Source organism: Mytilus trossulus, chromosome 5 (assembly GCF_036588685.1).
Source record: "Mytilus trossulus isolate FHL-02 chromosome 5, PNRI_Mtr1.1.1.hap1, whole genome shotgun sequence".
Taxonomy (NCBI): domain Eukaryota; kingdom Metazoa; phylum Mollusca; class Bivalvia; order Mytilida; family Mytilidae; genus Mytilus; species Mytilus trossulus.
In genome coordinates this window covers 46,703,356-46,764,303 of record NC_086377.1, presented here as the reverse complement: position 1 = coordinate 46,764,303, position 60,948 = coordinate 46,703,356, and the positions used below count along the sequence as shown (strand labels likewise).

The following is a 60,948-nucleotide window of genomic DNA, read 5'->3' as shown; positions in this document are numbered from 1 at the left end:
GACTAATCCAATTAATCAAATATAGATATAAATAATTGGTCTTGTTCTTTGGCCAATCTTGCAGATTTGGAGACAGACTGGCAATTTATAAGTTACACTGTTTATTTTTATAGAGACAATATTTATATAGAGAAACTTTAGTAGTTTTTGCATTATGAATGATACACAGAAGTACTATTATGTAACATTAATTTTAACCATGACTGTATGACATTTTTTACGACCGCAAAAACATTTGATCGTATATTTGTATGACCTTGGTGTGGTCGTCGTCGTCCGAAGACATTTGATTTTCGCACTCTAACTTTGGTATCAGTGAATAGAAATCTATGAAATTTAAACATAAGGTTTATGACCATAAATTGAAGGTTGGGATTGATTTTGGGAGTTTTGGTCCCAACAGTTTGCATTTCTGTAAATATTGACAATGCAATTTCCCATAGGAACTCCTTTTATCGATAAAACTGTACGACTTTTACTATGAAGTTTTGAAAAGATTCTAATCCTAGAATTGAAAGTTTGTATGGACCACAATTTATTTCAAAGGTCAATTTATAGGGCTGTGGGGCATATTTTCAACGTGTATATGCCCTGAACTTCTCAGAGTTTACACTTATTTTCTTAACTACCACTACCTCGAATGAAAGATTACCACAGATTTCAATGTACACAATATGCATATGTATAATAACTGGTAACATTCCCAATTTATGTCTCTGTGAGATGCAACACGGAGAGCATAACTGGGAACCAGTATGTACATAAAATTAATTTTCTATGAATATTCAAGATCTCCCCAAAAGAGGCGTGTTTTGAGAAACAGTTGTATTTACAAAGTGACACCTAATAGCAATTCCGAATGTATCAGTGATCTGCCAAGACGTACCTAGAAACTGAGTATAAAATAACAAATATCTGACATAAATATACACATTGCCACCAAAAATGCACCAACTATGCACTATTAGTTGACCTATTTTTTTCTTTTTTATCTGACCTAAATTGTTAGCAAATATGCATAAAAAATGCAGCAATATACTTATACATAATAAAATCTTACTTAAATTAATACATTCTAAAAGGCTATGACCTCTATGCCATCAGCTACATTACATAACTATGATACAAACAAAAAATGTAAAAAAAACATTAACAGATAAGACAAATATTGTCTTGTTTACACTCCCTCTAAATGATGACTGTCCTTAGTGATAGTCATAAGGTTTTTTAATTAACAAAACAGATGGGTCACAAATAAATCTCTTTAAGCAGGGAGATTCAATTGACCACAGGAAATGTTAGCAACACATTTCACTAGGGTTATAAAAGAACTATAAGATGTCTTAATGTCAGCATACTGACAATTTAACAACAACAAAAATTAGTCAATATACTTTCTTAATCAAAACAAGTTAAGTTATAATTCCGATATGAAAATTATCAAGTAAATTATTAAATGAATTGTCAGTAATACATGTTATTTTCTCTGTTAAATAACTGTAATATTTATAAGGTGTTAGAACTGGTATAACGAGAGTTTTGTTTCTTGAAATGGTTCGGCACTGCATCTATTACAGTCATTGCAAAATGTTCTGAATCATCTACTCCTGTTGAATAGGAAACAGTGCTGTTTCTGGTGGTCTCCATACTCACTGTATGCAACATTCTTTCTTATTAGTGTCAAATTCACTGTAGTTGTGGTTGTGTCAACCTCTGTTGCTTCTGGATTAATGTCATCTTCTTCACTTTCACCATTGATCTCTCTTTCTACAGTCAACTCATATTGAAATTAAGGTTTTATATAAAAAAAAACTCAATTTAATCAGTACAGTAAGAAACATTACTATTGTCGGCAATGAAAATTTGTTTTTATATTCTAAATGAAATGCATATGATATAAATTTGTTTTTATATTCTAAATGGAATGTGTATGATTTAAATTTGTTTTTACATTCTAAATGGAATGTTTATGATATACATAAAATATCATAAGCATACTCTAATGTTAAACCCACATACGGAAATACAAATATAATTCGCCTAATTTTTAAATAAGCGATGAAAATATATGAAACAAAGTTTGCTGTTCATTACTCATGTATTCTCATGCTCAATCACTGATTATAGAGAAAAAAGTAAAAACACAAAAGTAATAAACATTTATTTATTAATACAACTATGAAAAAAAAAGACAACAACATTCTGAATTACTTAAATTTAATGAATTGACATCATTAAAATGACAGTGAATCTGAAGGTCAAAATTGTCAGTTTCTTTTCTCACTAGATATTGAAAATCAGTTTTAAATGGCTGAACCCTGAGGTTATACACTTCCAATTCCATTGATTATTATAGGAATATAGTATCTAGAAGTTTACCCCCAGCCTCCAACCGCCCCATCTATCTGGAGCCCATTTCAAATAGTTTGCTGCTTTTTCAGTAACCTCTTTTTCTGTAACTCCATAATCCTTCATGATGACATCAACAAAATCAAATGTTAAAACATTGTCAAGTTTTATTCTGTTCAACACATTTAACTATTATTATAACTTTATGAATGTGATGAACGTATGTACATCATAAGCATTAAAACTGGAAAGAACTGTCATCGAAGTCTAAAATTTTATTTTTTTCATATAGAGCAAAAGGAATAAACTTCAAGAAAACCTACATTTTAATTTGAACAAATTGAAGATTTTTCCACATGTCTTTTTTCAGTATATATTGTGCTGTTGCATGGATATCATTCTAGTTGACATATACCTTCATCTTTGATCTCCCTATCGAAACACTACAAATCAAATGTTTTCTCATTCTCTATATAATTCTATTTCAATCTGGTTCTGATGCACCATTTTTAATTTACTATGTTTGAAAAATGAAAAATCTATTTGTTTGTGTCATTTGCTGTAATCAAAATTAACAAGTGAAAGAAAGTGTGAGATACTGCTTACTGGTAATACCCCAACCCAAAGTTATCAATAAACAGGTAGCAGGTGAGTGATCAATCTGAAAAAACATTTCACAGTATAACTTATAAAATTAAAAAAATAATATTAAACGGAAAACGTGGCACCGATACAATATAGTTTATCGTTTTAAATATAACACTTTTCAACCCATCCCCTTTCCCCCTGAATCATAAGCCTGTACTTAGTCTTACGCCACGCCAACCAACCCCCTAAACGTATACATAAAGGCGGAATAGAATAATTTAACAGTCATTTAGCAAACATTTAACACCTATTCGTGCATCAGTGATATCAAATAACACAAAATTAATTATATCAAAATATTCCCCAAATTTGAATTGTGCAATTGAACATAACATTTATATAGTAAAACATATTTTTTAAAGTAATTTTATTGTTTTGTAAGCTATGCCCTAGTTTAAACGAACTCCTACTCGGAAAGGTAATCAATGCATTTATAAATATTATATTTAAACATAAAAATCATGATCATGATGATTAAAACAAACAAATTAAACATTTTTAAAAACAATACAATTATTCATCCAAATGTCATTATTTTTCTTTGTCACTATTTGAAATTGAGAAAAAAAACATGTATGAGAATAATATTTATAATACAAAATCAAACAAAATATGTGCACCAGACCAAGGATTTGTATTGTGACACTTTACAAATCCCTGACTAGACACAGATTATCTTTTAATAAATAATACGTTATCAAGAAACAGAAGTGAATCAAAACAATGACATATAAGCATCTATAATCACTTTTATGTTTATGATCTAGTCGATGTACCATTCCAAAAAAAATTCTATAACAATTGAATTAAATGAGATAACTATTAAAATTCAGAGAGAACTTCGTAAGTTTTCAAGTAAAAAAAAATGATACAAAAGTGGTAAATAATGATCCTCATGGAAATTATGTTTTACACTTGTATAAGACCATAATGTCGAGGCTACGAAACGATTATTTAATTGTTAAAAATTTACCATCAAAGGGAGAGTCAGAATTCAACCTGTTTTCGTTATTTGCTTGTCCATTTTTTTTTTCTTTGATCAAATTTGGGATCTGAAAATTGTTAAGGACCATACCATCACTTCCAGAGGTTAAATGCCCCCCACCCCCCCCCCCCCCCCCGTGAGAAATGAATACGATGTACATAAGATAACACAAATATTAAATAGTTTGAATTGTTAATCAACAAATCACATCAAAAATATTTTATGATAATAATTTCTTTGTTTGCAAGTTGAAATGAAAGCTGTAGAAATTTATTGGTAAATAGATTCAACAGTCAGGGTTAGGATGGAAATCCATCCAAACTTAAGATTTAGGTATTTGGATGGATATTCCATCCAAAAGAAAAAGGATGGACTTACCATCCATTTGTTTAACAGTTTTAATGGATGGCTTTCCCTTCCAATTAGAAGATATATGTTTGATGGATAAACCATCCATTTTTTTTCCCTCTGTGCTTGAAAATAGTAGTATACATCTTACACAAATTCAGCAGTTAGAAATGAATACAGAGAGGATCATCAAGATTGAATGGTCAATAAAAGGATACCATGCTTTTCGGATAAAGCCTCACTCACAAATTGAGTTAGATGTGTTGCCCGAGGAAGGAAATCCTTTCAGCCAATATGCAACAAAGGTAGTAATGCCACTGCTTCAAGAGATTTCTCCAGATCTTCACAATGTTTCAACCGACATGAGAGAAGAAAACCACCAAAGGGGACAGCTTATGAAAGATATTGCAGGTTTGTTCATGTTGTTGTTACTCTATTTATATAGTTCATGTACTTTACCATGTTTACATTTACCTTGGTTAAAATTTTACTGACACCTACTCATGACAATGTGTCCCCTAAACATGCTAAATGAGGCTAAGTTATACATGTTATATATTCTTTTAGTCATTTATATATAATAAACACTTTGCAAATTAAAAAGGATTAACCAGTTTTTATCAAAGCTTGGGTAGCTCAATAAAGTCAGTCAGAACATCAGAAATCTATTATTTTTCTTTTTTTTTGCACAGGAAAACAAGTGGGGAGAGTTCCTGCAAATCTTTGCACAGCTTTCAGAAATATGATTTCTCGGAACACTATCAGATGCATTAAGTGTAAAGTCACAGGACCACCAAGACTCTCAGCAAATCCACCATCAAACCAACGATACCGGTCAAACAATAGAGGTCATGACAGACCAGGTGGGGGAGCAGACATTCCTTGTTCTTATTATTTGCATATACGTGACCGGATGTTTGCAGATACAATGCATATTCTTGAAGACTGTGTACCTCTTAGGGAACTTGATGAAAGAGTACACGCATGAACATCATGTAAACAAATTTATTGATATCAATTCATACAGCAAGTTCAAAACAACAAGCATTTGTATTCTTAATCATGTATGATACACAACATATTATGTAATCATGTTAGATATGTAATATTTTTTTAATATGTATATAAAAATACAACAATATGAAGAAAACATACCCCCACTGTAAGGATCACCAAACTTTTATAGAATTTGATAATAATCCAAAAATAATCAGAGCATGAAAATTAAACTTGGTAAAAATGGAAGAGACTACTGCAGCATTCATTTATAATTCTTTATTTCTCGAATGTCTAGTTGCATTGTTTTTACATAGAATGTCTTCTTAACTTGTAAATAGACATTTGTTGCTCTCCTTAAAATTTATATATATACATATCATTAAATCAAATCAATACAGTTTTACATTCCCAAACACAATCATAATACATGTACTGGTGCGTGGATCCTTAAATTAACATGTTTATTTTCTTTTCTTAACACTTTAAATACTGTATGAAAAGCAGGGTGAAAACAAAACAAGTACATGATGAATATTAACAGTAGTAAACATTGTGATTAAGTACAACATATGAATATTAGGATAATCCCAAAGTAAGAATTGGGTGGAGCATATAGAAAATAAATTTATCAAAAATATTGTACACACAGTAAAACAAGTAAACAATGTAAAGTAAAAAACAGTTATCAAAATACATGAAAATCATAGTAATTCAAACAAATGTAAACAAATTTATCAAAATACATGTAGTTTATAACAAATGCAAAATCAAAAACATGGTAAATGGAGGAAGATTATAATATAAACAGCAAATTTGGTACTTCAATCATAAATGAATATGACAATCACATTTATTCAGTACATAAAATACAAATTAAAATATAAAATTGACATCATTGTACAAATGTCTCTTTTGTGATCATGACGTTATCAGACTACAACAAGTTAATTCAAGACAATGTGATTTTTTATTTGAGAGGACTTTTACTCATTATGCTTAAAGTAAGATTAAAACATCATAAACAATTTTTGCAAATACTGCCCTCAATATCAACATGATCAATGAAATATATACGAGATATGGAATATCACTAGGGTTGATGATGATTGGAACATAAAAGACACAAATTGTAAACATTTAACATTGCAATTTGTAATAATTAACATCATGAATGGATGAAAAAAGCCTACACTATCTTGATGTACATAAAAAATGATTATTTGTTTGATTCAGTGCCTTTCTTTCTCCCTCTGCCCTGTCCCCGACCTCTGCCCCTGCCCCTTGTTTCAACTCTTTCTTTTGGATTAACTCTGTTTTTCCTAACCCATATACGTTTTTTTATATCTGCTATTCTGTCTTTGTCCAAAGCAATTGCATTTTCACCAGATACAAAAGCTTCTCCCAATTCCTTCCTTTGGGATTCACCTAAGCCTATACCTGGCAAAAATGAGAACTGCTCTGGTGCTTTCAGGGGAGAAGGTTCTACAGCTTGTTTTTTAACAGTAGATTTGTTCAATTTCAGGAGCAATGATTCTCTTCTTGTCTCTATCATTCCGTCTTTAAAATCAAGAAGACTCTCATTTTCTTTGAATTTTTTGATGAAATCGTCTGTACCTGTATAGTGGACCTCTCCATTTTCCCTTTTTATTAGGCAGAAGTAAGCTAAACTCTCTGCCCCAACTGATGCATTTGTTAACTTGTCAAAAATTTTAAGATTTCGGTCAAAATGCTTCCTTTTTCTATCCTTCTCTCTTCTTTCCATCTGCGTGGGCGTACCATTTTGTTTGCTCATAAACTTGCCCTTTTGGTTTCTTTTTCTTCCTGTCAAATGACAAGAAGTTAAAAGTGTTATCATTCCATCAAAATGGTATCATAATTATTTAAAAAGTTTATATAAACAAATGATAAAATGGACAATACATATACATATTAATTTTATACCAGTTTGTTAAGATTGAGTTGTTGTTTCTACTTATCAAATGTGTTTTTAATAAAGTTATCATCTCTCTAACTTAGTATGTTTTTTTCTAATGAAAAATAAAATAGATTATAGCTACATGTACAACCAACAGATCTGACAGCTACACAAGGTGTTGGTGTAACCATATAGATCTTGAAATGTAATAATTATTCAAATTGGTACTCAGTTCATTTGCAACACTCATAACTAAAAGAAAGTTTAGCGCTTCAATACTGAAAAATTATGTAATCAGTCATGGTTTGCACTATTGTTTAGAACATAAATTGTTGGTTTTCTTGTTTGGAACACATCATTTTGGGGTCTTTCCAGCGTGCTAGGTGGAAGAATCTTTTGCTCCATGTTGAAGGTAGAAGTGACCTATAGCTGTGTACATCATTTGGTCTCTTGCAGAGAGTTGTCTCATTGGCAATCAGACCACATTCTTTTCATTTTTAAAATATGTACTTACTTGGACTTGGTGTTTTTGAGGTTGATGGCACTTCTTCTACTGCATCTAACATAAAGGTTGATGGTGTTGGTATAACTGGACTCAACTCTTCAGGCATTACGTCATCTCCTAAGTCCACCTCATTACTATCAACTATGTCAATAGAAATCGGCATAATGGTAGATTCTCCTCCTAAAGTATCAACAGCCAAGTCATGAAGAGAAGGTGCATCTAGATCTTCGTCATTTACTGTGTCCATAGCTATATTATTTAGGTGGATATCTATAATATTGCCTTCATTTTGTAACCCATCATCTTCTGCAAACACTGTTCATAAAGAAAATAAAAGTACAAAAAGTCAATAAATGTTTTGTCTCAATTTGTAAACATGACGTTTTCCCTGTTTTAGTATATGGCTTCTTATATTCATATTGTAGTTGCCATTTATCAGGTTGAGGAGGGCCCAAGGCACAGAATATGGACATTTATTATAACTGCAATTAATATGATAAACATGATCAATATCTGAGATTTATACTTTACTAGTCATGATAGTGGCAACATTAATGAAACAGAAAGATGCCATGAATTAAGAACATTTTCATCATAAATTAAATTCAAAAATGTTTAATATTTACTATATATGATAAATTCAAAACAGATTGTATTAGACATTGATAAAGAAGTTGAACTTTCGCAATCTTACCTAAATAATTTTCCTGATTTTCTGCTGCAATCACAAGGTTATAAATAGGGTCATCAATTCCTTCTGAAAACAGTAAAATTTATTAATCAGCTGATTGAAAAAATGGATCAATTATGCATGCTACAGTCAAATTATTTCTTCTAATTCGAAGATGCAATTATTAGTAATGTTTTAAGCATGCAATCAGGCAACTGTACGTGTACAAAAATCATGCAATTATCAATATTTTGTTCCTTAATAAATAAAGTTGTTAAATTATCATACAAATGGTAGTGTCATCTAAATTTAAAAAAAAAATAACGTTCATTTCAAAGTTCTCCCTAGATAAAAGAGTCCAGCAAAGTTCTAAAACACATTTAAATTGGTGTCTCGATTTTAACATGGGATAAAATTTAGTGAGCTTTACATACCACACTAGCATTATAAGTTCTCCAACTCTTCATTTAAGAAATTACTATCCCCATCTACACTGTCAAGATAAGCAGCAGCAGTTGATATTTCCTCCAAAAACTTTATATGATCCTCCTTCCGAGTGGTTTTACTTCTTATCATTTCCCTATATAAATCAAGGAACATGAGCTTATTAATTTCATCAAGATCATCAATTGTATCTAAAATTTTGTTGTCAATCTCTTGAATTGTAAGTGAATCAACAGACAAATATTTTTCTCTCTCTGATGGAAGAATGTAGACAGGATGGTGAATGGATGGATCATTTGGTGGTGGCTGATGTAAAAGCATATCCATTATTCGATAACCTCTCTTTCTATTTGATTCTCTTGTAAAATACAACAGTTCTTGATCTAGAATATCAGCTGAAATTGATGTTAATACTGGTCCATGTTTTTGGTCACTTATATAACCAGTTTGTCGAAGGCGTAGTCTCCACTCATTTATAGGAGCTTCTAAATCTGGTTCTTTTCCATGCAAGTCCTCATATACGCTTCCTACAATACTGGTTACAGATTTTTTAATCTGTTTCAGTGATTGATTATTTCTACAAGTTGACAACCATACTTTTTCAGTTGGAACACCTCGTTTCAACCATGTCTTTACAGATTTATTTTCTTCTTCAAGAATGAAGTCAAACCCTTGACCTTTGCTCTTATTCCCTGATTTGGATAGACTACAGTGAGAGGCAAAATGTGTTTTTAGTTCAACTGGCATTAGCTGATGTACAAAATGATCAAATACTTCAATGTCTTGGTATTTGGGATGGTTCCTTCCATGAAAGAGCTCCTTACTCATAAATTTTCCTGCTTGCAGAAGAATGTAATTGTTGCGTCTCACAGCCATTCTTATATTTATGATAGCTTGAGTATACCTACATACCATTTCAAATAGATACAGATAATTCGCATTGTCACTTTTTGTCTTTACATATGAAATGTAGTCTTGAGGACTAGGATCATGCTTTTCATGTAGACATTTTTCAACATATGGCTTGACCAACTCTAAAATTGTACCTAAATGAAATATCATGATGAGTTGCCATGTCTTGTGGTTGTCAGAACATGCCAATGCTGATTTCTGGGCCTTTTCAGATCTAAATCCCATTACCTCAACTAATGATTTCATGCATACATTCCAGTTCAATTCCATAAAGCTCTTCATAAGGTTCATTTCATAATGACCATCACCACAAATAAGGAATACCCAATCAAATTCTTGAACATATCGTGATCTTGTATTAGGATGTGCTTTGACTTCATGATCTTCAACATTCTTAATACCTAAAAATCCTTCTTCACATTCTAAGCATACAAAGTACTCTTCAACAACTCTTCGTACCAATCCATGCGGAAGCCCGTCACAGCAAACGAATGTCCAAAATCTTTTTGGGGTTTCATCATCGTCTTTCAAATATTTAGAAATTCTTCCTTTTTTACCAATATGTCGTAGAACTAATACGATGCTGTCAATAGAATTGGGATTTACAAATACAGGATCCAACAGACAAATTTCAGCTGGAATGTCATTATGTGAAGATTCAACATGGCTATATTTCTGTGGATTTTCAACAACTGGTTTGGAAATACCATACTCATTGACAGTGCTTTTTCTTGAAAAGTGTTTCTGTTTGACACCATCAGTACTTTAAGTAGTCTTTGCTTCTATCAGCGCCTCATGACACTGTGAGCATTTTCTCTTGTTTTTCTCAAATAAGCAGCCACACCTTGGACATTTTTTATATTTCTGTTCTATCTCTAATTCAACAATAGTTTTGTCCACATGATCCTTCCATAGATTATTTTCCTCGTCAAATATAACTTCCTCTGACACTTGTTGGATAGCTAAGTCCAATACATGATACAGTTCATTGTAGTGATTTTGCTTAATATCCGAATAAAAATCTGTACTTGTATCTTGACTATCACCTGACTGACACATACTTTCTATAATGTTCTCTTTTCCTTCAGAAGTTATCCACTTTCCTGGTGTTAAACTTTCATTCTGTTGAAGGTTTTTGTTTTCTGTTACCTTTATTGCAGCAACATTTGTAATTACAGACATTTTGACCTTATTATTAGCATTTATGTTCCAACTTCTCCCTATGACCTGTTCATTATCAAAAACGAATATTACATCCCCACTTGGACAATTGGTCTCTCTTCCAATATTTATATCTGAAACAAAATTATATACTGTGGCATATTTTGCCCCTGGAATAGCAGTTCCCAAAACATTACAAGCCGTTTTGTTTTTGGTAAAGGAATAAACAACTAAGTTCTGCATAAAAGACCAGGCTCCAATGAACTGAGGGTCGCATAAACGATAAATACTTTCAAGTACCGGAATGAAATTTTCTACTTTAATTGTTGTTGTTGTTTTTCCAGTGAGTGCCAAAACACATTGTATAACAAGCTGATCAAACTGATTAATGTACTCATTGATATCGATGCTCTCAAGTGTTTTCAGATTGTTGTAGGGAAAAGACTTTTGATGATTTTGTATAATATTTTTCATTTCCTGATTAGTATGAACATGTCCAATCATTTTAGCTATACATTCAAGTTTTTCAGATATTTCTAACGAGGAAAATAACTGTAATAATTCATCCATAACATTGTCAGTAGAACATCCTGGATTGTTCGAACTGCAAATTTGACAATCAATGGAATGAGCATGGTACTGGTATAGTTTTATATTAACTGTGGTATTGGAGCTTTTTTTCCGAGTAGATCTATATCTAAACAGAATGCTTCTACATGCATTACACAAAAAATCTGGATGAATCAAAGGGTCATCTTCATGCAAACAGATATCAAATATATCCATTAGTTCCTGCGTAAATTTAAATTTTCCTACTCTTTTTTTACACTCAGTCTGCCTGCAACAGAGACGGCACAAATTTTGAAGCCTTTTTACATGCTCTGAAATAAAAAAAGAATATTATAGGACAGTTGATATCAAGTGAACGCAAAAATTTTGAAGTCATTAATTTGTTTCTGAATTTATCACAGCTTAAAATTTACACTAAATATAAAAAATAGAAAATGTGGTATGATATCCAAGGATCCAAGATTGTTAATGTCAGCAATTATATATATATCCGTATTGCCTTCAATGAAGAGCAAAAGCCCACACCTCATAGCAAGTTAAATTTTAAAAAATACTGGCCATGGCCATCTTATTTCTTCAAAAGAAATAACCAATATCATAGATTTAAAACAAACCTTCTGTCTGTAAACTTATAAATTAATAAGAAACTAAGGTCTGGTTTTGTTAAGGGACTAAGGAAAAAAGTATAATTGTCTTGGGGCCGGATTCAGAATAAAAGCAAAACTATCATTTGACTATGTAAAATGTAGGATTTTAAAAAAAAAAAAAAATTCGGGACAGACTATATGTGAACCAAATCTAGTTTAGTTAAAATTCACTACTTAAAATGCCAATAAAACTTAAGGGTCGACGTTTTGAGCATGTTGTTCCATTAAAAAAAATATGGTACGCTTACGGAACACCAGTATACTTATTTTATTTCATCCTCCTTCATCAAAGTTCATTATAAACCATTGAATTTATGTATACTGGAGATAAATGGGCAATCATTCATGTCAGACTGTTAAATCATGACAATTATGTTCTACATCTAAAATCCATGCGGGGTATTTAAGACATCATGCAAAACATGCAACTTGTACTTTCATTTGGTTTGGGGTGGGCTACATGCACTGTTTAAAATTCTGTACACAAAAGTAAATCTTAACAATTCTGACAATATCATACACTGAAAATGATAATTCATACTCACTTTTTAAGTAAAATTGTAAGACATAAATTGTGACAATTATTTGGGTTTCAGTGTGTCATACAATTTTTCTTCAAAATATTGAGGACAGATTATTTATTAAAAATATATAGCTTTCAGACATTAAAGCCAAATTTGTATCTGTAACTTTGTGTATCATGTTTATTATCACATGCCTATTCAGAAAATGATCTGATAAGGACAAAAAACAAAAGTTGTGTTTACCATATGTAATGTAATCTGTTGAAAAAAAGGGATGTCACAGTAAGTCAATTTTTATTTTATTGAACATGTTGAATTGCTATTTAGTTTATTTATTGCATGTTTTAGTGTGTTATTGCAATATCAGATCCAGAACAGGTGAAACTGTTATATATATATAGAAGGGATAGGCAAAGAACCCTTTAAATAAGTGAAATTCCGTTGAAATAAAATTTAAACGTCACGCAAAAAAGGGGGGTCCACCCAATCATGTCAATATAACAGCACATGTGGGTGAAAGACAACCAACAGAATCGTAAAGCAGACGGATGGAATTTCCATCCACTTTATGTATAAAATAATGGATGGATTTCCCATCCACTATTATTAACAAAGTGGATGGATTTTCCATCAAATTTTGTCTATACGCTTTTTTAAAATAGGATGGATTTTCCATCCAAATTTCAACGATCGTTTTCATGTGGCAGAAATGCATCAGACGTTCGGTCAACGTTCGGACATTTCCCGTTGATATTTTGGGTCATTAGGCTATTTTATCATTAAATGTATATCTTATGAATGAAAATATGCCTGTTTTTATCATGAGGAAATATTTTGAGCTCCACAAATAGCTATATTCTTACCAGGTATGCTCGGATCGTTTTCAGGTTCAGTCGCCATTTTTCCGTGTTATTGTTGATACGAAAATCACGTGATCGATGACAAAACCTCGTGATAACCTATGCTATTTTTACCACGGGATTTTCCTCTAAATTAACACCGATATGCAACGTACACGCTTAAAATATTCGATTTTCTTTAATACGCAGTATTGGATGGATTTAACATCCAAATATGAGGGATGGATTTCCATCCTAACCCTGACTGTTCAAGCAGTTCGAGATCAACTTAAAATGCAGACAAAAGTCATTTATTCCGTTTTATAATAAGAACAAGTCGGTAATCACGTTAAAATGAAAAGAATCAATGAAATAGTTTTGTTCATCATCGAATCTCCTTTTCTGGACATACGCTATGCTAGTTGTTGAAATTTATTTGTTTTAGCTTCCTTCACACTCTAAATGTAGTTTTTATTTAACATTTTAAGTCAATGTCATTAAATTCAACATTGTTCTTACATTTCATAATTTTGTTTTTGGCAATTTCGATTGACTTTCATAGCACACTTACTATAGCAACCACTTTATTAGTAAAACACCTCTATAACTATGGGCATCACATCTAAGCACCTTGTTACAATGTTCTACGTCTAAATATTATGATGATTTGTGTTTACGACCCCCTTATCGTTTACAGTTTTGTTCCATATCAGCCTGACCTTCTGTTAACAAAACTTCAGTTCGGGCTATAGTTTCCAAAAGTACCAAAGTCGTATTTTGTACAATGCCAATGTTTATACTACAAAAAAAATAAAGTTGGTCAATTATCCTTGATCCATCACCCATATGTATTGCATCGTTGTGATCCATTCGTAATTCACGTGTCACCACGCATTTTTACATAATGTCTTTATTGTGTCAGTCAAATGTTTGGGTTATGTGGCCCCTGGTCATGGCATCTACTTTCATAAGCATATATCTATCATCATTCCAGGCACCACGTTGGAAAAGCATAGTCTTAAATCTGTTGTAGTGTTCTTTTCTCAAACTTGAGTTATTTTGATGTGCTACTTCTGACTGACCATGCCACCACATTTGTCTGTTTTGTTGATCAGTAACACATGGCTTACAAAAGCAGTATCTGCATTCTTCTTGGAACGGGTTTTGATGTATGAAAAATCCAAGCTGATCATCGTCTTCATCTTCTTCATTACTGTCTGTTTGAATATTCTGTTCTCTTCTCTAAGGAGTAGCAGTTATAATCTGACAAGAACCACATTGGACAGTCAACAGATGATGTGGCACTGGTGTTTTCCCAGACTATAGTATTATAGGTCATTGATTTTATATGTAAAAAAAGTATAAATAATTTTAGTCATTACGGTTGAAATTAAAAAAAGATATAATGATTAAGTCCCATATATGTCCAATGTAGGGTTTAGATTTAGGGTTCGGGTACAATTCCCTCACCAGATTTTACACACAATCAGGAATAACCTCTCTCCTGACGATAACGACAGTTTAATCAACCATATCCCTATTTAAAAGCCTGCACTTCTTCGCGATATATTGAGAACTGATCCATGTTCCTCTTTCCTGCATCATTCTCCAAAATAACTTATATTTCAGTTTTCTTTTCCCACTATTTCTTGCATGTGCTCTCTGTCCAACATCAAACCAACTTTTTAAATTGTATGTTACACAAGGACTACAAAAACAATCCTGATACATATCTTCATCATTGGTATCATTTCCAGCACTTTGTTGATATGACCCACTTTGACCAGGGTGCTCAATTTCATCATTTGCAATAATATTGTTGTTTGTATTATTTTCTAAATGAAGATGCATTTAATGGTGCTACCTCATTAAAATTGCAATCATTGTGGCTAGAAAATGCCTAAATTGTTTTTGTTCCTCAGTTACAGTCAAAGAAAGACCATTTTTGATCATTTTGGTATTCCACTAGACTGCAGATTTCAAAAATGTCATGTATAACAGTTTAGGGGTGCAAGTATCACTTGGCACAATTTTGATGGGTGTTTGGGGATTTTTATTCTGGTAACTAAGCTAATGTCAGAGTTGATTTTATTGATTAAATCCATGATTTGATATAAGTAGAGATAATTGTTTCAGTTATGTTGAATTTTATTTCTGTTGTATATGTATCGGGCTTATACCCGTTTCACCATCATCGTTAGTTGGGCCAAGATGAATGTTTTCATGACGAAGGTTTACTAATGCCAAATTGATAATCGGGTCTAGACTTAACTGAGGACAGTCAGTCTCTGTGTGACATTGGTAAAAAACTCCCTTCCCATCATCATTCAATGCGCATAAAACAGCAAGCATGTGTTTGTAGGGACAGTGATTATTTCCCCAATTACAGGTTTTGTAGGATAATTTATCCAGCAGCTGGTAATATCAGATTATTACATGGCATTTTTCATATCGCATGTATTATCAGCCCTAGGTTCAATATCAGCCCATGAGCCGCATGGCTCGAGGGCTGATAACACATGCGATATGAAAAATGACATGTTATGATCTTTTTATCATATGCTTCAACAGGAGAAAAATAAGAGATTCATATATTGATCCTTTTATGTGGTTCCCGAAAAGAAGTTGAAAGAGTATAACAAGTTCACGGACGTCGGACCCAAAAGTTGATACATTCAATATGAAATGTTTCAATCATATGCCTAAACAGAAGAAAAAAAAAATTATATGGACGAATCGACAAAAAAATAATTCAACAATATGCATAATGCACATTGTTTGGAAAAGTCAACTTTTTTAAAGTAACTTTTTAAATTATGTTTCAGAAAAACTTAAAAAATGCATTTATTTTTATTTTTTTAAAGTTTTTTTTTAATTTGATTTACTTATTTTACACAATATACTTTCCAGTATTCAAATAATTGTTTTGTACATTACTTTGTAAGGTTTTTCACTGAAAACGTAGCATTAAGGTGTATTTTCCGGAAATTGCCGAGTATCACCGGAATGCCATGTGATAACGTTACGGAAAGGCATGTGATAACAACCGAAGCATGTGATAAACTTTTCATATCAGCCCGCTAAGCGCCAATTCGAAAAATATGGAAAATACTTTCATTTAATGCTATTATCATACGGTAAAAATCATATGTTATTTAGTCTAAGTATATGATAAGTGTTGTTATTGTTTCTATGACATATATGGCACAATGCACATATATGTACTGTAACAGCATCAATGTCTCCTGGTGTAACTTTACTGGCTCTAGATGTGTGTTCTTCCATGTTTGAGACATATTCAACCAGCCAATCCACCTATGCCATTTCTTTTTTTTTTGCATTGTTTAATGCATGTGTTTCTCAATTTTTTTTCAATTCTTTACATTAGTTAAAGCTATAAAACTACAAAATTAATCTTCCCTGCTGTCTTAAATTATTTTATTCCGCTTCTTAATTAGCAAATAAAATTGGTTTTATGACAGACAGACAGATACCATAAACTTATTGACAAATAAACCTGTCATCCAGAGTTTGAGCTTGTTTTGCTATATCTATACAAACAAGATTGACGAAAAAAGGTAATTTATTAAAAATCATAAAATGCAAAAAATTAAAATTTGCAAATAAAACATTTGACATAAAAGTTCATAATTAATATGCAATTATAAAACATAATTAATACGAAATTACATCAACTAAAATCATTTCAATTGAATAAATGACAAATCATAGCAAAGGTGGGGAGAAAAATCTGCCACAAATACACTATTACATTATGAGTGGATCCCCCACCCGAGGGCTCTGGCGACGTGAATACAGTCTATTGTAATCATACGTTTTTTGATTGAGTTAAGTCTGCCAATTGATATTTTATCGTATGTTTTTTCTATGTTGTGATGTTATGCTATTGTTTCAGAAAAAGGGAGAAGGTTTGGATCCATTAAAACGTTTAATCCCGCTGCAAATGTTTGCACCTGTCCTAAGTCAGGAATCTGATGTAAAGTAGTTGTCGTTTGTTTATGTAATATATACGTGTTTCTCGTTTCTCGTTTTGTTTATATAGATTAGACCGTTGGTTTTCCCGTTTGAATGGTTTTACACTAGTAATTTTGGGGCCCTTTATAGCTTGTTGTTCGGTGTGAGCCAAGGCTCCGTGTTGAAGGCCGTACTTTAACCTATAATGGTCTACTTTTTAAATTGTTATTTGGATGGAGAGTTGTCTCATTGGCACTCACACCACATCTTCCTTTATCTATGTACATAAAATTCATGTTATAAAAATCAATTATTTAAATATAAAAAATATTAGGAAAACAATAATTACAGATTGCAAGCTCCCAAAACAGATCACAAAACATATAATAATGTACACAACTGTACAAATCAAAATTGAAATTAGCATTTCTTATGGCAATGATTGATCAGAAGATTAATACAACAGACACTGGTTATTAATAACAGATATTAAATAATTAAGTGACAAATGTTTGGCAGGCAATGCTGACCCAAAACTGTGCAATAAATAACTTAAAAATTTTGCATCCTTATATATTTCATAAAAGCACTCGATTTCGATCTTCCCATCCCTTGAATCACGGAGTGGGAAAATCCCCTAGCAGCAGCAGAAGTCGCAGCCCCTATCCTGAAACTGTGTGCTTTATAGTACTGAGTATCTAAACCGATGAATGAGAGAGCCGACTTTAAAGAGGTGGTGAAATAAGACCTAGTAACTGGTGCTCCAGACTTAAATTGGAACAAAGGTCCACTTGAATGGCCAAATTGAGACAGATAGTGATGTACATGAGTGACTGGACACGTAATATTATCTGCACAAATCGGGATATAAATGGTTTTTGGATGCAGATCACTGTGCTATAATATGGCATGGTTATAGACATACCTTTCAGAGTACTATTTTCACGATCAAATGATATGTCGCCAACCTGAAGCACCTGCTTTGTATCGGAGTCGCTTTTGGTTGATATCTCAGCTACTAGTAAAAAGGCATAAAAAGCAAGTTGAAACATATCCTTAAGGGCTAATTGGCTGTCTACATTAACAATTACACACGGCAAAGATTCAATTAATTTGATCAAAATGTCCTTAGTTATTGGTCGTCTAGGGTCATTCTTGCCTTTCAAATTCTGTACACCTTTCAAAATTTTATGAATAACAAACATATCTGTTGGATCAGGCCAACTATTTGATTTTTGCACAAAACTCAAAGCTGATATATGGGTGGCGATAGTTGATGGACATTAATTTCGTAAGAATAAATTAGCAATAAAATGAGATAGGAGTATGTATGAAGATGGAAATGGTCTGCATTCAGCATAATACGTCTCACACAATTGTAAATAATTATTTATCATTCTAGAGTAAGATTTGTGTGTAGCATCTGATAAAGATGCTGTGAATAACTTAGCAACTACAGAGTTAAAAATTGCACTGGAATTGTTATCTGTTTTGGAGACAACCATGGGGCAATTATACGGACTTTCTGAAAAGAAAATCGAGAGAGGAGATCACAAACGACATTATGATTTCCTGGGATATGCTTAGCTCGAAAGTATATAGTATGCTTTAAAGATGCTAGGACTAAACGTCTTACTAGTCTCATAATCACGCTGACCTTCGAAGAAGTTTTATTGATAATTTCAACTACTGCAGAATTGTCAGTGAAAAAACAAAACCTTACGATTTTCTAAACATTGGCCCCATATTTCGACAGCTAGCACAATAGGAAAAAGTTCCTAAACGGTTATATGTTCAGGTTCAATTTCAGGAGGCCAACTACCTGTGAACCAGTCATTAACAAATACAGCTGCAAAGCCTCCATGCACTCCTGCGGCATCGGAATAAAGTCTTAAAGTATCAGAGGATACACAGTTGTCGAATAGAAAGCATAATTTTCATTTAAAATGTTCTATACACTCGAACCAAGCCCTCAGATCCGCTCTTGCCCTTGTATTTAAGGTGATACGGAAATGAGGATTAGTGTGACCTAAAGTGAGATTTATTAATCTTCGCAAAAAAGCTCGAACCGGTATGATAACACTGCATGCAAAATTTAATAAGCCAATTAAAGATTACAAATCTCTTAGAGTCACACTTCGCCGTCGTTTGACAAAAACTAGCATATCATATATTTTATCGATTTTATCAGAAGGTAACCTGGCTATCATTTCAAAAGAATCAATTTCGATGCCATAAATGATTAAAACCGTGGTAGGGAATCGTTTTTTTTTATGTTTGATCGCACTCCAATCGTTTTTCGTTAACTTTAAAAAGGAATGCAGTGCATAATCACAAGCTTTACTACTTGCTTTACTAACAAAGACAAAATCATCTAGAAGATGGGAAACGTTAGAAATACCGAATACACTGGTTTATATCCAATGAAGGGCAGTTGAACATTTTTCAAATAGCTGACACGAGGACGAAAGGCCCATGGGAAGACAAGTATCATAGTAGAATTTACCATTCCGTGTAAAGCCTAAAAAATGGTAATCTTCTGGATTTATGGGCAATAAACGGAAAGCATTTTCAACGTCCGCACGTGCCATCAGGGCTTTATGACCTTGACTTTGAACTAAATGAATGACATTTTCAATATTTTCATAAGATGCCTAAGTATATTCAGCAGGGTTTGACGAATTGACAGAATGTCCTTTAGGAAATGACAAATCATGTATAACACGGTATTGACCTGCTTCTTTTTTCGGTACAAGACCCAATGGGGATACTTAGTAAGATAAATTGATAAAAATATATCAAACGCGTTATTCCACTGGTGCATGCTTGAAATTGCTTGTGGGTTTGAATTGGAAGTTGTCATAAGTTTGACACCAGTGGCAATTAAATGAATTTCTTCTGTGGATTGAGTTTGTGGCAGTAATGCAGCAAAATCTACATACTCATTATTGAAATTAATATTTCTATTTTTTTCATTTACATAATATGCTTAAGGCAATGAGTTCTTGACTAAATTTACAGAGCTAAATGTTATAGGAGTAGTACCTTCTACTGTGAGTCTAAATTATAGTCCAATGGTACAGGCATCGAAGTATTTTCATGAAGTAAGCTGGTGTTAACTGGATGTAAAGCAGTGTTCATGACGGTTGATGAAGAACTAGGCATTGGTGGAATAACTAATCGTGGGTTTCTCATTGTAGAGGTACTTGCTTGAGTTTGCTGTGCTGGTGGGTTAACTAAATCAGCTAGTGACGGCTGATGTTGAGATGTTGGTTCTTGAAATTTTGGTTCATTCGACCGCATACGGTTAAGTAAAGCCAAAGCAATTTCGTCTGCAGTAGGCATTTTTTCAGGAGAACTTGTGGAAGATTGTTCTTGATTTTCAATGGAAATGTTATTTTCGGGTAAAGTTGATGCTGTTGGTGACTTTTTTTGTGTCCGTTTCCTCTTCGCAGGTATGACTACTGGATCTGGCACAGTTACCGAACTGGAGGATTTAACCGAAGCTGCTCTCCTCTTTGATTGTTTTGCTCTAGGCATAATTAAGAACTAGAGAAAAGAAAAAGAAAAAAGAAATTGTAACAAACCGCTGAATGTATCTAAAAAAAAAGATTCTAAATTGGTTTTAATAATGCATTAATATTGGTATGAAAATTGATAATTAGATTTAAATTCCATCGCAACCCAAAACTACATGTTTCACATATTAGCAAACATAATAAATTGACAACATGAATTAAATATCATCAAATATCTTAAAAAAAATGTACATGTATAAAAATAATACATGGCAATTATAACCTATGAAAGGTTACAATGCAAAAAGTATTCTGTTCCAAACCAATATCACCGTGACAATACTAACTGAAGTAGCATGAGTTTCATGACGAAGCATAAAACATAAAAATAACACTACATTAACACATATTTGACGAAGCAAATACACAGAGGGCATAAGTACAAGCAATCATGCCCTCCGCACCAGTTAAAATATCATCCACCTTACACCAAGGTAGTAAGGAAAATTGGTTTATTTGCAAAACAAATACACAAGGGTCGTAAGTACAAGCAACCACGACCTCTGCACCAATTAAAAAAACGGTAACCTTACCCAAGTAAGCAAGAAAATTAGTTTGAAAAATATAATATTAGAAAATGATTATCAATAAATGAAAAAAAATAAGTGTTGGGTTGCGACATATATTTAAAAAAAACAACATATTTTCATACCGTAAATTCAAAGTAATGAGTAACATATGCATACATTAAAATAAACCACGTCTCATACTGATGCCTAACGCGGATCTGATACTATTTGCAAACTTTTAAGTGCATTTTTCATTTAAATGCACACCTTCATTTGCTATCAGGGATTCCGAATCAGACCACATGATAAATGCCTAAATGATAATTTGTCCATATTCTGTATGATCAATTTTACATGTGTATTTACTTCATTAACAATTTCGTTGTAGTTATATGGCTTTTCGTCTTTTAACCCACTGTCTTCTAGTTGGAGTCCTTTTCTTATAATTCCCTCTTGGCATGTCAGATTCGAAACTGGCCAGCAAAAAAAATATGATGGTACTTAATTTACGTATTTACTGTAGACGTTAGCGTGTGTTAATTTACAAAAAAGTTATTGCAGTACCGGAAGTGATTCTGGGACCAGTTCATGTCTTAATACCATACATATCAACATATTTTAATTTAATTTTAATCCTGTTAATTGCAACTTTACATGGACATTGTAATGGGTGGCTTGTTTGATGGATTATTAACTTTTAAAATGTTTGAATATCAATGTATTTTAAAACTTTTGAAAGCCATGTGAAATAAAAACTATGGTCAATATTACGAATCTAATACACACTTAAAAAAAATCATAATAAAAGACATTAACAAACAGGTCATTCACAAACAAACTAAACAATTAAAACAATTAATAATGTCATTCAATTCATTTTGAGGGCTCTTGCTCTTTTTCACTCTCTGAAATTGAAAGATTGTGTTCCTCCAATCTCTTACTTCCCTCTTTGTTAGAAACTTGATCCCCTTCATACTCCAGAAGAAATTTATTCAATATTTGTTTCTCAATTTATTATCCCCCCCCCAAGATAACACTACACAATAATTCAGATTCTTTTTGGGAGAAATTGATTGCCCTTAAAAGGGCCTTTTTTTAACCTCGTCACCAGTCTAATCTGGTGACCCACAGCCTCCACAAAACTGGTTTCTTTGTTGGTAGAAACCCAGTTTCCTTTCTTGAGAGTAACTGCAGACTGATTCTGGCCAGGAATGATGTAGTGTCCAAACTACATCCATGCCTGGTCCCGATTCCAATTCTTCCGCTTGTGCTGTAAAAAACTGCAAACAGGTATCCATTTCTTCCTCACACCAGAAGGTCGATTTGTTTGGGAAAATATCTCCCCAAACTTCGACATGCCGGTAAAAAATATGGTCTCTTTCTATGGTAACCTGCATTTTGAAAATGAGCATCTCTGTTGTTTCAAAACCATTGATAGTAAGAACTATAGGCGGAGTTCTATAGTTATCCCACTGACATAAAGTAAATGACAGCCTGTCTTAATTTTTTCTAATCTGATTTTATGTTAAGAACCATGAATTTTACCTAAAACTTATCAAATAATGGTCAATAGGGATATGCAATACATCTAGTGTTAATTATGCTGATAAATAAACACCATTTCATTAAATCATAATTGAAATAAATAATACTTACATACATCTCACTGCTTTCTAAAATACGACGGGTTACATCTATCAAAGATGTTGTACCTTTGAATTTCAATTTGAACCCATCTGATGGTTCTTCTGGAAGCCTGCCTATTCATTAACTTCTTAGCTAAAATACAAAATCTGTATTGCAATAGCATGATGAAGATAAGGGCCTGATTAAATTATACAAAATATTTACTTGGTAATTCACCCATATAAGTCATTACAAACATCAACCAGTTTTTCAAACTACTTCCTTGCAAGTCATAAATCAGAAAATTTTGTGTTTTCTTCGGCTTAAAAGCCAGTAGATGAGTTTCGTTTTTTTCTTCAATTGCAGGATACAAATGATTACTGGCAAGAATTAATATTCCTAAAATACAGAGACAAAAACAACTAATAACAATAATAATCTTTATCATCTTTTAAGGATCAATATTTTGAATTTTCAAATTAATAACTTCCCTATAACAAATGGTAATCTCATTTTTCTTATTTTTAGTCAATGTAACCCTTTCTTGAATAATTGTTTGAAAACAAATTATAAACATGTAGTTGGCAATGGCCACAGCAGATGATTGATTGGCTGAGTTAAAAGGTCAAAACCTTTATCAGCTTTTGGGATCAATGAGAATGTGCCAACAGGTAAAAATAAAAGTTGTAGAAATCCAGAAGTCACATTATATTGATTTCATTTTATAAAGAAATACAATTGTATATTCGTTCCAACTGATACTTACATAGTAACGAGTAATTTGTCCATTCTGATTTGTAGGTCCTCATCAGATGAGAAAATGACTTCAACATTTAACCATTATGTTTCTAAATCTTTGTATGGGTGTTTTTGTTTTATATGGACATGGTAAGGTTGAATTTGGTTAGGTTGAGCTTGGTTAGGTTAATCATTAACTCTTTATAAGCGGTATGTAATCCATAAAACATAAATATTAGCATGTTGGTAAGAATCTAACATGCGGTTATTATTGTTCTTACTAATATCAGTACCTATGCATTCCCCCTGCATGCAACTCTGGAATATATCCTTATAATTTTGTGCTGTAGTCTCCTCGCTTTTAATTTCTGCTCTTTTCTTTTGTAATTTTGCCTCTGACACTACTGCAAATCAACCTATTACAATCATGTAAATAGACTAAATATTTAAACTTACCTGTGCGTCAGTATACCATCTGCTATGACCATTATCCTTAATCCATGTTGTTCATTTTCTACATTGTGTTTTTCACCTAGCAAATAGCCCGACAAAACACTTATTGCGTCCTTAAAGTGCAACATCAACCTACTGGAAAACATCACTGTGTAACAGTATGTGGTATCTATCAACGAGAGAAGTATTGAATAACGTTAGAACTGTAAATCAAAATTACTTGTACTAAAGTAGCTGTGTAATAATGACTTTTCTTAATGTGATTGGAGAAAACTATGCCTCTGCAAACATCATTTTAGCAATACTTTCAAGGCAGAAGGAGTGGATGCAAGTATTGTTGAACAGAGACGATCATTCCTGATTACACTTAAAGATTGTCACGAAATTCAAAATTTGCTTTTGAAGTTTATAATAGACTTGTGTCCAACTGGTTATATGTTTTCCGCTGTTTGCAAAACATTGAGAGTTGTGTCTTATTTCTTCAAGCAAAACTTGAATGTTAGACATAGAAGAAAACTAGGATTTGATAAACCGTATGTACTTTGAGTTTATGGATATTTTTCTGACAAGTTCAGACGGAAATGACAATAAACATAAATAAGTAACCATGTTCTTCTGTGAAATATTATGGAACTTAGGGATAAAATCATTATCTCTAGATAGCGTCGTTTCTTTCTGGTTCATATTACTGGACTTTTCGCCCTCTTAAATCAAACCGGAAATAACCCTCATGTTTCGATCATCACGGTTCCCAAATACTTCTTTTGCAAAAGACTTTAAAGCCATCTGCAATTTACCTGTTGATGGTCTAATTAGAAGAAAACCAGAAAAATGAAACAGCATTCTGAAAAAAACTTTGGCGACATTATTGAATTGTTCCAGGAACTCTCTATGTTTTATATATGCCATTTGTCTATTGCATTCATGACAACACTTTTACTTACATCGTCACACTTTCTGGTTCTGTGTTGTGCTTGTTTGGCTTCCTTTTGATGCCTTCTCTTTCTTGGCATTTTTCGCAAATCTGCTTTCTTTTTGGATTTTCTATTCTACATCTAGTGCAAACAATGATGTTCTTCTGTCTACTCTATTGGTGTCCTTGCTTGTCTACGTAATCAATGATTTCATCGTTTGTGATTTCTTATTCGTTCAGTACATCTTTAATGGCTTTAGAGATAAAAAAAAAGTACATTTGGTCATAATGAATTTTCTCAAGTGTGGTAAATAGAGGAAGACTGATGTCTTTTATTTGTGAAACCTCTTTGACAAAGTACTCTTTTTCTGTCTTGATCCTTTTTAACCTTTCTGCATTCGTTTCATCTAAATTAGCATTTTTTGACTTTTCATCGAAGTGATTAACTGAAAACCAATTTTTAGGTTTAAAGTTCTCGTTAAGTTGTACGGTGGAGTTTTCTTTATCGTCCATTGCTGTATTAACAATAGTTTTTGTGATAGAAGTGAGGGATTTTGAACCTTCACCTAATCCTCTTTTGTAACCTACTACTTGTTCATTGTCAAAACCTGTTATGGGTGTACCATCCGGACATTTTGGGACTGTTTCAGCATATGTAGAAAGCCAATTGCTTTAATGCTTTGTAGTTTCCACCATGGCTACGCTTACCAAGAGCATCTATAGCTACACGACTGCTAGTTTTTGTATACACATATTGAGATACCAAAAAGGCAAAAGGATCAACTAGCTTTCTATTTCTAAAGTTATATAGGTATTCCATTGCTCGACAGTGTAGAAATGCAACGGTTGAGTTAATTTGGTCAATGAAGTCATGAAGTTAATTAAAAGTTTGTTTCTTTTGGATAACCACTCTACCGGATTCAAAGCCTGTACTATTTCTCTTGATGTATAATGTTTTGAAAGGCAGTCACAGTCTTTCAATATGAATTCATTTTGGTTTTTTCCAATTTCATAAGTCAATTTTGTTAACTCAAATTCAGATAATACTTTTGGAAATTTACTAATAAAATTAGATTTTTCCTCCTGATTTAATCTATTAAAAGACTTGATAACATCCTGTGCTGGTTCAGCAGTTTATTTTGAGTGTACAAATAACGTTATTTCATTTGCATAGGGTAGAATGAGTTCATGATCTGACTTACTATGAGCTACATGTACTGGTTCAATGTTATTATTACTATTTATCATTGTTGCAGCTGTGCGTTTACAGACGATAGATGCTGACTATGATGCATGTATTTTAAAGATATTTTTGTTAAATGGTTGTAATATATTATGTGTAAGAATAAACAACATTATCGCTATTATCTGTATTTTTCCTTTGATGTTTTTTGTGATAATTTTCATATCACTCGTGTAGAGTGATAATGAAAATTATCGCTAGTTTCTAAGGTCCTTAGCAACAGCGTATTAATGTAATTCATGCGCTAGAGTGTTGGCCAATCAGAAAAGATTAGCCCGAACTATACAAAAAAATGTAATCTGATGACTGCGCGCTGAAATGTCAACAACACGAGATGATTTCCCTTTTTAATATTTTACCGTGAATTTCGCCGTTAAATAATTTATTGGAAGTTAATTAAAGTAATCAAATCATGTTTTTAACAAATAAAAAATGTCCTTTTTTTTTTTACATAAGTCTACTTCAATTAGACAAATCATCGTAGGTCTGTCTGCATGTACATTTCTTCATGCATGTATATTTCTTCGTCTGCTTTGAAAATACATTATATATTCAACCGTTCGCTTCATTTTGATACGTAGACACACCAAATTACAGCTTATCAACAGTGAAAATGGTCTTTGCCATATTTGAACACGCCGGATGGTCAGATGAGATATCTTTTTTCAAATGAATGAACTACCTGAGCGACTACATATTTATATCAAATAAGCCTCCGCCAAAAAAATAGTACCACAAAAGAAAATGCATTATCATCGTATAAGATACTTTTTTTTACTGAAATGTAAATTAAGTGATATTCGGAAATACAAATAATAGCGATAAATAGATTATTTATGGCTCCGCCCTTCGATGAGATGAGAATGAGAAAATGTATCTCGTTTAAAAAAACATAAATAATCTATAAAGCGCATGTAAAATTGCATGAAATAGTTCTGAAAAGCCTTATTTGAGAAGTTATTTAATTATTCTGATAAAATCTTGCAATATTTTATTGATCAAATGGTCCGAGACCACGAATATAGTCCCTAGTGTTAACAGTGGGTTAATTGCCAATAATTTTTATACCCCTTCCAAATTTATTTCTCCATGTTTTTGCCTCAAATTGTAATTAGGGGGGTGAAACTACACTGTAAAAAAATTTGGGTCCAGAATTTTACAGGAAAGTAGTGATTTGGTCCAGCTGAAAAAGGTTAAAAATTAGCACTTCGGAAGCTGTCAAAAGATTTCAAGACATCCTAAACACAAAATTGTCCATATTTTGAGTTAGAGGCGATGAAGTTTTCTATATTTTTGATATAATTTGTCCCAAAAGGAGTAAAACACACTGTAAAAATTTCATTGAGAAAGCGCAGGTGGGATATTTTTAATTTTCATTTATGTTCTAAAAGAAATGCACTACCAATTAATTGTGTTCTCTGACCTAAGAGGTGAAGTCTGTAAATATAGAATCTGTACTTTGGCAACTTCCCTAAATGATTTGGTGGTTTCAATTTGTCAAATAGCATGAAACTAAAGAATTTAAACTTTTATTTTATAGAATTTCTGCAAAAATGACCAATTTTGGCATTTTATGGTCAAAATAGGCATTTTAAGGCTTTTTCAATATTGATGCATACATGGCATCCTGACTTTTTATCTGACAGGTTTTCATGTGTCAATACTTGTGTTTCTATGCCTTTATCTAGTTCTTTTACTTGTTTATGAACTCAGAATCTACAGAAAAGAAGATTATCTCAGACAATATGTACAAAATGTGTTGTATAAATGACCCTTGTCTAACGCCCTGTTTGAATGAAGTCAAAAGTGGGGTTCTTGGTACAAAAAATTTGAAGTCCACAATAAAGACCTCACTAAATTTGTATCAAAAACACTTTACAATGTCTATTGTACCTGTTCCATCTCACATAATATCTTTCTTTTCTTCTGTAGGATAGCAAGTGGTTTAAATATAAGCCTGTTGAGACTAAAATTGCATTCAAGTTTTTCATTAAAAAGGCAAAAATCTTTGTATCAGACCATACTGTCTGTAAGAAAAGTTAATTGCAAGAGCCTTTTTGTGCTCAGATTTGTTGTATCATGTCACATGAGTATAGAAATGATAAAAAAGACACAATTTTTGTATTTCTTATAGCCTCAATATGCATTTTTTAATGTAAATATGTGGCAGGGCCTAAATTGACCATTATTTTTTCCAGTCTTACTTGGCTTAAGACCCTTTTAAACTAATATGATATGTTATTTGTGACTTTTCTTTCCATTTAAAGTACATTCAATACATATGTAAAGATTATTTATAACCAAAAAGATTCACAAATTTAAAATTGCTGGAAAATATTACATCTTCATGTAAGGCCCCCTTTCATTGAAAAACCTCAATTTTTGGGCCCAGGCTGATATAAATTTGACTTTTGAATAATTATGCTAAGTCTGATAAATCAAATGAGTACTCTATTTCTTTAAGTACATAATAAATGATATATTAGGGCATTTAAAAAGTATTTTTTTGCAATATTTTAATTTTCAAAGCCCAAAATGTTGATAGTTGAAATTATTCAATTTTAACGTCAAAATTTAACACACAAAGATGAGTATAGAATTTAACATATTGTCTATAATATATATCCTATTATTATGAATTATTGCAAGCAGTGTTATAATTTATTAAGCTTTGGTCTTACCAAGTTTTTCTAAGATTTGTCAACTCTTTCTATCCGGTGAAGTCTGTAAATATAGAATCTGTACTTTGGCAACTTCCCTAAATGATTTGGTGGTTTCAATTTGTCAAATAGCATGAAATTAAAGAATTTAAACTTTTATTTTATAGAATTTCTGCCAAAATGACCAATTTTGGCATTTTATGGTCAAAATAGGCATTTTAAGGCTTTTTCAATATTGATGCATACATGGCATCCTGACTTTTTATCTGACAGGTTTTCATGTGTCAATACTTGTGTTTCTATGCCTTTATCTAGTTCTTTTACTTGTTTATGAACTCAGAATCTACAGAAAAGAAGATTATCTCAGACAATATGTACAAAATGTGTTGTATAAATGACCCTTGTCTAACGCCTTGTTTGAATGAAGTCAAAAGTGGGGTTCTTGGTACAAAAAATTTGAAGTCCACAATAAAGACCTCACTAAATTTGTATCAAAAACACTTTACAATTTCTATTGTACCTGTTCCATCTCACATAATATCTTTCTTTTCTTCTGTAGGATAGCAAGTGGTTTAAATATAAGCCTGTTGAGACTAAAATTGCATTCAAGTTTTTCATTAAAAAGGCAAAAATCTTTGTATCAGACCATACTGTCTGTAAGAAAAGTTAATTGCAAGAGCCTTTTTGTGCTCAGATTTGTTGTATCATGTCACATGAGTATAGAAATGATAAAAAAGACACAATTTTTTTATTTCTTATAGCCTCAATATGCATTTTTTAATGTAAATATGTGGCAGGGCCTAAATTGACCGTTATTTTTTCCAGTCTTACTTGGCTTAAGACCCTTTTAAACTAATATGATATGTTATTTGTGACTTTTCTTTCCATTTAAAGTACATTCAATACATATGTAAAGATTATTTATAACCAAAAAGATTCACAAATTTAAAATTGCTGGAAAATATTACATCTTCATGTAAGGCCCCCTTTCATTGAAAAACCTCAATTTTTGGGCCCAGGCTGATATAAATTTGACTTTTGAATAATTATGCTAAGTCTGATAAATCAAATGAGTACTCTATTTCTTTAAGTACATAATAAATGATATATTAGGGCATTTAAAAAGTTTTTTTTTGCAATATTTTAATTTTCAAAGCCCAAAATGTTGATAGTTGAAATTATTCAATTTTAACGTCAAAATTTAACACGCAAAGATGAGTATAGAATTTAACATATTGTCTATAATATATATCCTATTGTTATGAATCTTTGCAAGCAGTGTTATAATTTATCAAGCTTTGGTCATACCAAGTTTTTCTAAGATTTGTCAAGTCTTTCTATCCTATTAGGTCCGAGACCACAATTGTCGTCCCTTGATTTTCGTTGTTCACGAATATAGTCCCTAGTGTTAACAGTGGGTTAATTGCCAATAATTTTTATACCCCTTCCAAATTTATTTCTCCATGTCATGTTTAATGCCTCAAATTGTAATTAGGGGGGGTGAAACTACACTGTAAAAAAAATTGGGTCCATAATTTTACAGGAAAGTAGTGATTTGGTCCAGCTGAAAAAGGTTAAAAATTAGCACTTCGGAAGCTGTCAAAAGATTTCAAGACACCCTAAACACAAAATTGTCCATATTTTGAGTTAGAGGCGATGAAGTTTTCTATATTTTTGATATAATTTGTCCCAAAAGTAGTACAACACACTGTAAAAATTTCATTGAGAAAGCGCACGTGGGATTTTTTTAATTTTCATTTATGTTCTAAAAGAAATGTACTACGAATTAATTGTGTTCTCGGACCAAATATTTTGTAATATAATGACATAAAAGACTTCATCGTACTTATCTTTTTTGCTGTATATGTTAGCAAAAAAAAGGAATACGACAGACGCAAAACACAATTTAAACCAAACCTTACTTGCCTGTTAAAACAATTTAGAAGAATTTTTTTCATTAAGAAATTCAAAGAAATAAAATCTCATCATAAAATTTATATGCAGATCTAGTAATCACAACCTTGTGCAGAACCATTTTTTGTTTCTCAGGCACAGTTAACCTAAGTTGGATCAAGCTGAATTTGAGCTTAAAGGTGTTATATCAATTAAATAAGTGTATAGCATAAGTTCGAGGTTTCAAAACTATTAATGTCATTTTTTAGATTATCAAGATGTCGGATTACCAATGGTCATCTGCAAGCAATGGTCCACAGCAATAACAGGTATTTCAAAAATGCAAGGGCACAACATAGAACTTCAATATCAATATTAACTACAGCCAACCAAACACCCATCGTAGTCACTTATGAAACAGAAACAGGGACACTCACTGATCAACAAACATCAATCGTAGTCACTGATGAAACAGAAACAGGGACACTCACTGATCAATAAACATCCATCGTAGTCACTGATGAAACAGAAACACCAACAGATCAACAAACACAAACAGTAGTTACTGATGAAACAGAAAATTTGACACCCACTGATCAACCAACACCCACCGTAGTCACTGATCAAACAGCAGAAACAGGGACACCCACTGATCAACAAACACCAACCGTAGTCACTGATGAAACAGAAACACCCACTGATCAACCAACACCCACCGTAGTCACTGATCAAACAGAAGCAGGGACACCCACTGATCGACAAACACCTACCGTAGTCACTGATGAAACAGAAACAGGGACACCAACTGATCAACAAACACCCACCGTAGTCACTGATGAAACAGAAACATGTACACCCACTGATCAACACGTACCCACAGTAGTCACTGACGAAACAGAAACATGGACACTCACTGATCAACAAACACCAACCGTAGTCACTGATGAAACAGAAACAGGGACACCCACTGATCAACAAACACCAACCGTAGACACTGATGAAACATAAACATGGACACCCACTGATCAACAAACACCAACCGTAGTCACTGATGGAACAGAAACAGGGACACCCACTTATCAACAAACATCAACCGTAGTCACTGATGAAACAGAAACATGGACACCCACTGATCAACAAACACCAAACGTAGTCACTGATGAAACAGAAACACCCACTTATCAACAAACATCAACCGTAGTCACTGATAAAACGGAAACAGGGACACCCACTGATCAACAAACACCAACCGTATTCACTGATGAAACAGAAACAGGGACACCCACTGATCAACAAACACCAACCGTAGTCACTGATGAAACAGAAACAGGGACACCCACTGATCAACAAACATCCACCGTAGTCACTGATGAAACAGAAACATGGACACCCACTGATCAACAAGTACCCACAGTAGTCGCTGACTAAACAGAAACAGGGACACCCACTGATCAACAAACACCAACCGTAGTGACTGATGAAACAGAAACAGGGACACCCACTGATCAACAAGTACCCACAGTAGTTACTGACGAAACAGTAACAGGGACACCCACTGATCAACAAACACCAACCGTAGACACTGATGAAACAGAAACTTGGACACCCACTGATTAACAAACACCTACCGTAGTCACTGATGGAACAGAAACAGGGACACCCACTTATCAACAAACATCAACCGTAGTCACTGATGAAACGGAAACATGGACACCCACTGATCAACAAACACCAACCGTAGTCACTGATGAAACGGAAACATGGACACCCACTGATCAACAAACACCAACCGTATTCACTGATGAAACAGAAACAGGGACACCCACTGATCAACAAACACCAACCGTAGTCACTGATAAAACAGAAACAGGGACACCCACTGATCAATAAACACCAACCGTATTCACTGATGAAACAGAAACAGGGACACCCACTTTTCAACAAACATCAACCGTAGTCACTGATAAAACGGAAACAGGGACACCCACTGACCAACCAACATCAACCTCAACCGTAGTCACTGGTAAAACGGAAACAGGGAAACACACTGATCAAATAACAAACACTGTATCAAAGTTGAAAAAGGAAGAAAGGCTACCTGCAAAACGAAAAGAATAACGAATACCACTAAGATTGTCCAAAAGGTCAGAACAAAAAAGTCCAGCCAAATAAATCCTCCATCTGAAGTGTCATCTATGTTAGTTTATACCCAATTTCAAAGTAGTGATGACGACATACCATTGACACAATTAAGACCGCAGTTTATCACAGATAACAAAAATGTGTCCACACTACACGGATGCCCCACTCGCATTTTCATTGTGTATGTTTAGTGGACCGTGAAATTGGAATAAATTCTCCAATTTGGCATTAAAATTAGAATGATCTTGTCAAAGGGAACATGTATACTAAGTTTCAAGTTGCTTCATCAAAAACTACCTTGACCAAAAACTTTAACCTGAACTTCGCACTATCATTTTCTATGTTCAGTGGACCATGAAGTTGGGGTCAAAACTATAATTTGGCATTAAAATTAGAAAGATCATATCATAGGGTACATGTATACCAAGTTTCAAGTTGATTGGACTTCAACTTCATCAAAAACTACCTTGACCAAAAACTCTAACTTGAAGCGGGACAGACGGACGAACGGACTGAAAAGCAGACGGACGAATGGACGCACATACCAGAAAACATAATGCCCCTCTACTATCGTAGGTGGGGCATAAAAACACTGAACACATTAAAGTTGACCACGATTCTTTGTATGACAGTGGTGACTCATACAAACCGTCAAAAGAGGAGTATAATAGCAGTGACTCTAACTTGTCTCTCCCTGAGGCTGATTCTGAAAGTAGTATGGAAGATTAGATGTTACAAGAGAAAGAGAGAAAAAAAGATTCTTAAAAGGAACACACCAAAACGATTTTGAAGAAAGCAGTTAGAGAGAATACCTCAAAACCAAAATATTGCCGCACAGAGTTTGACAAGAACTTGGAAAACCACTCAGTTAGTAAAAACACATAAGAAAATACAAACACCTTTTTCTACCAAAAAAGCAGGAGCAACAAGAATTCAACAAGATCAAGATGAAACATGCCATCAAAATAAAATGGCAGATGAAATTCTACAAACCCAAAGAGAATCAACAGACCAAGTTGATGACATTGCAATCTACTTAGCAACACAAATGAGTGTACAGGAAGCATCATTCAATGAATTTGTCATGACTCACCACGAGTAAAAACTTGATGATCTTCTTTCTTGAACGGTTATGAAAGGAAGTCTAGCCCCAGATGGAAACTGTTTTTTTTCAGTCTGTATTGCATCACATTTCAAGCCCTGAATCAGTACAAAATTTCAGGCAAACAATTTGTAATCACATCACTGACAACGCTGAGGAATATGTTTGATTTTTTGTTATTTCAAACATGTCATTTGATGGAGACATTGCCTGGATCGATTTCAGACAAGGGGTGGAATCACTAACTATCAATGGAATCAGGAGCCTGTAATTCAGTGGTTGTCGTTTGTTTAATGTGTAACATATTTGTTTTTCGTTCATTTTTTTTTACCTAAACAAGGCCGTTAGTTTTCTCGTTTGAATTGTTTTACATTGTCTTATCGGGGCCTTTTATAATTTTTACAATTTAAAGCATATTTTTAAAATAAGACATAAAGTCCTTCAATATTCTAAAATTCTTGACTAAAGCAAATTGATTATATACAAATAAAAATCATCAGTAAAATAACGTGATAAAAATTTAAATCGATTTAAATATAATTACATTCTTATATTCTATAATAAATTTAAATTTCTTTTAAAAAACAACAATATTTGTAAATGGAACATTATTGAAATAATCATACATATTATTGACATTGAAATGCTTCTTACGAATATCAGCAAAGTCAAGACAATTAATTAAAACATGTTTCATAGTATACTTGCAGTTGCAAGGTACACATTGTGGTTCATCTTCATTTTTTAAAAGATACTCGTATTCTAGTATGACCAATACGACATCTAGTAATAACACACTGATCTTTTCTGCACATAATATTATTAAAAGGTTTGCCTAAATTAGGTTTAATTTCATGCAATTTATTATCATCTTTTTTACTCCATTTATTTTTCAGTATATTAACAACATATTCTCTAATATTCGATTGAAAAACACTTTCCCGTTTGATTGATATGGCTCAATACAAATAAATAGGAGAACATATTAGACAAAGAAACACATGATTAATAGATAACAAAAAGCATCAGGTTTGAAATTCACTACGCAAAAAACGCGCCTCGTCACACATGTCTCACCAGTGACGTGAGCAACCAAATTATTTTCAAATTTATCCACCTCTGAATTGTTTGAATTTAGAATAAGAAAACGTAGCATACATGGTAGATATGACAGAAATCATTGATGTTCGACGTTGAATCTCCTCAAATGGACATTCGCTTACTTAGATGATGTATATTGTTGTTTCTGTTCATTTTGCACTGAATGGTCATTAACATCATTTATCATTAATATTATTTGTATAAATCTTTCGTAATATTATATTACTTTTTTTCTTTTCGCTTGTGTTCTTGATGGCATAATCTTAACAGTCCTGAATGATACCGCAAAGGTTGCAGCTGTTATGACGTATATTTGTAAATATATTTCAAACGAGAGTATTATTTCTAAAAGACTATTCGACTGGAATATTGTTAAAGCTTGAAAGAATTGTTCCATTCTCAAAATTGTCACACACATCTCCAGAACCCTCATATTTAAACCTGTTTGTAGCTTTGTTCTTAATAATAAAAAGACACTCCACAGGTTTTTTAATATGTGTTTGTAACTTTCCACCAATTCTTGTGGGCTCTTTGATCAGTATAGTCTTCTCCATTCTCTGTGTTTTTATTAACCTCTCCTCAGTTTTGTATTTGCTGAAAGTCCCAGGTTTGGGTTTTTTATAGGCCATAGCAAGGTTCCAATATTTGTATCGACTTTGCCGTATTGCTGGATTGGTACCACTGATGTAGATTATATGGTTTGCTATTATCATACAGCCTCTCTGTCATCACGGATTTCTGAAGGCCGTTAACGCATTGTAACATAGTGTTAAAAGCAGCCACCACTGGTTCAAAAACCTGGGGCATTATTGATTTTTTTTAAGCTTTTAAATAAATAAGACCCAACTGTTATGTGATTATTGCGCGGACATAATAATTCTATACATAAAATCTAACTAACATAAAGCTATAACAAATTTTTCACCAGAGATTGCTATCAACATCAGTTGCTTGTTTTAACGTTTTAAAATACAACATGTTTCAATGGTTACTTAAATGTGTGATCACGAAAGAAAGAATATGTAAGCACTAGAAGCATTTTTCACATTGATCAAACGAACGTTGAATGGTATTGAAGAACTATAAGCTATCGGTTTCTATTCTGTGAAGCAAATAAAACCTTATTACTGCATGTCTATATTGATCAATTAATTGCTAATTAATAACTGATAGTTTGGAAATGCAAAACCGTCTTCAGTGCAGGATCTTCCAAGTCACTTTTCCATAGTTCGTCATCTTCTCCGATTAGCTGTTAACTTTATTTTTTTATCACAGATATATATATATGTATATGTATTTTTTTGTACCTTAGTTAGCGTTTTCTATATAAAATAAGTACACAATATTTTCACTTTTTTTTTGAATAGCAAGTGTTGAACTATTTGACCGGTCATTAGTTTCCAACTTTCGGACTTGTCATTACTTTCACTTTCAAGTTCTCACAGAATGTGTACGTTATGATTATCAATCATATTGTCTTCGTTTGAGGCTCCCATATTATGCCAATTTTATTTCATCAATTATTTCATATAATTTTATATTTTTATATGCACATCTCTAATAATTGAGAACGGTATCTTACAATCTTGCAGTACACAATTTATGCTTATCCTACTCATATTTCATATCTAATATTTTTGGCTAGTTCTTGGTAACCTCTGGATTCAAAATGTACAATAAGATTTATATAATTTCTTGCGTTTCCATAACCAATGTGAAATTTGTTTATTATCCCTATCACATCATTTGAATCAAAATTTAAAAACGAAGATAAATGAACACATGATGAATGATATCATTTAACTCTTTGACGGTAAGCATTTTTGATTGATTTTAATTAAATATTTTATTAATATGCATAAAACGATGATATGAAAACACGGATAAATTAAACCGCAAAAGTCCTTGAAATATCGGCGTTTTTCTTTGCTTGGCTTTTCATTTAGAGCAAATCTGGCGTCTGGTAAATTTGTTTATCAGGTCAAGAACTATGTGCCCTGAAATTTTCAGATGAATCCAACAACCGGTTGTTGGGTTGTTGCCCCTGAATTGGTAATTTTAGGGAAATTTAACTGTTTTTGGTTATTATTTTGAATATTATTATAGATAGAGATAAACTGTATACAGCAATAATGTTCAGCAAAGTAAGATTTACAAATAAGTCAACATGACCAAAATGGTCAGTTGATCCCTTTAGGAGTATTTGCCCTTTATAGTCAATTTTTAACCATCTTTCGTATATCTTAGTTATCTTTTACAAAAATCTTCTCCTCTGAAACTACTGGGCCAAATAAAACCAAACTTGACTACAATCATCATTGGGGTATTTTGTTTAAAAAATGTGTGGCATGACCCGGCCGACCAAACAAGATGGTCGCCATGGCTAAAAATAGAACATACGGCTAACATGCAGTTTTTGGCTTATTACTCAAAAACCAAAGCATTTAGAGCAAATCTGACAAGGGGTAAAATTGTTTATCAGGTGTCGATCTATCTGCCCTGAAATTTTCAGATGAATCCAACAACCCGTTGTTGGGTTGCTGCCCCTCAATTGGTAATTTTATGGAAATTTTGCGGTTTTTTGTTATTATCTTGAATATTATTATAGATAGAGATAAACTGTAATCAGCAATAATGTTCGGCAAATTAAGATTTAAAATAAGTCAACATGACCGAAATGGTCAGTTGACCCCTTTATGAGTTATTGCCCTTTAGAGTCAATTTTTAACCATTTTCGGAAATCTTAGTAATCTTTTACAAAAATCTTGTCCTTTGGAACTACTAAGCCAAACTAAACCAAACTTGGCTTCAATAATCATTGGGGTATCTAGTTTAAAAAATGTGTGGCGTGACCTGGCCAACCAACCAAGATGGTCGCCATGGCTAAAAATAGAACATAGGGGTAAAATGCAGTTTTTGGCTTATTACTCAAAAACCAAAGCATTTAAAGCAAATCTGACATGGGGGTAAAATTGTTTATCAGGTGTCGATCTATCTGCCCTGAAATTTTCAGATGAATCCAACAACCCGTTGTTGGGTTGCTGCCCATAAATTGGTAATTTTATGGAAATTTTGCTGTTTTTGGTTATAATCTTAAATATTATTATAGATAGAGTAAACAGCAATAATGTTTAGCAAAATAAGACCTTAAAATAAGTCAACATGACCAAAATGGTCAATTTTTAACAATTTTCGTTAAATTTGGAAATTTTTACAAACATTTTCTACTGCCACTTCCTGACCAAGTTCATTATAGATAGACATAGTTGTAAGCAGCAAGAATGTTCAGTAAAGTAAGATGTACAAACACATCACCATCATCAAAACACAATTTTGTCATGAATCCATCTGCGTCCTTTGTTTAATATTCACAGACCAAAGTGGGCGACACAGGCTCTTTAGAGCCTCTAGTTGGTTATTATCTTGAATATTATTATAGATAGAGATAAACTGTAAACAGCAATAATGTTCAGCAAAGTAAGATTTACAAATAAGTCAACATGACCGAAATGGTCAGTTGACCCATTTAGGAGTTATTGACCTTTATAGTATTTTTTTAACAATTTTTCGTAAATCTTAGTTATGTTTTACCAAAATCTTCTCCTTTAATACTACGTGGCCAAATTAAACCAAACTTGGCCACAACCATCATTTGGGTATCTAGTTTAGAAAATGTGTGTCGTGACCCTGTCAACCAACCAAGATGGCCACCACGGCTAAAAATAGAACATAGGGGTAAAATTCAGTTTTTGGCTTTTAACTCAAAAGCCAAAGCATTTAAAGCAAATCAGACATGAAGTAAAAGTGTTTATCAGGTCAAAATACATCCGCCCTGAAATTTTCAGATGAAGAGGACAACCCGTTGTGCGGTCGCTGCCCCTGAACTAGTAATTTTAAGGAAATTTTGCTGCTTTTGGTTATTATCTTGAATATTATTATAGATAGAGATAAACTTTAAAATACAATAAATGTTTGCAAAGTAAGATCTATAAATAAGTCATCATGACCGAAATGTGAGTTTACCCCCTTTATGAGTTATTGCCCTTTATTGTCAAGTTTAAACATTTTTTGGTAAATCTAAGTAATCTTTTACAAAAATATTCTATTAATTATAGATAGAGATAATTGTAAGCAGCTAGAATGTTCAGTAAATTAAGATGCACAAACACATCACCATCACCAAAACTGAAGGAATAAACATTTACTAATTATAAAGGTGTATTTTTTTGTTGATTTGTATTTAGGAGAGAAAGGGCGAAAATTGAAATGACAGCAAGTTTATATAATAATTCTATAAATTGGGTGTTTCAAGTCTTGGAGCACATGATAAACAGATCTAAAACAGGAAAGTAAAGAATTCATTTATATAAAAATGTATTTGCAAGGAATCGTGTGCGACTCTTGTTTCTTCAGTATTTAAATATGAAGATGAATGGTAACAATGCGTAACTGCTAAGATAGGACCCTATGGGAAATGCATACAAATGACTTATTTTAGAGAACCACTGAATGGAATGAAAGCAAACATAGCATAAATGTTCCTTTCCTAATGAGGTGCTGGCCAAGTGTTGTTACTTTGTAACCAAATTTAAGTATCTTTTTTTTATATGATTTCAAAAATCCAGGTAGAATCAGGTAAGCGATACAGGCTCTTGAGAGCCTCTAGTTTTCGAATGTTGCAAATCCTTGAAATAAACAATACTCATTACTAAAGCTTAAATAAACAAAGGAAGAATTACAAGTTCTGTGTACTATTGTATGCCTTCTTTGTTTGCCATGGCATGATCTGAGTTTGTTTTTGCCATGGCATGATCTGAGTTTGTTTTTGCCATGGCATGATCTGAGTTTGTTTTGCCATGGCATGATCTGAATTTGTTTTTGACTGATGAGTTTGAAACTTTCAATATTCCTTTTGGTATCTTTCTCTCCTCTTTCGTTTACTTTTGGAGTGCAAAAAACTCTTTGGATAGTATAGATAAATTACATGCTTCACAAGTCGAGAACAACAGTCTAGTCAATGTCATAATAAAAATGAATTAGTTTCTTTTAAATTTTCATAAAGATCCAATTGATACTTATTGATCTTTTGAAGAAAAAAAATATTCTTAAAAGTTATTAATTAAATATTGATCATTGTTGTACTTAGGTCTTTATTTTTTTTTTTATCTTACTACTGTACGGCAGGTTTTTTGTGCGGGGTGCAAATTTTCGCTCATTTTCGCCGAAAGAACAAAATCGTCAAAATAGATTCCCCCAATTTAAAACAACAATTTCAAAGGTTACTTGATAAAAGTTATGAATCTGCCTAATATTTTGTATACCTTATTGGATGAAAATCGTGAAATTTTACACCTGGGAAAATAACCCGCTATGCTGTATATTGATTTTATTTTTAAAAAAATAACTAAATGAATGAGTTTTGCTATTCAGTTTTGAACACTTATGTTTTTACATCGTGTCAAACCTTAATATTCTGACCTTGCTAAAGCTTAAGGTTATGCTTTAATCAGACATCTTGTGATGTTTTTACACTAAATATAATGGAGGTTTACTGATTTATATTTAGCCTGGGAAGAAACATGGTTAATGTGTTTATTTGAAAGCAAGAACATTTGATTTTATAATCAGATTTTAACCAATGAAGAACTTAAATCAAACAAACCACATGTTGATTCATTTTTTTATACAATGGGTGCAGAAAGGGATATTGATGAAGAGTTAGAGAAATATAGATTCTTACACTGCAACAAGTGTATTACGATATATCTCCACTCGAGACAGTTAAATTTATTATTTAAAGCGCGAGGCTTGCCGAGCTCTTTAAATAATAAAAATTAACTGTCGAGAGTGGAGAAATATCGTAATACACGAGTTATAGTGTTGGAATCTGTTTCTCTAATGCTTTTTATTGTTCTTTTTCAAAGATTTTCAGAAACTTGTGTTCTTTATATGCGACGTCATCAGACATTGTCGCCTTTTTTCATGACGTCACAATAGGAAAATTCAGAAGAAAACAAAACATTTAGACGTCATTATCAAATTTCGACTAATCATTTGCCGAGAACAGATTTTTCACTAGTGAGGAGAAATATTTTTCTCACACCGCTCAGGAAATGTATAAATAGTACAAAAATTAGAGAAATATATATATATAGCATGTGTAGTAAATGATAAATAAGTAATGAAATCATGTCTTATTAAAAAAATCCCTTAATCTGTCATTCTTGTAAACACTGTTACTGGCCTTACACAGATAATTATACTTTATACTATATACTGTATTAAAAGTCAGCGGAAGTTTGTGGAAGATCTTTTTACATGCTATATACTGTACTAAAAGTCATTAGCAGATTGCGAAAGATCTTTTCACATGCATTATATTTAACTAAAAGTCAGTGATACGGGCTAAGGTAATAGTAAGGGTTGGGGTTTAGATTATATGCAGGGTGAGGGTAGAGTTATATTAAAGGTAAGGGTAAAGCTTATAGTTAGGGTATGTATGGGTTGGGGTTATATTCAGGGTAATAATTAGGATTTTAGGTAGAACAAGTTAGGCTTCCTTGCAGGGTAAGGGTTTGGGTAGTAGGTAGGGAAAAGGGCATAGGTTTATATGCAGGGTAAGGGTTAATAGGAAGGGGGATAGGTTAGCGTTATGTTCAGGGTAAGGGTTAGGGTTATTGTTAGGGGATAGGTTAGCGTTATGTTCAGGGTAAGGGTTAGGGTTATAGGTAGGGGATAGGTTAGCGTTATGTTCAGGGTAAGGGTTAGGGTTATATGTAGGGGATAGGTTAGCGTTATGTTCAGGGTAAGAATTAGGGTTATAGGTAGGGGATAGGTTAGCGTTATGTTCAGGGTAAGGGTTATGGTTATAGGTAGGGGATAAGTTAGCGTTATGTTCAGGGTTAGGGTTATAGGAAGGGGATAGGTTAGCGTTATGTTCAGGGTAAGGGTTAGGGTTATAGGTAGGGGATAGGTTAGCGTTATGTTCAGGGTAAGGGTTAGGGTTATAGATAGGGGATAGGTTAGCGTTATGTTCAGGGTAAGGGTTAGGGTTATATGTAGGGGATATGTTAGCGTTATGTTCAGGGTAAGGGTTAGGGTTATAGGTAGGGGATATGTTAGCGTTATGTTCAGGGTAAGGGTTAGGGTTATAGGTAGGGGATAGGTTAGCGTTATGTTCAGGGTAAGGGTTAGGGTTATAGATAGGGGACATGTTATAGTTATATTCAAGGTAAGGGTAAAGAATATCGGTAGAGTATTGGTTATGGTTATTATCAGAATACGGGTTATGATTAAAATAAGGGTAAAGGGTATAGGGTTAAATTCGCGGAAAGGGTAAGGATTGAAAGTAGTGTATGGTAAGGGTTATATCCACGACAAGGGTTAGGATTATAGGTAAGGTACAGATTATAGTTATATTCAGGGTACGGGTAAAGTATATATGTAGGGTACAAGTTAGGGTTATATTCAAGGTTAGGATCACGATAATAGGCAGGTCTGCTTATGGTCATATGAGGGTAAGGGTCATGGTTATAGGTAGGGTACGAATATGTGTGAAGATATCTGTCGATCACAACTGGCGTTAATATTCATGAAAATCGAATATTGAATGTCGAAAACTGAAAATCGAATATTGAATGTTAAAAACGAAAGTTTACAGTTGAAAATTGAAAGTTGAAAACTAAGTAAAATGTTGAAAACGGATGATGAATGTTGATTATTGAAAGTTGAAAATTGAATGTCGAAAACAAATGATGAATGTTGAAAATCAAATTTTCTAAACAAAAGTTGAACGTTGAAAACGAATGTTTAATGTTGAAAACAAATGCTGAAAGTTTAAAATCAAACGTTGAAAACGAATGTTTAATATTGAAAACAAATGTTGAATGTTAAAAACGAATGTTGAACTGTACAAATTGAAAGTTGAAAATTGAACGTTTCAAACGAAAGTTAAATGTTGAAAACGAATGTTGAAAGTTGAAAATCGAACGTTGAAAACGAATGTTTAATATTGAAAACAAATGTTTAATGTTTAAAACGAATGTTTTAGCCATGTCGTTGTCAGCTTGTTTTAGATTTATGAGTTTGACTGTCCCTTTGGTATCTTTCGTCCCTCTTTTAGGATACGAATTTAATTTGCCGATGCAAATTCTTGTTTATTTTATTACAGTATTGGCTATAAATACCTTTAGTAACACGACCTCATTATGTTAATGAGCTATACGTGCTATAATAAGACATGCATTGTAAACTGTGTATTGCCAGTCGCCATTAAATTGTTATAAGTCGACTTGGATTATTTAGATTTGTATTGTAGTCAAAAACTTAAATATGGTGTCAGATGTCCGATAATATTAACTTTATCAAAGGAACTAGTGTCCACGAAAAGTGCAGAAAGCGACACAGACATCGGAGAAGAAATTGCACATGAATTTAAGGAACCACAAATAAACATGGCTGTCGACGTCTGATCTGTACTTCTATTTGTTCAAAAACTTGATCTTGATTGAAATATTGCGACGAATTGTGGAAATTCAAAAGAGCATGGGACAACTACGTGATTGCGTCTGGACTATCAGAAAAAGATGCAAAATTACGCAAAGCAACATTTTTAACTTGCGTCAGATCAGATCCGATGGACACTTTTGACTACTGCCACTGTGTCACGCGCCGAAACGACTTCAACGAATGCTCTTGGGATTGTAACGACAAACCAGAAAGATACATGTACATAGCGGGTACTCTATCGCTAGCGTACCTGAACAACGGAAACAACAAATCGAAAAAGCAGGACGAGATATGTCATGTTGGATCAAATATTGAAATGGAACTAGCAAATATAAACATGGGGGATTAATTTGCAATATCATCAAAACGTCAGAAAGAAATTTACTGAGTGTTCCTTACTCATGTATTCTCATGCTCAATCACTGATTATAGAGAAAGAAGTAAAAACCAAAAAATAAAAGAAATGTTTTCATTGCTACATCTATAAAAAAAGACAACAACATCCTGAATTTCTCAAATTAGATGAATTGACATCATTAAAATGAAAGTGAATCTGAAGGTCAAAATTGTCAGTTTCTTTTTTCACTAGACATTGGAAATCAGTTTTAACTGGTTAAACTCTGGGGTAATATACTTCCAATTCAATTGATTATAATAGGAATATAGTATCTAGAATCCCCCCCCCCCCCCCCAAATTGCCCCGTCTATCTGGAGCCCATTTCAAATAGTTTTCTGCTTTTTCAGCAACCTTTTGTTCTGTAACTCCATTATTCTTCATGATGACATCCACAAAATAAAATGTTACAACATTGTAAAGTTTAGTTCTGTTCAACACATTAAACTATTAATTTAACTTCATTAATGTGATGAAAGTGTGTACATATAAGTATCAGAACTGGTAAGAACTGTCACCAAAGTCTAAATATTTTTTTATTTTAATAAATGTTTTAGTTCTTCCAACCGCTTTCCGTTTTTGAAACCTAATAACTGTTTAAAATGCAAAGTCTTCATCATACTTCTTGGTTGGTGTTTGAATTTTCCTTTTTCGTACAAGTCAAAACACTTTGCATCTTTTTACCCACACCTCTTTTTCAGACCTTGAAATGACAACACGGCTTTATATTCATTATGCAATTCTCTTTTATTAAACACATACTGCCTTTTTGTCTCGACCCAATCGTCTTTACATTCCAATATGGTCTTGTTGTTGATGTAATTCTGGTTAAAATCATTAATTGCTGAAAACTGATCTCCATGTCCCTGTTCACCACACAACCGTATGATAGGCATTCTCTCATCAACTGATGCCTTCGTCAATTTATCCCGGTCCCACCTCTTTCTTTCCATCTGTTATGGGGTTTCGGATGTTTTTAACTCAAATTTCCCTTTTGATATCCTTTTCCTTTCTAAATAAAATAATAAAATAAATGACAAATGAAATGTAAAATATTCGTTTATCAAGCAGAATATACAGCTTCACCGGGGCAGGATGATTGATCAGGAAGATTAGTTGATGTTTATCCAGACAGACCAGGCATATTTGGGAGAGTTTGACTTGTCGTCACCTTAGTTTTAGACATTGACCGTTTATTTATTGGTTGGTTGACGGATGGACCAGGAAGATTATTATGTTTCACCATACTTCCTTAAAAAACAGAAATTGAAAGTTCAACTGTTATTTTATTTCTTTAATTTATAAAAGCAGTAGTGATAGTTGTGTTTGGCATGTTCATTTATTCTGAAACTATATGTCATTCTACGGCTGTGGTTTACAGATGATATGTTTTGTATGAAGTTATTATATAGTCTATCAGACACAAAATAATTACATTTTGGTATTGTACATGTTGTAGGTTAAATGATGCCGACAACAGGGAGTTTTCCGATTAAATTACCAATGTTGTTAAAGGTTGGAACTCAGCATATTCAGACCAGTCTGTAATTAATTGTCAGTAGTGATAGTAGTGGATTTAAAAAAAAAAAAATGTCCACATTTTAAAAATTTTAAAAACTTTATTTAAGAATTGAATGTTTCTTTTTGTAAATTTATTGGGGTGTAAAGGCGTTGACCGAAGTACATTTTGTATGAAGCGCGGAATCGCTTTTACAACCCTATGAAGTTACAAAAAGAAGCATTCAATACTTATAATTACATTTTTTAGCTATGATCATGAAAACACGAATTTTATAAATTTTGTATTTTATTCACCTGTGCACTTTATTGTGGGACCACGTGCTATCATGAATGAAAAGTGTTATTGAGTGATGCAATTGCCTACGGAATAACACGTGATGTGCAGTTAGCCAATCAAAATAAAGTATTATAATGAAACATACATCTAATGTAATAATATTTGAATAATTCCTATATGATTTTCATATTAAGGAATACGTTGATATGATTGGTTCAGAGGACTTCTGGTGCTTGTTCCAATTCTTGACTCGTTTATATTTCTATAGACACTGTGACGGAACTTCTTTTTGTACCCAATATTAATAAAATGGGCACACTAGGTTTGCGCGCATTTGGGAATTAAATGTGCTAATAACGTTTGCGCACAGCTTTTGATTACATTTGCACGCAATTATCTTACAGGTAAACTCAAGTAAAAAAGAGTATATAATGAAATATGAATAATATAAAATCCATCAACTTTGAAAATATATTTTAATCATATATTTATTTATCATTAGTATGTGATGAGTATTAAAATTTTCAGATTGATAGAATATAATGCAACTAACTTATCCTGCTTGTATCCAACATCTTCCTCCTCGTGGGTGAGTAGGTGACTGAGGTAAGGAAACGGAAAGGGTATTTTTACTTAAAATAATTGAATACATTTACAGATAAAAAGGAGTTATTGACAAAGCTTACCTGAGTTTACCTGTCAAATAAATGCGTGCAATTGTTATGTAAGGCTGCGCGAAAACGTAATGATTGTTTGCGTGCATATGTATTGGAAATGCGCTCAAACATAATGCACCACATAAAATAGTGGTGATATAATGACACATTCCAGATGTACACTTACAAAATTTATTTTCACTTCACATTAATTGTTTAGTTAAATAATAAACAAATAAAAAATATTTGTTTGAATCATAATCACTCAGTTTTTGTATTATTTTTTTTTAATCAGAATGCAATTTTCATAAAGTACATATTTTGTGTTACAGTAACCAACACATATATTCATGTGCAAGGATTTTAAAGGTGTGATAGAAGTTACGAATGTGTAAAAATACATTCCTAATCTTCAATTTTTAAGAACTATATTAAGGATTAAACCATTTTTTAAAGAAATTTATTAGTGTATAAACTGTACACAGTCACTCACAAACAAATCATTAAAGTCCTTCAGACTTGTATGTGTTTGTGTGTGAATTGGTCAAGTTTTATAATACACCAATAAATTCCTTTACTTAATTAAGACATTTAAATGTCGCAGCCATAATCTTAGGTCTAAAAGATATTTTTTGTAAAGAACTAGAAATTAATTTTAATTATACTCTCTTATTTTTTTATTAAGGTGCCTTGTCAAGATACTTTTTGACAAAGAGACAAGAGGAGACAGCCATAAAGACAGACAGATTAGAAGACGAGGAGAAAAGGAGAGCAGCATATGAAAGGAAAAAGGAGGTAATTAGAATAACATGATTGTAGTTTTGTCATCAGATTAATTTGTTTGGGATGAAATCTCCTTATATGGAAGTTTTGGTGTGTAATAAAACATAACAAATCCATTCTATAGTCGTCAAGTGTAAACAGTGTCACAATGTTGTAAAACATATGTTATAAAAATTCTTATTTTCAGTTTAACAAATTTAAATCCTTAATTCTTAAAATCAAAACATTGTGTACAATTTGGAAATGAGTATGGCATTCATTATCACTGAACTAGTATATATTTGTTTAGGGGCCAGCTGAAGGACGCCTCCAGGTTCAGGAATTTCTCGCTACATTGAAGACCTGTTGGTGACCTTCTGCTGTGGTTTTTTTCTATGGTCGAGTTGTTGTCTCTTTGACACATTCCCCATTTCCATTCTCCATTTTATTTAAACTCACTATTCAATAGCTTTTTACAATTTAAAGAAATAATTAGATATAAAACATACATTGAACAATGATAATATAACCATAAATGTTTTTCTTTTCAGAAAGCAAAACAGAGACTATGTGCTTAAGACAAAATAGAGCTAGGTATGAACAAGAAGGCAAATATAATGGAAGTCATGAAACCGGCTTACATCTCTTCAGATGAGAATGGCCAGGATGGGTTCATAACTCATCAACCATCCTGGCAGTCCAGTAAATTTAAGGATTTTAAGTTCAAACTTGACAATGCCTACAAAAATGTTTGTGCCAAGGCCAGTTTAAGGCTTTTGCAGAAAAGGACAATTGGCAATCAAAGCCAAAAGGTTGTGACTCAGTTGGCTGAAAATTGCCAGTGGATTATCCTAGATCTGGAGCCACAGAGTATTGGGAATTAATAAAAATTTGAAATATAATTGTATTCTAAATTTCTTTAAGCATTTATATAGTTATAACGTACTAAGTAGTGTGTTTTGTATAAAGATTCCAAAATGTTCTACCTTTTTTGTAAAAGTACTGAAACAGAAAGAGACTGATCAACCAACCGTAGTTACATATGAAACAGAAACAGGGACACCCACTGATCAACAAACACCAACCATAGTTACATATGAAACAGAAACAGAGACACCCACTGATCAACAAACACCAACCGTAGTTACTTAAGAAACAGAAACAGAAACACACACTGATCAACAAACAGCCACCGTAGTTACTTATGAAACAGAAACAGGGACACCCAATGATCAACAAACACCAACCGTAGTTACTTAAGAAACAGAAACAGAAACACACACTGATCAACAAACACCCACCGTAGTTACTTATGAAACAGAAACAGGGACACCCACTGATCACCAAACACCAACCGTAGTTACATATGAAACAGAAACATGGACACCAACTGATCAACAAACACCAACAGTAGTTACTGATGAAACAGGAACAGAGACACCCACTGATCAACAAACACCAACCGTAGTCGCTGATGAAACAGAAACAGGGACACCCACTGTTAAACAAACACCAAACGTAGTTAAAGATGAAACAGAAACAGAGACACCCACTGATCAACAAACACCAACCGTAGTTACATATGAAACAGAAACAGGGACACCAACTGATCAACAAACACCAACCGTAGTTACTGATGAAACAGAAACAGAGACACCCACTGATCAACAAACACCAACCGTAGTCGCTGATGAAACAGAAACACGCACTGATACAAAAAAAAAAAACCACCAACCGTAGTTACTTATGAAAGAAAAAGAGGGACACCCAATGATCAACAAACACCAACCGTAGTCACTGATGAAACAGAAACAGGGACACCAACTGATCAACAAACACCAACCGTATTCACTGATGAAACAGAAACAGGGACACCCACTGATAAAAAAACAGCCACCGTAGTTACTTATGAAACAGAAACAGGGACACCCAATGATCAACACACACCAACCGTAGTTACTTATGAAACAGAAACAGAAACACAAACTGATCAACAAACACCCACCGTAGTTACTTATGAAACAGAAACAGGGACACCCACTGATCAACAAACACCAACCGTAGTCACTGATGAAAAAGAAACAGAGACACACACTGATCAACAAACAACCACCGTAGTTACTTATGAAACAGAAACAGGGACACCCACTGATCAACAAACACCAACCATAGTTACTGATGAAACAGAAACAGAGACACCCACTGATCAACAAACACCAACCGTAGTCGCTGATGAAACAGAAACAGAGAAACCCACTGATCAAGAGATAATGAATACAAGGTATGTCCAATACTGTTTGGGGATGTAAAACACGCAGTCAAAGTCAGCCACATGGCAATCGAAAGCAAGACATCAACCCGTACAAAAGAACACAAATACGATTCAAGAATTGATAATGAACAAATGACCAAAAGATACTTTTCACACAAAATAGATAGAACTAGAGGTATTGAACAATTTAAAATCAGGTTCACAGAAGCCAAGAGATATGCAGCAAGTAAATAATTATATAAAAAAAGAATCAAATGACGAAATATTAGAAAACATTCCTGTTTATTTTTAAACAGTAACTAGTGTTTGAGCACTTAACTTTTAAAGATTTATTTTTATAACTTCAAATTTCATAATATTGACTTTGTTTTTCATCAGAACTATTATAACTTAAACATACTTGATTCAGGGTTAGATAATCATGCAAAGCACAATGCAACAGTATCTATATAACAAATCAGAAATGAGACTGTTATAAATGACAGAAGATTCTTACATAAATCAACTGTCTGGTGAGGATGATTAAGAAAATCAGACAAATGGGTAATAAAAAACCTAGTTAAAAGAACAGTGACATTAGTGCAAGATACAGTTGTTAATATTCCTTCAACGAACCCAGTTGTAATAAATCGACAAGGTAATGACGTTATTTTAATGTTAATGCAAACACCTTCCTACTCGCCTAGCCTTGACGATGACATCACCTTACATGTTAATTAGAATTTAAGACAAAACAATCATAAGGGCGAGTATGTCGATTTGGCACTTTTATTGCATAACTCAGTTATTGATCTTGACGTCACATTTGAGCAAGGACAACTAGTTATAAATCCAGTTTCACCCCAAACAAAGTCTACAATCACCGAAACTTGGTCCGATGCCTTTCTAATTTTTATGAGTATATATTGTTCTGTGCATCCTCATAAATTCCAAGAACTTGTCAAGTCCATGTCTTCTGTTTGAAAAGGTGCCAAACGTTATGGGTTTGAAAGACTATGATGAATTTGAGGCAGACGTTTATATATTTTGAGGATTTCAAAATCCAACCACCAACCACTATTTGTTTATAATATACATGGACAATTTTTGCTGTGTCTTGTTGTATTTTTTCAGAATGTTTATGTTAAAATTAATGGTTCGAGACGTTAACTAAGCAGTCAACTGTATCTGGAGAGTATCATACTAATATCCTTTGTACTTATCTTTAGTCCGTATTTTACTGGTTGAACTTTACCATCTTAACGTTATGTGCGTGTTTTGTTTCAGACTAAGTTTTTTAAAGACATTTCGTTGCGTTTACTTTCATTTATATTTCACTTAGCAATATCAAAACTTTTGATATTGAGGGTTTCTGTATCCTAGGACCCACCACACAAAAAATAATTAATTTCTGTATCCCAGTATTCATTTTATTTCATTTGATGCTTCATCTATTATAAACATTTAGTAAATTATCTAGTTAAGGGTCAATAAAGATGATGCTCATAAATTAATGACAATCACGAATAGAAGACAGTCATGAATAGATGACAATCATGAGAAGATGATGCTCGTGAATAGATGACTATCATGAATAGTTAATGGTCATGAATAGATGCCAATCTCGAATAGATGACAATCGTGAATAGATGACAATAATGAAAAGATGACAATCATGAATGGATGACAATCATGAAAAGATGATGTTTATGATAGCATGTTTTGATGATGGATAACTATTCGGATTAAGAAAAAAGACAACCCAAAACTACCGTTAATATTAATAATTCAAATATGAATGTTTTAATCGACAAAGGATATAGTATTTACGTTATTGATAAATGAACATTTGATGTAATCAAGTATAAACCAAAACTATCTCACGGCCAAACACGCGTATTCGCACATGGATCAGATAGCTCGAAGTTAATCGGAAACTGTCATGCTACGATAGAAAGTGACCATAAAATAACATCACCGCTGTATTTGATAATTTATTATGCTATGAAACATCTGTTGATTTGAGCATAGTGCCGGTCCTTTCTTCATTAGTAACAAACTTACAATATTATTAAAAAAAATAGTGATGTGGTCAACGGGATCGGTAAATTAAAAGGTGAAAAAGTGATATTATTTTGACAAAAACAAGTAAAATCACAAAAAAATACTAAACTCCGCGGATATTTTTTAATCGGAGAGTCCCACAAAACACATAAAAACGAATGGACAACAACTGTCATATTCCCGACTTGGTAGAAGCATTTTCAAATGTGGAAATAGTGGATTGACCTTGGTTTCATATCGCTAAACCTCTCACTTGTATGACAGTTTTATCAAATGCCATTGTGTTTACAACGAAGCGTGAACAGAACAAACATAATAAATATTATAGTCAAAATATGGGTACCGCAGTCACCACTGTGTTTACAAAAAAAACCACAACAGTATCTATCAAACTATGGGATATGGACATTGTGGACGCAACTAGTGGAGGCAGTAAAGATTAACGTCAACATCGTACCAATTAACTTTGACTTTGATTACCTAGTTAATGAGAGCTTTGATAGTGGTAATATAACGGATGAGGTCAATACTGACAGATGTATTGCCAATAATTTAGCTAAAAGGCACCCAATAGTGACTCTTTTAAAGGAAATTAGAAGATTCGATAGGAACACTCTACCGATTTACGCTAATATATCCAATGCTACATTTTCACCACGATTTTTATCGTATGACGCTAACACATTCTGTAAACTGAAGCTGCAATAATTCAACAGCACAGTGACACTAAATTTCCGGGAACTTTAAACGGTAGCTGTTAAAGAGTTTCAGACAAGCTGACAACAGAAGTAGAGCAATAATACTGGCACCAAACATCAGCTTCATTCAACATTATATGTCTGAATGACAAAGTGAGGAGCCCTAAAGAAAAATGGGCCGATACTTCACATTTTATTATTTCTAAAGACTGAAATAGACCTTATGGGTTGATTATAAGAATGACTTGTTTGAAGGTGATCGGAGAAATGTGCTTTTTCAAGCATCATTTTCGCAAAATTTCATTTTTCAAGGCAGAAGAGGAACTTATGAAAATACACCCCAAAAGATGCAATACTTGCAAGAACTAAAAGAAAACAAAATGAAGAGACCTGTGCTGTTTCTAGGGTAAACAACCAGATAACCAACAAATTATAGAATGTTAATACTTTATTCACATAAAGCACCGAAAATGACATCCAATAGGTGCGTAGTACATCATTCCAATAAGAAGTATGGTAAAAACTGAAAGGAAAAAAATAAACAACTTTACAATATGATCAAAACATCAATAAAGCATAAACAACATGTTTATCAGCTCAAAAATACAATGAAAATAACCCAAAAAACATATAACACATTTACAAATTGTATCCCAAATTGCATGCCATACATGTATACCTATACATAAATGTCCCGAATGGCGTTCCATAGATTTAAAATTTGGCGTGGAAAATTATACACATGTCATATCAAAAAATTTAACTTTACGATAGGGATTTCTCATAAAAAACGTTTACGGGGGTAGAATAAAATGTATTTGACAATATTATAGATATAAAAAGCTTACCACGTTACGAGACAGTAAGGAAATAACATGTAAAGTGTATCTCAAGTTGTTTTCAAAACAAGCAGGAAGTAAAGTGATGATTCAAAAATAAGAGTCAAAAATGGTAACCACAATTCCGGATTTGGAGCCAGAACACTCCCCGTCTGATATATTACAATATCACTACCTCATAAAAATTGAAAAAACAAAATATCAATCTTACATTATCAGACAATATGAAAATGTACCTAGTGTCTCTGACTTCAAGTACCAAATATCAATACTAAACTTTATTGACAAAAAGGTGTCAAACTATTTACTAATGTCACAAATATCAATCATATTTAATGTTCATAATAATATCACTATTCTGAGAATAAAAGTACAAGTTCTGTAACTGGACGTGTATAAACAACTGGTTTTCCTTCCCGGATAACACGCACACGGACTTTACGGACTATGTCGTCAGAACTGCTGAATGCTTCTTCCACTACGCCATTTGGCCATTCATTCCTACAAACATTTTTGTCTCTCAAAAGAACAACATCACCCTTTCGAAGATTCGGTTTCTTGTGATGCCATTTGCGTCTGACCTGAAGAGTCTGAATATATTCTTCACGCCATCTCGTCCAAAATATGTTGGCTAATGTTTGAACCCGTCTCCATTCAGCTTTGTAAAGATCTTTTACACTGAAATCATTTAATGTACAAACTGTGTCAATATCACTTGTCTTCTGTGTCAAAAGTATCGATGGAGATAAAATCATTGGTGATTCAGGGTCCGCGGTTATCGGAACAAGCGGTCTATTGTTTATAATTGCAGAAACCTCTGCCATGAATGTCACAAGAACGTCGTGAGTTAGATTTTTCCCATCTACTGTTGAAAGCATAGAGTCTAATATACGCCGAGAAATTCCAATAATCCTCTCCCACACTCCCCCCATGTGAGGAGTGAGGAGGGTTGAATATCCAAACTGTTCCAAATTTGTATAAAAAGTCTCTTAGAGGTCCATTCTCCACGTTTACTGTATCAATCTTCAAATGATCGGTTGAGCCAACAAAATTTGTCCCTCGGTCAGACCTAAATATCTTTACTTTTCCACGAATTGCCACAAATCTTCTTAGAGCGTTAATAAATGCAGAAGAAGACATTTCTTCCACAACTTCAATGTGCACTGCTCGAGTTGTGAGACACGAAAATAATATCGCCCACCGCTTTGATTGTGCGCTACCACCACGGGTTTTCCTGGTAACTACATGCCATGGACCAAAAGCATCGATGCCAACATTACAAAATGGTGGCCCAGGTTCAAGCCGATCGGACGGGAGATCCGCCATCTTCTGAATTTCCAAAGTACCCCTCAATTTTCTACAAGTGACACAACGATGTATGAACGACTGTATCAAGCGTTTTGCTCCCGTTATCAAGAAACCTGCCTTTCTGAGCGCCCCTTCGGTAAAATGGAGTCCTTGGTGGCAAACAGTTTCATGATAATGGCGTATAAGTAACTTGGCTATATAATGTTTACCTGGTATAATGGTTGGATTTTTCTCATGTATTTCAAGATTCGACTTGTTCAATCTTCCACCAACGCACAGAACTCCACGTGAATCTAGATATGGATTCAAAGCTATAATATTACTATTCTTAGATAGACACAAATTTTGCTCCATATTACTGATCTCCGTTTCGTACACTTCGTTTTGCACTAATCTTATTACGAACAACTCAGCTTCTTGATACAGTTCAACAGAATTCGGTTTCTTTTCTTCAGTACTTATCCTTTTACGATTTCGGACATATCGATGTAAGAATGCGATAGACTGAACTAATCTGCTCCATTCCGAAAATCTTTCAAAGTGGTGAGATCCAAGCGCTGATTGTAGGTTGACAGATGTTTTTGAGACATGAACATTTAAAATTGGGCGTAACTCTTTGTCATCACTAGGCTGAACTAACGGATATGAAGTTTCGGAACTTGCTGTTCGCTGTTCACATTTAGAGATGAATTCATGTGGACCCAGAATCCACATACTACTGACGAAATACCTCTGGTAGCTTGATCGGCAGGATTAACTTGTGTTGATACAAAGTTCCATTGTTCTGGAGAAGAGCTTTTCCGTATACGATGTACTCGATTAGCTACGTACGTATAGAATCGTCTAGTTTGATTGGTGACATACCCTAGAACGATTCTACTGTCGCTGTAGAACTGGATTGTGTCAATCTTCCGGTCCAAATTGTCAATAATGAAATCAGATATTTCAATAGCCAAAACAGCAGCGCATAACTCCAGTCTTGGTATAGTATTACCGCTTATCGGTGCCAACTTCGTTTTGCCTAACACAAAGCCCAGATGAGAAGAGCCATCATGATGAAATACTTTCAAGTAGGACACTGCCGCAATTGCCTTCTCAGAGGCATCACAAAAGGTGTGAAGTTCGATCTTTGTAGCATCTCGAACAGATATTGGCGTATACATTCTACGGATCATTACATTTTCAAGGCTTGTCAAAGAAGTTCGCCATTGTTCCCATTCTTGTCTGAAATCTTCAGTTAACGGCTCATCCCAGTTTACTGACTCAATCATGAGTTTACGGAGTATGATTTTACCTTGTATTGTCACTGGTGAAACGCATAAGAACACCAACTAAGTTGTTAGTCATATCAGGTCCACGGAGCATTACACTATTTAAAGAAACGTTATCATAACTTGCCGATGAGTCGAATACACATCTTACTTTCTCCGGTTTCTTTGGGTGGTAGATGCCAAAAACAGGTAAGTACCAGCACTCTTCATTACTTTTCAGAGGAGGAGCCAACTCAGCATGTTTACACTCAAAAAGTTTCTGCATGAATGCAAATATGTGTTCTTGTTTTACTGGATCACGATCAAAACTTTTCTCCAGTGACTTAGCACGATGCAAAACAATTGCTCTGTTATTCGGAAGACGTCGTCTCGGAGTGCGAAAAGGCAAAGGTGAACACCAATTACCATTACTGTCCTTCTGGAGATTAGCTTGCATTATTTCTAGAAATTGTCTATCTTCTATAGATAATCCAGGTTTGTCATCTTGTGTAGTGCGTTCGAATATTGCACTTGTGATATTGCCATTTTTCTTGTGATGAACTCCAAGGTTAATACTACCGCAAGAAAAACACTCATTTACATCATAATTGTAAGGGCAAGGTTGAAGAATCGAAGCACGACCATCTGGTGCAATGTGAGTCAAGTAGGCATTGACGTCATTTGGAGCATGTATTCCATCTAAGCACATGTTACCTATCACTACCCAGCCAAGAGGCATCTTTTGCGCAAACGGAGCACTTTGAGGTCCAATTATTTGATCGACAACATGATGCGCTTCTGTCATGTCTCTACCTATGAGCAACATAATTTCACAGTCTGGATCAAGAGGAGATAGATAATGAGCCATTTCTTTCAAGTGAGAATGTCTGATAGCAATATCAGGCGTAGGAATTTCTTCTCTGTTGTGTGGAAGATCACTTCATTCTATCAGCATCGGTAAGTCCAACTGCACTTTTCTGTCCAACGACTCAACTACGAATCCACTTGTTCTGCGCCCTGACATTTTTACTCGACCTGAACAAGAAGACAATGTATATTCTTCTGCTGTACCATGTACTCCAAAGGTATCGAAAAATAACGGTGATGCTAATGAGCGATTACTCTGATCGTCTAATATAATATAAACTTTCTTGTTATTGTCATATTGATCACGTTGAAAAACAGTGACTGGTAAAATTTTTGCACAGGACTTTCCAGCAAAATATTTTCCGCAAATTTCAGTGCAAATAACTTCAACAACGGTCTCTTGATTAACCGATTGTTCCTCCCCGCCGTGGACGGACTGCATCGACTCATTATTGTTCTGATCTGCAGTAAACTCTCTATTCAAATGTAGTGCTGCAGGATGACGATCACTGCCACACTCACTACATTTGATTTTGTTTGAACATGTTCGCTTAACATGTTTAGTGGACTCACAGCAACCATAACAAATCTTATTGTCATTGATGAATTTCTTGCGTACTTGCAACGGTTTTGATTAAAAAGCTCTACACTGATTAAGTGAGTGTCCAGTTTTATGTATTAAACACTGTTTTTGTAAATCAAGGTCACTAGAGATCTCTGTTTTCCTGACTGAAATCGCGGTCCTGAATGCCGGTTTGTCATTGTTGAATACCTTTTTAGTTTGTATTGTCTGATCATAAGCAAAGCTCGGGTCATTTTTAATCTGACTCAGTTCTCGGATAAACTTAACGAAGAACGTGAACGGTGGAAATGTTACTTGTTTTTCTCTTTTATAGTGAGAGGCTCGTGTCGTCCATTTCTCCTGAATGTTATACGGTAGTTTATTCAAAATCGGAAGTACGCCCGATGACGAGTCAAAATAGGCTAATAATGCCTGGTACCTTGAATCTTCCTTGACTGATTCAATCTCACATAGTATATCTGACAACTCATAAAGTCTTTTATTATCTTTTTGTGTCAGTTTTGGGAAACTATTTAACTTGGCCATTAATGAGGCTTCGACCGCCTCTGGAGAACCGTAACGTTCATCTAATCTATCCCATAAGCGCTGTAGTCCTTTCGCCGGATTATTAATGTTCTCTGAACGAATGCTATTTGCATGTTTCGTGGATTCTGGACCTAACCATTTGCCCATAAGCTCCAACTCTTCCAAAGCTGAGACTGATAATTCACCAATTATATTCTTAAAACTTGCTTTCCATACTGCGTACATCTCTGCTTTATCATTGTACGGTGTAAGTCTCGATAACAACAAATCTTTTTTCATAAGAAATCTAGTTATATCGGTTGTAACATTTTGATTAATAGCAGCCGTTTCAGGTTGAAAGGTCAGTGCTTCCGGATTTAAAGTTTTTGTGTTATTATCATTGTCATTGGCTACTATAATAACACTTGGCACTCCATATTTAGGATGTGATGGCTTTGGTGTTTGTTTGAATGTTGGCCAATTATGGGATTCGTCGCACGCATCACCTACTACGAGATTTACAACCGGTTATGTAATGTGTTAACGTTGTGATCAGCAGCTAATACTTGATCACCCTGTTGTTCAACATATTGTCTTGTGCGATCAAAGGCTGTTTTGGCTAGAATAACATCAGACTTTTTACTGCCAAAGGCACTTTGCTCATGTTGCAAAGCCTCTGCCTCGGCGACAGCGGCGGCGGCTTCCTTCTTATAGTTTAGCAGTTCTATTTCAGCTGCTAATTCTGCCTTTTTAGTAATTGATTTAGCCTTCAATATTTTTTCTTGTTCTTCTATATATGCCTTCTGTTTTTGCATTTCAGCTTCTTTTAAGGCAAATTCCAATTTGACTTGAGCTGCTTCTGCTTTTGCACGTTTTCTAAGGGCAACAGAGCTCGAGTTGGAAGAAGCTCTGGAATGTGCTCCAGATCTATGCGTGAACTGAGAAGAAGTTTCGTGTCTGTCTGAAACCTTCGTTTGCTGAAGTGCACGTTCAATAATGTCTTTGTACTTTAAATCTTCTTTTCTGTGTTTTTCAGCTATCCTCAGACTGTCCTCTGTACGTGTGTTCCTTAAATATTTCAAGTACTCCTCTGAATAGAGACTGTACTTGCAATGACATAAATTTAAAGTTTTTTGAATTTCTAACACTGTCTCATAGTATTCTAAATTTGTTGTCGAAAATCTTTCAAGGCAAAGTCATACTTCTGTTTGAACAAGTTCTATCTTCTTTAAGTGAGTTCTAATGTTAGCATTATAAAGCTCCAGTCCACTATCTGCAAGAACACGTGTTCTTGAATCTGGGTTATCACCATGTCCATGTTGTGAATCCATTATCTCGTGTTTTTACTGTGCTGTTTCTATGGTAAACAACCAGATAACCAACAAATTATAGAATGTTAATACTTTATTCACATAAAGCACCGAAAATGACATCCAATAGGTGCGTAGTACATCATTCCAATAAGAAGTATGGTAAAAACTGAAAGGAAAAAAATAAACAACTTTACAATATGATCAAAACATCAATAAAGCATAAACAACATGTTTATCAGCTCAAAAATACAATGAAAATAACCCAAAAAACATATAACACATTTACAAATTGTATCCCAAATTGCATGCCATACATGTATACCTATACATAAATGTCCCGAATGGCGTTCCATAGATTTAAAATTTGGCGTGGAAAATTATACACATGTCATATCAAAAAATTTAACTTTACGATAGGGATTTCTCATAAAAAACGTTTACGGGGGTAGAATAAAATGTATTTGACAATATTATAGATATAAAAAGCTTACCACGTTACGAGACAGTAAGGAAATAACATGTAAAGTGTATCTCAAGTTGTTTTCAAAACAAGCAGGAAGTAAAGTGATGATTCAAAAATTAGAGTCAAAAATGGTAACCACAATTCTGGATTTGGAGCCAGAACAAGACCAATGAGGCAATATCTGTAAATGCAAGAAAACGTCACTATATCGAACTTTTAGAAACTCTAATACCACACATTTTCCCTGATGATTCGAAGATTCATAAACTTATTTGTCTTGATTGTTCAAGGGTTTGTCAACATCCAAAGTCTATAAACATTTATATCGAAATTGAAGAGGATGTTATTTTTATGACTACATTCTTCTTTTATCTTCGTATTTGTTACAAGATCATGAAGAAAATTGTGGTGAAATTGTTTTTCTTCAGCCAGGAACTTTAATACATACTACTATCCTGTTTTGATTCGCTTATCAACTGTCTTACTCAATTTTTTATAAGATTGATGAAGAAGAAGAAGAGACATTTGAACAGATTTTTGAGTCGCGAAATGTAAATGAGCAAGAATTAAACATCGATTTAAATTATTATACTATTTTTTTAGATGATTCCTTCAATTTTACCAGGCTAAATTTTGAAGAAGATGACGAAAGACACACTGAAGAAAAACATAAATAAAATACAAAAGTAAACTCTGTATACATAATTATAGGAAAGGCCATCTTAAACGCACTAACAACTTTAATAAAAGTGTAATAAAACCTCACCAACCTGAAATACAAGTTCTTGCAACACAGACACATTCTGCCAAATCAGTGGTCTGAAGTGCGAGTATTCATTCCACTACATACTCAGGTGCAGTTAACTCAAGCATGCTAGAAACTATTCCTCCACAGGCACCACATTTAATTTCTCCTGTTAATTCATTTAAACGCATGTGCTCATATTCCAGCACTGTTTTAACCTAGATATATACTCACCCGTGGACAGACCTTGCATCAGTATACATAGGCCTTCAAGCTCAGCACCCAACACTTCTAGCCTTTAAAGGGTTGTGGCCACCGAATGTGGAGTGTATTTTGAAAAAAGCTCAATATACTGATCTTAAAGAATATTGCTCACAGTGGGAAAGATATGCACAATTTTGCAAAAATGAGTCTTCAAAACTCCAATCTGAGCTAGGTACATATTTATTGATTTTTATGGAGTCTATAGTAAAAGGAAGATTATTTGTTCTAACAT

General features: G+C 33.5%; 4 protein-coding genes and 1 long non-coding RNA gene across 5 annotated transcripts; 2 read left to right on the top strand and 3 right to left on the bottom strand.

Annotated features, from left to right (window-relative positions):
- Positions 1-4,335: 4,335 nt before the first annotated feature.
- Positions 4,336-5,318, top strand: LOC134718892 (uncharacterized). The gene is made up of 2 exons (XM_063581740.1): positions 4,336-4,741; positions 5,023-5,318. Exons 1-2 carry the CDS (start codon positions 4,351-4,353, stop codon positions 5,316-5,318), a joined length of 687 nt encoding a protein of 228 aa, XP_063437810.1. The 5' UTR covers positions 4,336-4,350.
- A 1-nt stretch (position 5,319) lies between these two features.
- Positions 5,320-10,522, bottom strand: LOC134718891 (uncharacterized). The gene is made up of 4 exons (XM_063581739.1): positions 8,854-10,522; positions 8,444-8,506; positions 7,759-8,064; positions 5,320-7,150 (listed from the first exon to the last, which is right to left on the bottom strand). Exons 3-4 carry the CDS (start codon positions 7,994-7,996, stop codon positions 6,546-6,548), a joined length of 843 nt encoding a protein of 280 aa, XP_063437809.1. The 5' UTR covers positions 7,997-8,064; positions 8,444-8,506; positions 8,854-10,522; the 3' UTR covers positions 5,320-6,545.
- Positions 10,523-48,184: 37,662 nt separating this feature from the next.
- LOC134718009 (mucin-2-like) lies at positions 48,185-50,992 on the top strand. Its single transcript, XM_063580508.1, has 4 exons — positions 48,185-48,437; positions 48,889-49,272; positions 49,362-49,848; positions 50,953-50,992. The coding sequence occupies exons 1-4, from the start codon at positions 48,185-48,187 to the stop codon at positions 50,990-50,992; spliced, it is 1,164 nt and encodes a 387-aa protein (XP_063436578.1).
- Positions 50,993-53,010: 2,018 nt separating this feature from the next.
- LOC134718008 (uncharacterized) lies at positions 53,011-55,441 on the bottom strand. The gene is made up of 2 exons (XM_063580507.1): positions 53,429-55,441; positions 53,011-53,103 (listed from the first exon to the last, which is right to left on the bottom strand). Exon 1 carries the CDS (start codon positions 55,439-55,441, stop codon positions 54,212-54,214), a length of 1,230 nt encoding a protein of 409 aa, XP_063436577.1. The 3' UTR covers positions 53,011-53,103; positions 53,429-54,211.
- Positions 55,442-59,317: 3,876 nt separating this feature from the next.
- Positions 59,318-59,845, bottom strand: LOC134719693 (uncharacterized). Its single transcript, XR_010107663.1, has 2 exons — positions 59,736-59,845; positions 59,318-59,410 (listed from the first exon to the last, which is right to left on the bottom strand). It is a non-coding gene; the product is annotated as an uncharacterized LOC134719693 (long non-coding RNA).
- Between the last annotated feature and the right edge of the window lie 1,103 nt (positions 59,846-60,948).

Coding starts and splice junctions, on each gene's coding strand:
- LOC134718892 (XM_063581740.1), top strand. CDS start 4,351: ATGGACTTACCATCCATTTGTTTAACAGTTTTAATGGATGGCTTTCCC. Junction 4,742..5,022: donor GCTTATGAAAGATATTGCAG/GTTTGTTCATGT, acceptor TTTTTTGCACAG/GAAAACAAGTGGGGAGAGTT.
- LOC134718009 (XM_063580508.1), top strand. CDS start 48,185: ATGGAAGTCATGAAACCGGCTTACATCTCTTCAGATGAGAATGGCCAG. Junction 48,438..48,888: donor CCTAGATCTGGAGCCACAGA/GTATTGGGAATT, acceptor CTTATGAAACAG/AAACAGGGACACCCACTGAT. Junction 49,849..50,952: donor CAAGAGATAATGAATACAAG/GTATGTCCAATA, acceptor GTATTTTTTCAG/AATGTTTATGTTAAAATTAA.
- LOC134718891 (XM_063581739.1), bottom strand. CDS start 7,996: ATGGACACAGTAAATGACGAAGATCTAGATGCACCTTCTCTTCATGAC. Junction 7,151..7,758: donor CTCAAAAACACCAAGTCCAA/GTAAGTACATAT, acceptor GTCATTTGACAG/GAAGAAAAAGAAACCAAAAG.
- LOC134718008 (XM_063580507.1), bottom strand. CDS start 55,441: ATGTGGATTCTGGGTCCACATGAATTCATCTCTAAATGTGAACAGCGA.